The 72,089-nt window shown below is 43.1% G+C and overlaps 3 pseudogenes; 2 read left to right on the top strand and 1 right to left on the bottom strand.

Annotated features, from left to right (window-relative positions):
• The first annotated feature begins 12,521 nt into the window (after nucleotides 1–12,521).
• On the top strand, nucleotides 12,522–13,055 carry LOC147427966 (uncharacterized; annotated as a pseudogene).
• A 10,373-nt stretch (nucleotides 13,056–23,428) lies between these two features.
• On the bottom strand, nucleotides 23,429–49,340 carry LOC147427965 (uncharacterized; annotated as a pseudogene).
• Nucleotides 49,341–53,234: 3,894 nt separating this feature from the next.
• LOC147427964 (uncharacterized) lies at nucleotides 53,235–53,806 on the top strand (annotated as a pseudogene).
• The last annotated feature ends 18,283 nt before the right edge of the window (nucleotides 53,807–72,089 follow it).

The raw sequence follows: 72,089 nt of genomic DNA, 5'->3' as shown, positions 1-72,089 counted from the left end.
AGTGAGTTATTGTTAACCTTTTTGTGACAGAAGGCTGCCAATCTTCTTCAAGTTGTCACGAGCTTTGCACTCGCTACCATATACTTTATGCAGCAAATCCCAAGGGTCGTGTTGGAAGGAAGCCTTAATTTAGCTTTACAATTCTGTACAACACGGATAGGATATATTTTGTTAGCAAAGAGGACTTCTCTTGGGGCTTGCGAGGGAAGCATTGACCTCAAATTTGGCGTTCTTATCAAAATCTTTTCTTCAATAGTGGTGAAGGTGAGGCTCCAAACAATTTTGTTATTCTTTGTTATTGTAGTCTTGACTCCTCCCCCCCCCCCCCCTTCTCCGCCCGCGCCCAACTGGCCGTCGAACGTTTTTCATTGGAAACGGAGGGGTGGGATCCACGATGGGCAATTGCGGCCTTGCAATATAGGGGCATGTCTTGAGTTTTCTTTTAATGCCACTTGTCACAGCATGTTTAAAATATAACCAAGTGGGTCGCTCGACTTCGAGTTGCGGGGTGTGCCAACCTTGTTTATAAAGCGCACGCGGTGGACTCGAGGGATCAACAATGTGGATTTGATCCACCGTTGATCCTTGCTGCGTGACCTAAAAAATTTAGCCTCCCTTCGTCGCGTTCGCGCATCGAGCCCCCGACCTCATCCCATAGACCTCGACACCCTATCCAACTTGCCTATCATCCATGCAAGCATTGCGAGGCCGCGCATACAAATCTCCCCCCCCCCCCCCCCCCCCCCCCCCCCCAACCTTCCCCCATCGCGTGGATCCGACGGACCAAAGTCCCCGGCCCGCCGAAAAAGAACCCCTATCGTAGATCCCATGAGTGACACCTTGTGTCACTTATAGACGAGGGTGTGCCAAGGTGGAAGCCAACTTGGATGATCCGTTCACCTTGGGATGCTTGCTTGAATCCTCTTGGTTTTCAATCCAATATTACCGACACTTGTAAATTGAACTAGGGCCATTTTTCATGGTCAGCTTTGGAAATCACACTCGTGTTTTCATTCACAAGGACCTTTTTGGCTTGTGCAATACAATCTTTTCTGTTTTGTCACACATGCTGGCATAATTTTCATATGGAGTATATTCCACAAATCGCTTTGTGTAGTTCTTCATAAAGTTGCGATCTTTGCTCAATGTTGCCACCATAGTGACACAATGACTCCAAAAATGGTGTCCTCTTCATTCCTCGTCTTGTTGGTCAACTCAAAATCACCTCTTGACCAATTGACACAAGGAGAACAAAGTATGCTTCAAGGTCTTTCTCATAGCACATGGACATTATCTTTGCCATGTAAAAGCTTGACCAAAAGGGTTATAGGTTCAGACCCCCTTAAACTCCCTTATGAATAAAGGAAATTTATTGCCACTTAGAGTTCAAAACTCCAAAGCATGAAACCCTCTTATTGTGTGGATAATGCCAACATCTCACATCTTTGGCAAGCTCCACCAAGAACAAACTTTGTAAAGGCCAATGATTTAAACTGGGCTTACCTTTTGTAGCTACTTGATTTGTTGGTGAAGTGCTGTCAAGGGAGGTCTAAGTCAATTATTTCTTGGAGAAGACCCCATCCTTCTAATATAGAATTATGGAGTATTGTATTGGAGAAACTCCAACCTTTTTCAATCCTTTCCAATAGAAATTGAGCTACTTATTGGAGAAGATTCTAACTTTATCAATCCTTTACCATAACAAATTTCCACTAGAGTGAATCTAAAATAATGGAATCCATAACAATATAAACAAGAGGCAAGTATAAAGGGGTTGCCTCTTGTTTATAATGAAAACAATGATACTCTATCATGCTCAAGGGCAATTCAGTCTATGTAAAACTACTATATCAAGGGATACCATTTCCACTCATAGTATGGAACAAGAGAAAAGAAACTACTATCTCACATGTGTTCAAGGGGTGTTATAACAATTTCTTGCCTATGAAGGTTTCATCTTTTTTCTATTCAATCTATAAATTTGTCGGTGAAGCATCTTAAATGATACCCCTTCATCACTAAAAATGTGACAACATTTGAAATTAAAACTGACCCAGGAGATAGGTACATATATTAAAGGTGACAACCCAACCCAAACCAACACACACACACACACACACACACACACACACACACACAAACACACACACACACCACACGAAGTTCTATGATAGAAATTCTAAAGTTCATCTTGATTATTGACTAGTTAATTGTGGAAGCATGAACCTTTTACAACGTCAATGTCCCCCCCTTGATTGGCTCTTCTTTAGGTGTCATGCTTGTAGAATGCCAACCACACTAAAAATCCTTTGCATTTAATAAAAGTTCTTATTTTTTCACAAAAATAACTAGATATTCCAAAAGAAACATATAGGTGGAAAGTGGAGGCTCAAATTGCCAATCAGAAGTTTATCAAGTCTAGTGTAGTGTATCACTATAACAAAGAAATGAGTTTCATAAGTTTGAACCTTCAATTCTCAAACTTTTTGAGTGGCAAGACAGGGAGATGTACATCCGAGTAAATATTTCATTTTGAGCTTAACCAGAGCTTCTAAAATATAAATTGTGTGTGTGTGTGTGTGTGTGTGTGTGTGTGTGTGTGTGTGTGAGAGAGAGAGAGAGAGAGAGAGAGAGAGAGAGTCACACATCACACAATATTTGAGATGGTTTGTTTTAGAAGTTTAATTCTTTGTTGCAAGTCTTGCTGTAGTACATGGGTACGATGGTATTCATTGGCTGATAACATTTGAATATAAGTGATAGATGTGAGGTAACATAATAACGAGTAACTAGTATGTGACCCACGCATTGTTGTGACTAGAAAATGCATGTCTTCTATTCTTACAACTACAAAGGTGGGAAAATTATATAGATGCTTTCTTTCTACATGTATACTATTTGTTGCGCTTCAAAAAATTGATTCACACATCTCTTGATAGATTCTAAAAAAATCTTATATATGCAAGAGGCAGCAAATATCCCTCTAATACCAAGCTTGGCAGCTTCTCACATATTACCTTGGATTTGCTAGCCCATATTCAATGGATTTTGGAGTGCCTTCTATAGCTATTGAGGAGAGCGCGCGCACACACACACACACACACACACACACACACACACACACACACACACACACACACAGTTCTTCCTCTGGAGCACCCTAGGCTAGAAACACTACCAAGCTCGATGGTACAAATCGGGTAAGACATCATGGTCTGAAGAGATCACAAGGACCTAAAACCATTAATGTAAGCATGAAACCTCAGTCGAGAGTGAAGTTGGCTCCAGAAATGGCTTTGACATTTGAAATGCAATTGACGTCCAAATTTGTGCTCTTCTCTCTTTTTCCTTGATTGATACTCTATGTTTTTTATATTGCAAGCAAGAAGTGGTGTAGTGCACATTATCACCTAGTTTACAATAGAGAGAGCGTCCGCTCTAGGTCTACAGGGGTTTGCAAAAATGCTACCAAGCCAAGTGGCACCAATTGGTTAAGTCAGCATGGTGTTTAAGCAAGAGGGCTGATAGACGCTAGTGTAGTCACAGAGCTTTATATGCTCAAATGCTCCTTTGGATGCAATCATGCTGCTTCAAAACACCTAACATTGCCTTGGATTGACAATGCTATGTGCCCCAATATCTCTTTAGCTCTCTCTTGCTTTCTTGCATCTTTGTTGCCCAAGATATAGTATAATGGACATGATAAATTGATCGACAATATTTACAGAATTAGTTGTCCCCTTTGCCGACCTTGCACTTGCAATGCTACAAATTTTGGTTACACAAACTAGTTACATTAGGAGAGTGTTAAGTGTGAGGACTCATAGTTGCCAATGTAGTAGTTGCCTAAGAGGTTCAAGTCTTCAAGGTTTGAGTTGGATTTTAACATTGGAATCTATGCTCATGACAGATGTGAGGTAGCATAATAACAAGTAAAGGTCACTTACTTCTTCCTTTGTTCTTTGATGCTTGTTGCTAGTTGTGCTCAATACCTTGTAGTGTAGAAGCACATCCTGCCTTTATTGCCTAATATTTTGGGCCAAATTCTTAAAGCATGATATGCTCACATGTGTGTCCAAAATATAAAAAATAATATTATAGCGTTAGAAATGTGGAATCTACTTTGTGTCACCAAGTACATATCTATCTTTAGCTCAAACTAAAGCTAAGGAAAGAAACAACTAAAGGTATACAAAAGATTATATAAAAGTGAGTAATGTAAATCAATTATATAGGCTATACATAGAAATATTTTCTTTGGATTAGTCTACATATAATATAGGAAGATTGCTAACAAAATCCCCTAAAGCTAGAGGAAACTCTAAAATTACCCCCTAAAATTCAATTTCTCAAAGTAACCTTCATATTTGACAAATTTTGAAAAAAATACTTAAAATACTCTTACTTTAACCAATATTCCCAATACATCTTTTGGCCATCATACAAAAATCTCTCAAGTGATTATGTTTTGCAACTAGTCATTGGAAGATTGGTGCTCCCTTGATAGAAGATGAGCTTCCATGAAGCGCCTACGGCGGGTCTCACTAGCTCTTTTCAATGGTGTGCTACGTGGCTCACGTAGCCATTCACATGAATAGGCAAAACAAGTAGGAACATCCATCATAAAGGGACACCTCAAGGACACACTCTATTTTTACCTTTTTATCCCGTATAACACACACACAACAAAGAAACACTTAGTCACATGCAAAGATACATATATGCGCATACATGCACGTGCGTGTATGTGCACACGTGCACACATAGATTGTGCGTACTTACATATAGATGACACTACAAAGATTCAAAAGGAGAGCCATAGAAGGAGGGAGATGCAGTTGCTTGTAAGAATGTGTGTGTGTGTGTGTGTGTGTGTGTGTGTGTGAGAGAGAGAGAGAGAGAGAGAGAGAGAGAGAGAGAGAGAGAGAGAGAGAACCATTCTAACTGAGCACACATGTGATGCGCATGTCAACAACACCTTACATATACGATCCCCATGTCAAAAATTCCTTCCTATATTGTATAGAAGTCATCATCTACACCATCATCTTGACATCACACTTCCTTAAAGCAAAGCAAGACGTTCAACACTTCTTTGAATAAAGAAATATGATATTGCAGTAGAGACAACCTACGCAAGTGCTAGTCCAAATTGATCAGACTTTAGAAGGCATCAAGGCACCACAATATATATAAAAAAAGCTCAAAAATTTGGAGAGATTCTCCGAGGTTACTTATCAACATCAAAGCATATATACTTATTATTTCCACTTGAACTTCCTCTTTTTAATATCATGTGTTGATAGATGTTCTCCTATGCTTCAAAACTCGTCTTGAAAAGAAAGAAATAGAGGCATATATAAATTGTATATAGCTTATAAAAAAATGAGAGCAATCCCTCTCACTTTTTGTGCCATAGCATTGGTCCCTGCAGTACCTTAGTGGTGTCTGCAGGCCACTTCATTTACCACATTCTAACAAAGCACTAAGAAAGCCAAATATATCTACAAAAACTTTCTAGGGAGAGTGAGATAGCTAGAAAGAAGAGGGAGATTTGATCTTAGTTAAAAAAAGTCTTAAAAACACCATATTAGAGAGTTTGAGACTTTATAGCCAATTTGGGAATCACCATTGTCTTGAAGATTTGGCCATATGGACAAATCTCAAACTTTTTTTAATATCAAAGTTTTCCACAAGGCAGTATTTGAAAATATCTTTTTAGCCCAACCCTAAAAAATTTGGCTACTAATTGACCATGTGGTCAAATCTTAAGCTCTTTTTGAAAGTAGGAAATACTAATGTAGTGCTTAGAGGGAGATTATCACACCAACATAATTAGCGAGTGATGCCAAACCCAAAGCTAACAAAAAGCATAGCCACCTTATCCACAAAACCGGACTATCTGTGGTCCAAGACCTTGTACATCTAACTTTGTATCCCACCCTGAGGACTCATATTTGCAATTTGCGGCTCTATAAAAAATGGGCTCGTCATTGTAGCTCTGTCCCCGCAATTTCTACCCCTTTTTTGTTATATGCCCTATTGCCAACCCTTGCTTATGGTGTTGCGATTGTCCATGGATCCCTCTCCCATGAGGATCCACTGTGTGCAAGATATTCCCGATTGTCCGATCTGCAGGCTCTCAAGTTCCAGCTCGAGACTCTTAAGATCCTAGTGAGAGAAAGAGAGAGACATGAAGCTTTAAGGCATCAAATCATTTGAATGTGCTGCATACTGAGGAGTCCACCCACAAGACCTCAAGGTGAGCCTCTCGCTGCTCAAGGCAGAACTGATGAGTGCCCATTGTCACCGACAGAGTGATGCTACCTTGTGCATTCAAGGAGTGGTTTTCACTGCTAGCTAGGCACTGCCATGTTCGTTGCTAAAGACATTAGGAGAGGAGATGGCAAGGCTGTCCACCATGGCTCCAAGCATTTGAAGCCACATGGATGGCACTCCAATTCACTTGCATTTTCTCCATCTGCATGTTCAAGAAACATAGCCGACCATGAATATGAAGTCTGCATTAGAGGCATGGGAGAAAAATCTTCTCTTTGTGAGCTTCTCTTCATGTTATTTGGCATGAAGACTTCCATTGCATTGATCAAAAGTAAGTGATGGTTGCGAGTCTAAGGAGAAAGCTAGCCTGCAACAACAAGAGAGAGAGAGAGAGAGAGAGAGAGAGAGAGAGGGAGAGAGAGAGAGAGTAATGGAGAGGGGTGGAAGAGTCCAAGTGTAGAGTGGAGCTAAGAGCTAGCACTTGATCAACTACTTGCGAGCTTCCATGTTGGTCCTACCTCACACTCTAGAATTTATCTAGGTCTGATTTATCAATGATGGCTTGTTCTTCCTTGCAATCATTCTCTTTAGACACTGTGACTGTAGCATCTCAAAGGCTCTAACCATCAAGCTTGGCGGCCTCAACACTGAATGTGCATGCTCGAGAGTTCACCTCTTAGACTTGTAAGTTATCGCATGAGTTCAAATGTGGGTTTTTTAATTACTATATTAACAGAAAGGGTATTTTATTTGATGTTAGAAAAAAACCCGTAAGGTTTTGAAATTTTTTTTGTCATTATATTACCTTAAGCATGTAAGTAAAGGGGTTTCTTTGATACCCTTTGAACACACGTTGTATGGATAGTTTCTTAAAGGTGCACCCTTGAGGCACCAAGCTGGTCCACAAATCATAGGCAAGCTATCATTAACGCCTAAAAGGTCGCAGGATAACCATTGGACCCATAAAATCAGCTTGGATTTTTGACTTGGTGACACAACTATCAATCACAGCCCACCCACAAATATACTAGAAGATGATTTTGAGTGCCGGGCTACTACAACATTAATATGCCTGAAGCTTACTCCTCATTTGTTCTTGCCCATTGTGAATAGTTTAGAAATGTTAAAGAGGGTCAAGAGGGAGTTAAGACTAGTTCTGTAATCGAACATTCAAGTGTTTTAAGACACTAAAGTATCCCATTTTTCTAGCAACTTGTCATAATTATTTGGTGAATCTAGGAAAAAAGATATAGGCCACGTTCATACCTTAGGTTAGTTGTGAGGTGAAGAACATAACCAAAATTTAAGTTTTGCCAAAATTAGTAACAAATTAAGATTATGGTGATAAAACTTAAGATGAAGAAATCATAGAAATTTAGTGTGGTTTTAACAAAATTTTCATAACTTGAAAATAACTTCTCATCAAAATAAGATTTTGTTTAGATTTCAAGGTGTATGAATAGGAAAAAACTTATTATAGCAAGAAATCAAGCTTCATAACTTAGATATGAGACTAGATTTTTGTTATAATCAAAAAACCCAAATCTTGAAAATGTTCAAAAAGGGGAAAATTTTGGTCGCTTAAGACCTCTTTCATTAACCGCATCATTAACATGATGTGGTTATGGGGCAAAATTGAAGGTCTATAATGTATCTATAAGTCAATACTTATCAACTAAGCATTTTTCAAGGTCTCAAACTCATATGCATGTCGTAATTTAAGCTCATTAAAAAATTTATAGTGAGTAATTTCTTGCAAAAAAACATTGCTATGAACAAATGAAAGTGTGTAGATAAATTTCCCAATTGTGTCCATATGAGGTATATGTATACAAATAAATAAGACGAATGAAAAATTCGAAAAGTGGACTTTTTTGAAGGCTTATCTTTGATTTTTTTAAAAAAGAATTATAACATGTGCAGTTTTTGGGATATGTCATAAATAACCAAACGTGGCTTGCATAACCATCAAATAGCCTCACCTTATGTAATGGAGTCAAAGATCTAGTATATATAAATCATAAGGCATTACAAATTTAGATGAAATAAACGTTTTATGTGGTTGTTAATTGGATTTGTAAACGTTGCATATTTGACCCACATGACTTTCTATATTTAATTCTAGTCACAAAGAAATTTGTTTTCTCACATGACAATTGAAAAAAATTCAAACACATATATAAGTAGGTACCACAGATTATTGCATGCACGCTGCTCATTTTTTTTAAAGATTAGAGTACGAGTTTTAATGAAACATAAATGTTGTTTTGCATAGGTGCTTTTCATGAGTGTCGTTTTACTATTCTGGTGTGCATGAGAGTGAGGCAAGATAGGATCCAAATGAGCATCTCTCTTGCATACGAGAGCAACTCCTTATATTGATATCACAAGCACTACAACAACCTTCTTGGCATACACAACGTGGGTTCACACCAAGGCCGTTCGGCCACACACCACACCTCTCCCCTTAAGGAGAAAAGATGGACATCTTTTTACAAGTTTGGATTGAGAATGGACTCGACATGACTGAAAGGATTGTATCAACTCCAACGCCTCATTCGGGGGGAGTGACCATATAACGGCTTAGGGGCTAGGGACTGAGAGGACTCGACTCGAGAAGAAAACATCTCCTTGTAGGCAATACACTAGCTCGCTATCCCAATGGAATTGGCTACGCAAGGAACCAGTAATTGAGAGCTGGACATGATTTTTTTGACATACATCCATTTCCATAAGGGGTGTGGTGGGCTTGACTCGACGCTTAATTGAATGGGACAAACTCTGCTATAACGATAAAAACTAAAACTTTTTCACAGAAAAACTAACTGAAAAACCAACTTTGCATCACAACGATGAAACAAAAAGACTGGGCACCTCTGCAACAATTGATGTGCAGTAACTCCCATCTTTCGAATAGCTTGATAGCAATAACAATGGACAAAAACCAGAGCCCCAAAAATTGAACGTCCCAAGAGAATGGGGAGCATAGAGGACTTTGACTATAGATTGTTGTAGAAAACACTCAGGAAAATCAAGGGCTAACAGCCACTCGGCCATCATGCATCCTGTTTCATGGGAATCGCTAAAGCTGATTTTAAACTGAGAAAGACGACCAAGGACTGCTTGCTACCATCTGTGCTTTGTGATTAAATGGCAGCTCTCAAAGGAAAAGCCTCGAGCATTGCTCCCCCCCCCCCCCCCCCCCCTTTCTCTCTCTCTCTCTCTCTCTCTCTCTCTCTCTCTCTCTCTCTCTCTAAGAGGAAGGGTGCCATCGCTGACCTAGAGATTTTCCAAGAAAATCAAGAAAAGGGTTTCTAACTAACCCTTGCCCGTCATCTCCACCAATGTGGTGTGCATGAGAGTGAGGCAAGATAGGATCCGAATGAGCATCTCTCTTGCATACGAGAGCATCTCCTTATATTGATATCACAAGCACTACAACAGTCTTCTTTTGGCATACACGGCGTGGGTTCACACCAAGGCCATCCGGCCACACACCACCTATTGAGGTTGTGACGTATGAAAGTGATGGATTATAATTTTTATGAGTACTTTGGATAACATTTTATAAGTTTGCAAAAGCATTTTTTGAGATGTTTTCTAGATTTCATGTGTCATTTTATTTAAATTCGTGAAAAAAGAGTGTCCTTTTTGTACCAAATTAGTGTTAAGAGGGAAGAGGGCGCTTGAGTTGTTGAGAATAAGAAGAAGAAGTTCAAACGTCTATATTAGGACCAAGGAGAGAACCTCGATCCCATGGATCATCAAAAACGGCATGCTCTAGAGAGGAAAGGAGACACATGAAGGCCCTTACTCTTTATTGTTGATGGCAGGTGTGCAAGAAACCAGCTAGAGGCCTGGCCTTTAATGCCTTGTTCAACAGCCTATTGATCACACACTTCGACCAAGCCAAGCGCCCCTAGATAACAACATAGGCAGATTGACCATAATTCATTGTCAAGACATTGGTTTCTCTGTGGCTCCTCACTGCTACTTGTTTGCATTGGTTTGGGTCAATCAAAAGCTTCCTCCATTGGTATGCTAAGGAAGGGTGTCCATGTAGTAGCATAATAATATTACTATCAGCCCTTATGACACCCTTGGCTTGAACCCATCAATAGCACGTCTCGTACACGGTACATGTTGAAACTCCCGTGGGGTTCTCCCCACACTCGAGCCCCCCATCTCATCACTGCAGTCTCCCAGAGTAAACAACCTGAGGGCTCTTCATTAACCCCTTCTTGGAACCTACAGGCAATGAGGCCTCGTTGCTTGCTTGTCCTCTTTTTACATCGCAACCTGCAAGTGATCACATTATGCAATTGGCGATGATTATGTCATGGCCCTCCTTCTCCGGCTCCTTGGCTGTACTGCGCAAGGCACCTGTGTGGCAAGTATGACCCTCAAGGCACCCGCGTGGCAAGCAGGCCCCAAGTCTCATCGGAGTTGAAGACTCACAGCTCATAAATGCAATGCTAATTCTGCAACGCACCTGAGTTGCCCCTGCTGTTCAAGGAAGCGCTTGAGCCTAGTGGAGAGGAGGAAGAAGCCGCAGTTGAAGCCTTGCCAAGCCCGCAACTCAAGGCACGCGAGGTGGGCACCCCGTGGTTCAAGGAAGTGCTTGAGCTTAATTGAGAGGAGGAAGAAGCTGCACACATGCTCGCAATTCAAGGTGGCAGCCTGGCTGTGTGCTTTTGTGGCATGGGCCAAGTTGGCTACACTCAAGAAAGACATGACTTTTAGATAAGAAAGACATGACTTTTAGATCTCGTGGCTGCAAGAATTTGCAGCCTGGTGGATCAAACTCTTGTCTTTTTAATATACACTAGTACAATGGTTCCGCCTGGGCACTGCTATGTGGATGCATTTGGAGAGACACCCTTGCTTCCCATATGCCGAAAACAGTCCAAAGCTTCTTCGCCTTGCCCAAGTTGGGCATATCCCACAAGCAGTGCATTCCAAGAGATGACATTGTGGATAGGAAGCTCGTCAAGCACTTTTTGTGCTTTATGGAGTGCACCACATTTGGTATACATGTTAACCAAGGCAACGCCAAACACTACATTTTCTTTCACCAACCCTTGACTAACAATATCATCGTGAATTCTTTTTCCCATATCACCATCTTGTGTAGTGTCACATTTCTTCAAGGTGCAAGTGTATGTGATTGCATTTGGAGAGATTCCCTCTCTTTGCATCTACTGAAATAGACCAGACCTTCTTGACTCTGACCCTTGCCTTCGAGATGCAAGCGTATGTGATTTCATTTGGAGAGACACCCTTGCTTTGTATCCACCAAAAATAGCCCAGAGTTTCCTGGTCCTACCCAAGTTGGGCATATCCCACAATCAGTGCTTTCCAAGAGACGACATTCCGGACATGCCGTTCCTCAAGCACTTTTATGCTTTATTGAGTGCACCACATTTGGATACATGTTGACCAAGGTAGTGCCAAGCATGACATTTTCTTTCGTTGATGACACAATATCATCATGAATTCTTTTGCCAATATTGATTAGCATCTTGTGTAATGCCACATTCCTTTAAGGTGCAAGTGTACGTGATTGCATTTGGAGAGATGCCCTCTCTGGGTGTGTGCATGGTTAGGTGGACTAAATACCTATGTCCCGGACATTGGTGGTGGAGAGGTAGCTTCTTGCATATCAAAGGAGGAACCAAGAGAAGAGTTCTAAATAAAACTTTAAAGTTTCAAAGCGTGACATTTATGATTAAAATATTCCCATGACCATTGGCAGTTTCGTAGTTCGTTCCCACCACGCCCCTGGAGAACTTTCAAACAAAATTAGTCGGATCTCTCTCTCTCTCTCTCTCTCTCTCTCTCTCTCTCTCTCTCTCTCTCTACATGCACAGAAACCAAGCACAGGAGAGTGAGCATTGATAGTCTTGCAGAAACATTTGCACAGAAGCTTCTCTACAAACCAAACACAGAAGGGGAGTTTCTTACAAAGTTGGTAGTCTTGCAGGAGCATTTGCACATGAGATTCTTTTCCAGGCAAAGACAAACAGAGAAGGGGAGTTTTGTAGGAGGTTTTGCATAGAAGACGTTTTGCTTTTGTTTTCCAATCGGCAAGCAACTAGAGCAGCTTTTGGAGCTAAGCACAGAGGGTGTTGGTAGTGAAGCAGGAGGTTTCAAGCAACAACTACAGCTACAACTACAACTACAACTTATACATTGTAGGAAGAGTGGTCAGCGTGCACTCTTGGCCACATATCAAGAAGGCCATGGTGGGAAGACAGCCACGTCTTGACCTTACAAGCGGTAGGACTTTAACTTCGGTCTACATGGCACCCGCATCGAGCGGAGCAACCTCAAGCATTGGATCATCATTGGTTCCAACACCCTTGGGTAATGGGTTTATTGGAGAAAGAAACAAATATGCATCTATGGAAACAACATTGATTGGGGCATCGGCAAGTTTTGGAGCAGGGATAATAGATGGAACAACATGTGTTGAAGCTCCCTCAGGTTTTGGAGCATGTGCAAACCATGCCGGCATTTGTGAGTGTACAAAATGTAGAAGGCTTGCTGCCAGAAGTTATGAAGCTCGCAAAAAGAGAGAGTATCGTCGCAAGCTCAAGGAAAGTCAGAACCAATATCCATCTCGTCCGATTATTGCGAAAGGCGAAGCTATCGCAAAGAGTATTGTCACATGTTTCAAATAGCACACAAGAGGCCTTGACAACAAGACAAAGGAATCCATCATGAAGGATGTGCTGAATGATGGTTGCATGCGTGGGCTCAAAATTGAGACGTGAGAGAATCCAGTGCTGGTGGGTTTCAGGGACACTCTTTCCACCATCAAGAAACCCAGGAGCAAGAAAGAATTGTTTCTTAAGAGGGCGACTATCATGATGGCCATGAGAGCACCGGTCCCAAACATTTATGTAGCTTCAGAACTTCTAGGGACACACCGTAGAAACTTCTACGCAGCAAGAGAGAAATTAAAAAATGAATCCTTGCCATTGCATTTATGCGAGCGATAGGCACGCACAAAGGATGCAATCTCTGATGAGGTCAAGGAATTGGTGCTCTCCTTCTGGACAAAGAATACGCGTGTATCGCCGAACAAGAAGGATGTGTGCCAAAGACAAATCAAGAGAAAATTGTGGCAAAAGCATCCTGTGCATCTTCTAGAGCAACCCCAGGTGAATGTTTTCTGCATTGTGATGTTTTTTTGCACTTTGAAAAGCGTCCTGAGATTACATTAGCTTCATTGCTATCTTTCTTGTTGGCGTGTTGTAAGTTTTTTCGTAGCTGTAAGATTAGGTGGGATAAATACGGTAATCAGCCCTATGGTGGCAACCACCTCTGGTTTTCATGAGTCCTACCATTGGAGTGATATGCAGCAGGCCGTCAGTGCTGATACAAGCTTAGTTCTTGCTGCATATCTACAGGAATGGTTTTCATAGTCACCAGATTGTGTGAGGTAAGGGTGGTAGCTATCAATTTTAAGGAAGAAGTCATTGATATGATGCCTTGTCAATCAACATGCAGCTTATAACCTGGGATGTCCACCTACTATATATATTAGTATCCTCAGAAGTCATTGTCTTGGTGGCTACCCAATCTATAAGACATATTGAGTGTAGCTACTTACTAGTAGGCATCCAGGATGGTAGTTATAGTGTTGCTTGTAGTAGAAATTTGTTGGTCTGGTAGCTAGGTTTTCCCCGCTGGTGGGGTTGTAGTAAAAAAATTGTTGGTGTGGTAGCTAGGTTTTCCCATATGGTGGTGTTTGAGCACAATGTAGCAATTCAGGTCAAGAGGTGGCTATTTTCCCTTTTCACATAACTAGTATGTCCTTGGTAGCTATCTATTGTAAGCACCTTGCTTGGTAGCTATCCCATTATTTGTGGTGGGGTGTGCTCATGAGGTGGCTACAATGACATGGATTTCAGCCTTTCTTGAGAGCCTCACAATTATGGTCTAGGTAGCTACCCATTTGGTTTGCAGCTTCCCTAGGTAGGGCGTGACCAATCCCTTGCTACCTTCCATACATGGTAGCTATCCCCTAGGGTTCAACTTGCTATTGGTTGAAGATTATAGTCAGGTAGCTACCACTCTACCTTCATTTTTGGTTGAGTGCTATGTGGTGGTAGGTGCATGAAACTAGTACACTAACAGATCATACAAGTAGCTACCCCCCTAGGTGGTGGCAACCTGAAAAAGAGCTCATCATACAGGTAGCTACCCCCTAGGTGGTGGCAACCTGAAAAAGAGCTCATCAAGGAGGCTAGTCTGGTGACGGGTGGCTATAGATTGCATGACACCTGCTAGCTTCTTGTATTAGGGAAGGTATTTTGAAGTGCATGGTTTCCATCAAATATACTTAAGCTGACTAGGCCATAAGTAGGTACAATCAAGTGCATAATAGAAATAGGTCAACAATTTTTTTTTTACTTGCTGCTTAAACTGTGCTCATATGGATACTAAGTCCAAAGGTTTGCATGTTTACAGGTAGAATTTTTCCTTCAATTTCAAAGAGCCCATCCAGATGTGAAGATTGGGCAACGAACTTTTGAGAAACTGAAGCCATACTTTGTCCGCAAACTTAAGGATAGGTACATGTGCTGCTGCATAACACACGTCCAGATGTCTTTTTTGAGAGATGCCTTAAACCAAATAAGGCAAGGTTCTCTTGGCTTGCCAATGTAAAATTTGTGGGGCCACTGACAAGTGCAATGCATGTGCTCAAACCTACAGCAGTATGACAATACTATGGGAATCTGTTGTGTGTCCGAAGTCTGAAAGTGCCAGCCATCACAATAAAAAATGTTTAATGGGAGAATGCTCTATTTGTGGACCAAAAAGAATGCCTGCATGCCCAAGGGAAGAATCACAGACAGGATGCATCGTGACAATCAAGCTATTCGAGGATGTCGAAGTTGGACAAACAGATGCCGGGAAAAAGAAGAAGAGGAAAGTCCTTTCATTGAAGAAAATGAACATCAAAGAGCTTCTGGTTTTGTTTAGGGATCACTTGAAGAAGTATATCCAACATAACTCTATGTATAGATGGCAGGCTGAGCAATTCAAAGAGTGTCTTCTAGTTTTTCCAAAAACGGTGGTATTGTCTGTAGTGGACTTTGCAGAGAACTACACGTTCAAAGAGCAGAACGAGATTCAAACAATGCATTGGTACTCTGATCAGGTCACAATATTTTTCCACATCACCTATATCCGCGTTGCAGGAGTGGTCCAAAAATATTATCACTTCTACATATCAGATGACAAGACTCATGTACTCTTTTTGTTCAGCATTGTTTCATGCTACATCACCAATGGTTGCAACAACTTGGCATAGCAGTCCAAGAACATTGGGTGTGGTCGGATGGCGCGACCTCTCAATTCAAAGCCAGGAGGCCTTTTTACTTTGTTGCTAGGTATGGCACTCTAACAGGGGCTCGGGGCTCTTATGACATGGAATTTTTCAGGAGCAGCTCATGGAAAAGGTGAGCATGATGGAACAGGGGCTGTCATCAAACGTCATCTCACTCATGAGCAGTTGAAGCGAAATGGGGTAAAACTCCAGTGTGCACATGAAGTTGTAGCATTCTTGAGGGAGACCATGTTTACAGGCACAGAGGCTTCTTATCCATCAAAGACCAGGCTAGTATCATGGGTGTTTTGGGAGATCAAGTTAGATGAGGTTGATCGAAGTCAAGCATGGGATTGTAAGGCTGTCCCTAATGCGTGGAGCATTCATTGCGTATCTGGTTATTCGCTGACAAATGGGAGAGCTCTGAGAATTAGGACACTATCATGCTTTTGTAGTGCATGTATGCATGGTCTCTGGAGGAGATGCTCCAATTCTGCGCATGTGGGGTCTTGGGAATACGTTTTGCTCGAGCCCACGGATGACTTTGAGGCGGAGGAAGAAACAAAAAATCCAACCTATGAAGGACATTATGACGCCCTAACAGATGTTCTGCATGTAGATGATAACTTTGATGTTGCTGCAAGTGCAGACAATGAAGAGCTTGTGGACTTCTATTTGTTGAAGTGCATGGGAGAGAAGTCATGCATCGAGTCTCCAATTACTGATGCTTGGGGTAATTATTGCCTGCGAGGATCTTATGTGTCAAGGGAATTTGGTATGAGCAACGATCTGGAAATCCACACGAATACAAGATCTTGCACTCGAAGCCCGAAGTCTATATGTTATCACACCTTGTGAGAGTTATCAAGTTTCCCATGGAGAGAATCGACCAAAACTTGTTTATGATGTCCCCAATGTATATGAGGCTGTTTACAACAACATTCTCTTTGATACATAGGGACCTTAGAATTTCCAGTCTATAATGAGTAAAGTATCCTTTGTTTCTTCCAAATTAAATGGTGCAAGGATATACTGCTATGTTGTTCTTGGGCTCTAATTCACAATAGGACGTCTTCTCTCTATTTTTGTACGTGTAATGGTTCCTTCCTTTCACTTTGGAGGTTGCTGTGGGTAGAGAAGTGTTTGCTCTGTAATGGTACCTTCCTTTCACTTGGGAGGTTGTTGTGGGTAGGGAAGTCTTCAGCTGATGGTTTAGGGTTCGAGGCACAAGGCCTCATCGTCAATGAACAAACAATAATCCAACCAAAATTCCAAATCTCCTCTGAATCCTTAAACCTCAATTTAGCCACAGTGGGTGATGACTAGGTGTGAACAAGTCAGGAACCTTGGTATTCAAAGCCATTGTAATTTCCCACTTCTAACTAAAAAATAAATACCGCAAGTGGCGCCGGACTTTTGAGCCAACCAGGTGTTGAGCGAGGAAACGAGTTTAAAGTATGTGTGTGTGAATAAGTCTAGGTATTAATTGAATGAATTACCGCTTTATGAGACCATAGACGGGTTTTATGGTACCGCTTTATGAGACCATAGACGGGTTTTTTCTACAAGTCTGACATGGATAGATTTGGGTGAAAAGGATTCACAGACAGTTGCCTTACAGGTGAGAAAAACCAGCAACCTCGAGTCACGGTCTCTCTCTCTCTCTCTCTCTCTCTCTCTCTCTCTCTCTCTCTCTCTCTCTCTCTCTCTCTCTCTCTCTCTCTCTCTCTCTCTCTCTCTCTCTCTCTCCCCGTAGAAAAGAAGGTGGGAAAAAACTGTAACATAAAACTACACCGTAACGGCTGAAAACCCAAACACAAGGCTGAAAATTGCCGAGGTAAAACCCTTGAAATATTATATCAGAGCAAAACTCCAAGGGGACGAGCCTCAGCCAGAACAGAAAAGACATAGGATTAGGATTAAGGATCCACAACAGGAGCTTTTGGTAAGTGGTAGGAAGAACGAACATCCAAGAAGAGGATTAAAGTCTTCAACTGATGGTTCCCAGACCGAGGCACAAGGCCTCATCATCAAACTCCAACCGCGAATCAATTTAAAAATTGGAACTGTAAAACCAGCATCCTCTCTCTCTCTCTCCCCTCCCCCCCCCCCCCCCCCCCCCTCTCTCTCTCTCTCTCTCTCTCTCTCTCTCTCTCTCTCTCTCTCTCTCTCTCTCTCTCTCTCTCTCTCTCTCTCCCCCCCCCTCCCTCCCTTTCATTTCTCTCTCTATCTCTCCCATTCCAAAATTGTCATGAGTATGAATCATGAGTCAGAGGGGGTAGCTACCATAAGACAATAGGTAGCTACCATGTAGAAACAGGTAGCTACCAGAAAGAAATAGATAGCTGCCACATAGAGCTTCCATGCAGATAAAGCTAGCTACCATGCTAATACCAGATAGCTACCAGTCATGAGCAGCTAGCTACCATGCTGAAAATAGATAGCTACCAATAATAAGAAGCTAGCTACCATGCAGAAAGTAGATAGCTACCAATCCTAAACGGGCAGCTAGCATGCAAAAATAGATAGCTACCAGTCAAGAATAGGCAACTACCATGCAGAAAACAGACAGCTACCATGCAGAAATAGACATCTACCATACAACAAGATTTATACTGGTGGCATTTGCAAGGAGGAGACAACACATTTGACTAAGATTTAAAAATTTCAACTCAATTACAAATGACTTGAAGTACCGCATATCATTTCCCAACAAAATCACAAATGCCAAGAAGTATGAGATATCCATTTTAGTATGAAGCCAGTTACAGATTCAAGAAGGCTGATATAAATAGGTCAATGATACAAAAAGGGGTTATCAACTCCCATTGGCTATTTACACAAGTACATAGGCCCAAACCTAAACTTGGTCTCTTAAGATCAAGTCGCTTTTCTCTGTGACCAAAATTTGATAACATATTGGGAAACCTGGTCCTTCTCATTTGATATCATGTGCATCCTGACATACTGATCAGGATCTTGCACATAGTTCCACCCCTTTAGCCACGGCAATAGAGTGTTCGTGAGGTAGCAAGGATCCTATGGTTTGTCATCTGGTTGAAATGTTGGTGGACATATCATGGTTGTATCACTGTTGAGAATATTTTTGTACTGTGTATCGTCCACCATAAGAATCGATGACCCCCTCCAATTTGGTCTCCTTTTTAAGAGCTCCGGTAATCCCTTTACAAAAACTGGTTTTGCTTCGCCGCCTTGCAGCTCTCTAATATCAGTAAGTCTGAAAGGGAATTTGACGCAGTCAGTTTGGCAGAATTGCTCTTTTCAGATTCTGGGGTGCATCTCGCTCAGGCAACCCTTAAGTGTAATATTCATGTTTCTGTTAGTGCAGCTGGACCAGATGCAAAGGTGAAAGATGTCTGCACATTCACAAAGAAATTGAAGCACATCTGGCATGATTATGCAAAAGGTGCCACCGTCACTACCTCCCTTGAACACTTTTCGACAGAGAAAATCTTTGGTTCTCGGAGGGATCTCTAGATTGGGGTATCTTCTCAAGAGAACCCCATTCATGTCTAATACCAAGACTTTTTTAGCAGGACAGATTGGAGGTGGCGTACCCTCCATCAGCGAAGCAGTCACAATGCTAATTAGGAAAGGCATTAGAACATCCTTCCACCTTTTTGTATAGGAACTTACATCTTGCTGTAACTCTGGCGAATGCACTTCTTTTGGAGGCTCTGGTTGCACATCTTGCCCCAGAGGGGAATCTTTCTGAGCATCACCGATAGGGACGAAGTCTGGAGGGGCCGCTGGGTGCACATGCGTGGATGCCCCGGTAGTAGGATCCTGTGATTCATCATCAGAAATTGTACCACTCTTCATGTCAGTGCCTTCCTTGCCAGGAAAAATAGCAAAAGATTGTATCAGCAGGAGCAGCTCCTTTGGTGTTTTTTGCTGTGTTGGCAAAACATGTGCGTTGTAAAGTAGACAAGATATTCAAAACCCCTTCCAATCCTTGGGGCATTACCCATCTCCACCTGTTGTAGCCCAAGGGTTCTGTTTGTTCCTCTAAACAAATAGAATGCGAGAGTTAGAAAGTTGCAATATTAATTATTTTAAAGAAAAAATGGATCTCACCTCAATGGACAAGGCATCAAAAGACACATGCACCACATCACAAGTCACATAAAAAAACACTTTGACAATGAAAGAGGAACTCCAGGATGATCCAAACGTTCTATTGTTACATTACGAAAGGATTGCGGTACAAGGAAGGATAGTGGTTTGATACAAAAAGGATGGTACAACCAAAAAGGCTCATAGAAGGGTTGGCTATAAAGCATCACTCATGGACACTAGGTAGAGTCTAAGCCAGACATCTTTTTTCCCGTGTGTTTGCAGCACCTTTTTTGAGGTTTTCTCTGCTTACTGCAATAGTGTCCCCATCCACAACCATAGAATCCTTCTCTTTAGAACTCTCTGACCCTTTGGCTGCATCCAACCTTTCATTCTGGTCTCCCCTTGCCCCCCCTAGAGGAGCAATAACTATTAATAAACACCCTAATCAAGCCATACAGATGCAAACATCTCAGAGACTACCCAGTTATACCTGAAGTCCCTTTGCGTTTTTTTGCATTTCTTGCCACTGCAAAAGCCTCCGCACTATTAGGGATTTTAGAGGGAGATTTCTCTTGGTTCACCGATATATGGATGTCAAGGGTTTGCTAGGATACTGGCTCTTGAAGAGCTCCACTTCTTCCCTGAAAAGTGGCGATTCCGCAAGTATTTCATGTGCAATGGGGAGCACATCACCATCCATTAATTGGGTTTCCTCTATATCAGGTACATCTGTTTTCAAAACATCCCAAAAATAAACTCTAGGTGCATTGTAAAAAATAATGATGAGTAAACTTTGTACTAAACAAGTGCTTCGAAGGACCCAAGGAATTGCTGTTACCTTCTAGATTGCAATGTCTCTTTGCCTTATCGTAGATCACCCTTTTCAGCATCTGATCAATAGATAGGAAGCTTAGGAAACATTTATTGACAAAACCATACAAATATTGTACGAATGTCCCCGAAGAGAGGGTTACCAAAACTGTCATCTAATTTGGTTGAAAGGACCTGTGCCTTACTCTTTTTCTTGGAGGTAGATTTTGCACAAGCATTAGACAATTTAAGTTATCACAAGCTAACCATCAATGGATATAACCTTAAAGATTATGTCCCACCATGCTAGATACCATTGCATGAAAAAGGTAGCTATCCCTAGACTGGTAGCTACCACAATACTAGTGGGTAACAACACTATGTTGGGTGGCTCAAACCATAGTAGCTACAATTTAGCCAGTACAACATTGGTGCCTAAAGATTGAATGTAAGATACATGATCATGGCAATAAAGTCGTAGTCACCCCCTACCATAGCTACCACCTTTGGAGTAGTTAGCACATAAGTCACTAGCCACCTACTATCCAGCCAGGCATCTTTTTGCCTGTGTATTTGCAGCACCTTTTTTGAGGTTTGCTCCGCTTACTGCACCGGTGTCCCCATCCACAACCATAGAATCCTTCTCTTTAGCACTCTTTGAACCTTTGGCTACATCCAACCTTTCATTCAGGTCTCCCCTTGCCCCCTCTGTAGGAGCAGTAACTATTAATAAACACCCTAATCAAGCCATACAAATGCAAACATCTCAGAGACTACCCAGTTATACCTTAAGTCCCTTTGTGTTTTTTTGCATTTCTTGCCGCTGCAAAAGCCTCTGCAATATTAGGGCTTTTTGAGGGAGATTTCTCTTGGTTCACCGGTATGGATGTCAAGGGTTTGCTAGGATGCTGGCGCTTGAAGAGCTCCATTTCTTTCCTGACAAGTGGCAATTCCGCATATATTTCATGTGCAATGGGGAGCACATTACCATCCATTAATTGGGTTTCCTCTATATCAGGTACATCTGTTTCTGAAACATCCCAAAAATAAACTCTAGGTGCATTGTAAAAAAGAATGATGAGTAAACTTTGTACTAAACAAGTGCTTCGAAGGACCCAAGGAACTGCTGTTACCTTCTAGATTGCAATGTCTCTCTTCCTTATCGGAGAGAACACTGATCGTAGCGCCCACTTTGACCTCTTTGGAGATCACTTCGGTGTTTAGATCACCCTTTTCAGCATCTGATCAATAGATAGGAAGCTTAGGCAAAATTTATTGACAAAACCATACAAATATTGTACGAATGTCCCCAAAGAGAGGGTTACCAAAACTGTCATCTGATCTGGTTGAAAGGACCTGCGCCTCACTTTTTTTCTTGGAGGTAGATTCTGCACAAGCATTAGGCAATTTAGGTTATGACAAGCTAACCATCAATGGATATAACCTTAAAGATTATGTCCCACCATGCTAGATACCATTGCATGAAAAAGGTAGCTATACCCAGACTGGTAGCTACCACAATACTAGTGGGTAACAACACTGTGCTGGGTGGCTCAAACCATAGTAGCTACAATTTAGCCAGTACAACATTGGTGCCTAAAGATTGAATGTAAGACACATGATCATGGCAATAAAGTGGTAGTCACCCCCTACCATAGCTACCACCTTTGGGAGTAGTTAACACATAAACCACTAGCCACCTAGCCACCTACTATCCATCCAGCAACCAAGTCAGCACTTGTGACTAGGCAGGTCTGACTTGGGTGGGGTGGACCACCACCTACCATAGGCTCTACCACCTTTGTAGAAGCTACCACATAGTCACTAGCCACCTAGCCACATACTACCCAACCAACTAGCAAGTCAGCATTTGTGACTAGGTAGTGCTGAAGGGTGGCTACCTGTGACTAGGTAGTGCTGACTAGGTAGCCACCGCTCAGCAATAGCTAGTGACTAGCTAGCTCTGGGTAGCTAGTGGTAGCTAGTCAGCAGCTAGCCATCTACCACCCAGCCAACTGCCACCTTGCCAGCTAAGACCAACCTAGCTAATATCTAGTCTAGAATACCTATACATGGTACCATCTAGCCAACCACATTGCTACCACACGTACAAGAGGTACCACAGTTCTCTTGGAGGGAAACTGCCAGCCATTAAGAAATAGGCACCATAGCTACTGTATAACAAGGTGGCTACCCTTCGTGTCACACTATTAGATGTCTGCCCCAGTAAGAACCACTTTGGAAGCTCGTACTTGTGGAGATGCAATTATAGGTAGCCACCTTTGAGATCATGCTCATATGAGACCTACAAGTATGCACAGGCCTGAAGTTGTACTGGTAGTAGACTAATTCTACCACAAACACAACTACCTCTATGTTAGGTGCCTACCCATATGTTACCTAGGAAGATGGTAATAACAATGCACATTCTCAGCCACATTCACAGATACCTTATGTAAATGAGCAAAATGACCTGCTTAACAAACTTTAAGCATCTAGGAGATGTGTCGCCCCCACTGTCTACAAACATTAATTCCTTGATATTATCTGGGATGAGACAACCACAACTTGCAGCCAAGCATTTTCCCTCTTTGTCAGGAAAGTTGGCAAAACAATATATGTGGTAAGCATGTCTGCAGGGGAGTATGAATATCCCCAACGCCTCTTCGTCGTACATGAGCAGGCCACATGCACTGCAGCTATCAGGCACCTGCAATATCTCAGCATTAGGTGGTGGCACTTTGGGGGGTGGAACCTGCAAATGAATCGGGATTTTCCTGCGTTGCATGGCATTTACAAAATCGACACGAGCATTCAATATGGGGAGAATTTCTTCATTCATCTCAATTTCCCTAGTAATCTCAAGTAACTCTGCACTGCAGTCATCATCCTCCACCTCAGCTTGCAAGGTCTCTATCGTCATTTCGAGCTTGAAGACCCGTGCCTTCTCCCTTTCCACATCAGCATTGTCCATTGCGCAGATGATTGAAACTCCCCCAATCGATGTTTGGCTTTAGCAAGCTGCGTTGTCACACTGTTAATGATTGACATTGCCCCCTTATTTCGATGCACATTTGCCTGCATGGCATCTCGTCTTTTACACGCTTCATGGTACTACGTTAATGCCTTTGCTTAGCTGAGTGCCACAACCATTCCAACATCATCAAGTTAACGAAGAGACAAATTTCCAAGCCTTGAAAATTTGGCCGCATTGTGCAAGCTAGAACCCTTGCTGGCATCCCCATCATCTACATTCGTAACCATGGTCATGCGCCGTGAGCTTTGCGGTGCACTTGCGGAGTGGAATGCTGCCCATCTCTGTTTCTTCACCTGCAGCTTCCTAGATTCCATATTGTCTACAATGCTCTCAGCAAAAGATGCCCAATTCAAAGCCCCTCTCAAATGTTCATAGAGGAAACCCCTGGCAAATGCCTTTGTTACCTCCATACCATAGTTCCTAGGAGGCTCCTGGTACACCGAAGTGAACACCGAACCAGAATTCCTTCTTAACAAACCTGCATTTGACTTTGCTGCCTCTCTTTGGCACCTCACTAAACACTTGCATCCAATCTTCATCTAAAAAATCCTCCTCATTGAGGAGACTAGGATCCTGTCCAGCAAAATTAAGTTTGTACACCTCATGGGCCTCTACTTTTGTCATGCCAAATTGGCTCTTCCTCTCAAAGTTGATGTTAGCAGCTGGACACACCCTACGGAGAATGATTGCTCGGTGGAATATTATTTTTTGTAATTATTCTTTAATTGAGAAAAACCGATATTTCATCTTTGTAAATAGTGGGGCTTGTAGAAGCTTCCAGATTGTATCCCATTTTTGACATTTAGATTGAGTAGATGGTTAAATTGGAATATTAGGGTTTGAGATTGTAAGGTATTTATACCACTTTTGACCTTAATGAAAACACCTTTGTCATTTAAAAAAAAAGTTATGTCTGTGTGAGTGAGCGTACTGTGTACGAGAGAGAGTGAGAGTTTCATCTTGACGCTACGCACGCACCGGTGGTCGGAATCGAGTGCGGAGAAGTGCAGCGTGTTGCCCCCGACGTGAGCTACGCGCCAATACCTACATTGCGGGTGTACGGTCTGGTTTTGCGAACTCGACCCACGAGCTACATCTGGTGATTCGATGAGCATACGCTACCCGTTTTCGCATTTCAGCATATCCACGCGTTCGCATTGAGTAGAGCTACACATTAGGCACTTTAGTTTCCGGAAACGATGACCTGCAAATTTCGACCAGACATCCTATGTGATTTTGCACCAAATGTTTGGGGTTGGGATTTTGGTTCATGGACCTTAGGGAGAGCGACCTATTGGTGTTAATAGGGTTTCCTTCAAGTTCTGTGGCGTTTCGAGAACGTTTGATGGGTATTCGGCTCTTGAAAGCATTGTAGGAAATCTCCTCTTATGCACTCCTAAAGGCTGTAGCTTAGACATTGGGTAGAGACCTCTGTAGGAAGTAGTCGAGAGTCGGTCGAGTGTAGGTTGACACCCTATGCTTGCTTCCACGCGCCTGCGGGTCGAGATTCGTCCTTAGCTAACAAATCTTTTTAGGTGAGTTCTCGTTGTGCTGACGTCCGTCGCGACGTATCCGCCAACATTGGCGCCGCTGCCGGGGACGAAAACCCTAGGTAGGTGACCGAGACTAGTCCTTTAGGATAGGGATTCTCTGGCTTGCCAGAGTCTTGTTTTACATTTAGATAGAATCAGAGGGTGGAGTACTCTCTAGGTCTTAAGAGGAGTCTAGGGAGCGAGTGTCTGGCCTAGATCCTTTGACTTAGGTAGACTTAGGTAGATTTAGATAGTTTTAGGCATCAATTGAGTTGTGGTGTAGAGAGTAGGAGTTGGAGTGGTAGAAGCGGTGAAAGGAGAGCTTAAGAGTCCGGAGAGGTCAGGAAGCAACTAAGACACCAATATCACCATCTCATATGATGAGTAGGAGTAGGGTAAGTAGGACATCATGATTTATGATCTGGAGCACTTCATGCATGTTATATTTTTTGTTAAACTCATCACAAGGTTGTAAAAGACGGAAAAGAGTGTTTAGAAGTTGAAGTGAAGTTCAAAAGTTTTTGTGAGTGTTTCTGAGAGTGCTGCGAAGCATCAAAAGTACTTCTGTCAGGAAAAAAATTAAATTTTAAGCCAGGAGACATCCTACGCGTAGGATGTCTACTACAGGGTGATCTGGTGGAAATTTTGAAATTCTGAGTTGACCAGTGTGTTTAGAAGGTAGGTTTTACCCTATTTTCACCTGGAAAGTGAAAGTTTGAGCATATCTTGACAGTATAAGGCCAGATAGATAGAAATTGCCAAACATACTACCCAAATTGTGCCAAAGCATTATTTTAAGAACAAAACCATAGGATGGCTGCATGATTTATTGAGTGCCTGAGGAAGTTTTCATCTCAATTGGGTGAGAAAATTGGGTTTTAAACAGACTTTAGCATTTTTGACTGAAAAGGGCTAGGATAGCTAAAATTGGGGTCTTTTGAAATCCAAACTAAAATCTAAGCATAGCATTGGGTTGCTGACATCAAGGGGAAGCTGTGGCTCAAGTTTGGGGTCAAACATACCATATAGATATCCTACGCGTAGGATGTGTTTTGTGTGATTTAGCACTCCAAACCCAGATTTGAGCATACCAAAGTGATCAGCACCTTAAGAGGAGTCTGTGCATTGCATTTGAAGCCATTTTGAGAAGTTAGACATGCTACGCGTAGAATTTCTAATGCATGAAATTGAAGCCAAAAAATGACTGTAGGCATAGCAGGGTGTTGTATAGCCTGAGGCAAGCCTCCTAGTCAATTTTGGTCCAAATTGGAGACCAACATCAGGCTACTGGAACAGATTTCTGATCAATTAACCAGCTTATAGGTGTCCAAATCAAAAAGTAAAAATAGTTGTGGACTCAGCACATCAAGGGGAATCTATAGTGCAAAATCCATGCAAAATAGAGCAGATAGACATCCTACACTAGGATGTCTACAAGTGCTTAGTGAAGAGAAAAGCTGAGTGAGAAGACTGATTGATGTTCCAGTTGACTTGAGAGTTTCAGAACTTCTTTCAGAAGTGAATTTGGACCTTGTTTGACCTTTTGACAGAGCAAAGACGGAATTAAGACTTTTCCTGTAAATTGACCAACATCCGAGGGAATTACAGTTCCAGATTATCAGACCTAATCAAGAACATCCGAAGTGTATAAAATACAGTAGTGGTTGAGGTTAACCCTCCAATTATACCAATCATTACTAAGACCACCTCTAGCAGTTAAATGCTTTGATTCGATTGCCAAAATTAAACGCTTGTGTACAGTTATATTCAGCGGCAAAGCAAGAAGTTGTGCGGAAACTGATCCTTTGCCAGGTGAGTGGTTGGATTTGTATTAAATTGCATTGCTAAGTTTGATGAATTTAAGATCAGGAAGACACATTCTTAGAGATCAAAAGGTGGCAGGTGATCAGGGTAGCTTAGTGTCCACCGAGGAGATTGTAACTTAGGCAAGGCTAGATCCGCTAGCACCGATCATTGAGGAGGGTAGTGATACTGACACTTCATCCGATAAGTCCTTCTTCATGATGGGTAGTCAACAGCAAGGAGGTTTTTCCGATGAAGGACCAATGCTAGGAGGAAGCACCTCCCAAAATCCTTTGAACGATTCCAAGTTCACTATAATTTTCTTAGAAGGAAGAAAATCGAGGGGAGCCCTAGTTTATTCTGCCTATCGAGGATGAAAGTGTATTTGTATTGAAGAAAGACCTGCTCAGAGACTGGAGATAATTCGAGTCTATGATGATGGAGATAGATTCCAAGACGAAAAGGAGAACCACTATCTGATAGTTAGTAACCCTGAGAATTATAATAGATATGGAGATAATGTGGCAAAGGAAAAATGGTTTCGGAGACTCAAGAACCACCTCCAAACATTGATCGACCTGCAGCGCTTTTTATGTATGATAAGAAAACAACCAGGGTCTCAACCTATAATGAGAATGTGGGAATTTACAAGCATGAGAGAGAGGGAGGAGTTTCTTATTTCGATGCAAAGAACCCTACCCAAAATAATTAAGCAAAGACAAGGTTCTTTACAGACAAATCCATTTTCAAAAGAGTATGACGCGACCTCACATTCTAACCTACAACAGACGTTCAACTACCAAAACCAAACAACAACTCAACCATCATTGCAGGCATGGCTTCAACAAAGTGCAACATTAGAACAAGACCAAAACCGAGATGGTTATCCAGCCTCACGACGGATAAGGGATTTACAAGAACCGCCACTCTATTCACGGTATCAAGGCGAGAGTAAGCCAAAAACTCAAGGGTCAACAAAGCCTGGTAGACAACCCATAGAACGAGTTAGAAGAGATGAACCATCTCTTGCAAAAACCGTCAGAAATTATGGCTTAGGAGCACCACTGGGAGAGGAACCCACCCACTACAGAAGGCCAGAGGAGGTATATCGAGTAGGACGAGGAGAACCAATGATGAGATTTGTAGACCATTGTAGAATTAGACCTTCCCAGGTGCAAAAATGGGTAAACAAGAAATACACGGGAAACAGAGATCCTAGAGATCATGTAGCAGCCTTTGTGCATGTAATTACAGCTGAAGAGGTGTTAGACTTCCCTACCCAATTTGCAGGGTTTGGAATGACCCTAGAGGAGGATGCTGCTACTTGGTTTGACTCTGTGGAGCGTAGAGACTTTGAGTCTATGGAGGAGGTGTTTGACGAGTTTATTGAGGAATTCTCACAAAGGGGGATAGCTCATAATACAGTCTCACAAATCCATAAAATCAAACAGAAAGAAGGGAAATGTGTGCGAAAGGCAGCCCTATGAGTAAAAAGATATGTTAAGTTCTGCCTTGTGGAAGAACTGCCAACTCAGTCCAGACTTATGCTTATATTTATTCAAGGACTAAGGAATGCAGATCTCCAAAAGAACTTACATATAAAGAGGAGCACGACGTTAAATGAGTTAACTAAGGAAGCTCTTTACCTGGTAGACAATTGCGTGCTCTACAAGGAGGGTGAATTCAAGGATCTTGATGACGATTCATCCTCACAACAAAGTGGAAGCAAGTTCGCTAAGACAGCACCGAAAGGAAGTAGTTGTAAGCCAAGAGCAGCTTGTAGAGGAAGTGCTAAAAAGATTAACCTGTATGCCAAACCTCATGCTAAACAGCCAAAGTGGTGTGCTATTGAACAAAAATGGACAAACCATGTGACGAAGGAATGTTATTATAACAAGGGATATGTGAGAGAAAAACCTTATGCTCCCTAGGCTCAGGTAGCATCTCCTCAACTTCCACCGATGCCTAGGTATCAAGCAGGCAACCTACCAGGACCTGTAGGTGTAGAAAGACCACAACCAGTGTTGGGGCAACAACCACCCCTACCAGGATTACGACCAGTCGGCATAGGATACACACCAATAGTAACTAAACCAGAAGAGAAGGCTTTGGTGCCTATACATGCATATTACGAAGATCCCAATGGATATGTTGCAAATCCTATCTATTATCACCGGAAGAACCCCCAACGCTAGAACCATGGAGCATGATGGGAAGTGCAGGACCACCAACAACTGCACAGGCAGCAGGAGAAGGAAGATATAGCTTGGATGAACGAACATTGTTGTTCATAGCCAACGGAGGCATGAGTGGGCAGAGACATGCATACCAACAAAGAGGAGCTCAAGGAGCACCTCAACAGCCTAAGGGACCCTGCTACAAGTGTGGTGGAGACCATTGGCTAAGAGAATGTCCTCATGATGAAATCATTACAGTCAACGCATATTGCATCGAGTGTGGAATTACTCAATTGATTCCTGATTTCCCTAAGAACCCCAGCAAAGGAGCAAAAACTACCTTGAACATGGTGGAAGCAATGCCTTCCAGTGGAGGGTCAAAAAACGAAACAATAATACCTATTCAGGCAGTGACATGAGTCCAAGCTCAAAGAATGACGAATGAACCCATAATTGAAGAGCCAAAAACCGATGCCCCAAGTTCAGAAATGAAAAATCAGAGAAGCACTTGGAAAGCTAGAAAGATGCATATGAAAACCAAGAGAGCAAACGGCTCTATCCGAGGAGTTAAAACACACGAAGGATAGATTAGAGCGGTTAGAGGATCTAGCTAGTCTAAGCTCACACACTGCGGAAACCATAGTACCCAAGGAAATAGCAGAACCCAAAAGTGCAGGATCAGGAGGATCAATGTTGGCAAAAAAGGTAAATGAGCAGTAGACGCACTTTTAAAATCTTACGAAGCCAGACTCAAAAACAACCAAACCCAAGATCAAAGATGGGTGACTTATCCATATGTTGAAATAGAAAAACAGAGGTTGGAAATGTGTCGAAAGATGATTGAAACAACTCAATCCTTGATAGAAAACCCGCTTGGTAAACCTCCAACCCCCATCAAACCAACTTTAGAGAAACAAGTAGACACGAAGGAGAGACTCACGACTGCCTCTGAGTCTCGGAGAGAACCTATCATAGTGCCAAATACAACAGATGAGACAAGTGATGGGTTTCAACCTAAAACATTGGTAGAAATGGGTAAGGTTTGTAACGGTCTAGATGACCCGTGGAAGCAAATCTGTGATGCCAACGAAGCTAACCGGGTGAGCTACCAAATGAATAGCACGAGAAAAGAGAAAAATGAGATCTTACCTCCTATTGAAGAATTTGAGGCAAGATCACAAATGAACTTTGATATGCACTCACAAGGGGGAGACCAGGGATCAATTAGTTCGGGACATAGCCAACCAGACTCGCTAAAAACTCTACCCTCTTACCTAGGGGAGTATGAAGCCAAGTCTAAGGTGAGAGCAATCCCATCTCAAAGACTTTCTTCTAGCAAAGTGATGGATTCACAAGGGTTGATTGAGTTATTGTCCACCCCTGTGGCATGCACAATCACATTAGCCGAACTCCTGAGGTTACAACCAAACATGTGGACCATAGTAGGCAAATTCTTAGAAAAATTTGGAGTAAAAGACCCCACCTCGAAGCTTCAAGAAGGGATCAGAGAATTGGACAAGCCTCAACTAAACACTAGGCTAGTACCTTTAAACAAGGTTGGAGAATATTATGAGGGAGAAGATGGAAATACCACACTACCAGTAGAATTCCAAGGAGTAGTTTCCAAAGCTATTCTTGATAGTGGAGCCGGAGTCGCTATTGCCACCAAGGAAATCTGGAAAAAATGGGAAAAACCTGCTTTGAGAGCTACTAGAATGAAATTGCAACTGACAGATGGGTTCATGGAAAAGCCTCTAGGACTTTTAGAAAAAGTAATTGTCACCTTGTGCGGAATCGAGTATGAGCATACATTTGCAATAGTCGATTTCGACGAAAAGAACAATTACGAGATCATCTTGGGAAGACCATTCATGAGAAAATTCAAGATGGTCCAGGAGTGGGGTTACGACCACATATACCTCAGACATGGCGAGACTACAACCAAAATACACCTAAAATACCATAGTTACAAAGATGTGAACCAGACACCAGTGGAAGAGTTTGATTCAGCTACATTGGCAGGGTCCGAACTCCCAGTATGGTTAGGGGAAAAAAAAGAGCTATAGATGTGCGGAGCTTCACATTGTGGGAGCTTAAAAAGAGAGGAATGCGTCTTAGAAAGAGCTATCGAGGACAAGGATTATATTCCAGAACCTTTTCCCAAAGATGCCTTAGAACCTCTAGAATGGGAACACATTCTAGCAACATTGGATGTCTGTACCATTACAAATAGCCCAACGACAAAATTTTACGATAAGGATGGCTATGATGTGCTACCCTATTACATGGTAAGCCTTATACCAGCAAACGATGAGAATGTAGAACCACCAGAACAAGAAGAGTTTTATAACTCCTTTGAACATCTGGAGGTAAATAACGATGCAGATAACGAGTGTTCAGGCAGCTCAAGCAAGCGTGGGGAGACAACAACGAATATCAAGTTTTATGATTTTGCCAATCAGCACCCTAGACGCCAGGAACACTATAGAAAAAAATGAGCAGAAAACAAAATGAGAGAGAACCTAATGCCCAGGATAAAAGATAAAACTCACTATCTAATGCTTGTCAAAGCAGAGGATTGTGTAAAATACCAAATATCAGGCAGATTCTCAAAATTTTGAAGGGAAGGAACGCAAGAGGAAATAAAACAAGTACGGAAGGCTAAAACAGAAACAAAATCAACAAAAACTCAACAATCAAAACAGGAAAAAACAAAAGACCTAGAGTGGACCAAACTGGAGAGTAAAAAGAAATACCAAGAACTAAAACGATCGTTACGAGAGGTATGGACTACTGAGGGCGAAAGTTATGGTAAGGAGGAGTCAGAAAAAGGAACATAAATGTACCATCCCACTATCGAAAATTCACCATCCAGGACAGAAAAATCATAATGACACCACCAGTCAGGGAAAGAATAAACCAGGAATATTACGATGGGTCGGAAAATGCAAAACGGACAGACCTCGCTGCGCCAGGTGAAAAGCCTCAGCTGACCTATATCGCAACTGATTTAGAGCCTGAAGAAGAAGAACTGCTAACACAACTTCTCAAGAAGTATAAAGATGTGTTTGCATGGTCCTACAAAGACCTCAAAGGAGTTGATCCATCGATATGCCAACATAGAATACCGTTGAAATCAGATGCCAAACCTAGCAAACAACGTCCTTACACATATAATGACACATTTGCTAAACGAATCAAAGAAGATATTGACAAGCTGATGGATGTTGAATTCATCTATGAAATCGAATATACAGATTGGGTGTCACCCATTGTGGTAGTCCCCAAAAAGAATGGAAAGCTGCGTTTGTGTGTGAACCTCAAAAAAGTAAATGCAGCCACCATAAGGGATAATTATCCCTTTCCTATCACAGAACATGTACTTGAGAGGGTGGCTGAGAAACGGGCTTATTCCTTTCTAGATGGGTTTTCAAGGTATAACCAACTGGCAATTGCAATAGAGGATCAACACAAAATAGAGTTTGCCACAGAATGGGGAATATATGCATATAGAGTTATGCCTTTTTGGCTTAACCAATGCCCCAGCTACCTTCCAAAGGTTATTGACTCATGCATTCAAAGAATACCTGAGAATATTCTTAGAAATATATATGGATGATCTCCTGTGTACACTCTCTTCTACGAGAAGAACATATTGACCATTTACAAAAGGTATTTGAAAAGTGTAGAACATATCGAATCTGTCTTAACCTGGAAAAGTGCATTTTTATGGTTAGGCAAGGCCGCATCTTAGGACATATTGTCTCAAGAAATGGCATAACCAATGACCTAGACAAAATCAGAGTCATAGTAGACTTGCCCAGGCCTACTAATGCCAAACAAATACAATCCTTCATAGGACATTGTGGATATTATCGAAGATTCATATATATGTATGCAGTCATTGCACAATCTCTGTATCGCTTATTAGTCAGTTTCGACTAGACTGAAAAGTGTGAAACTTCATTCCAAAATCTTAAGGAAAACCTTGTATCAATACCTGTACTTAAAGCACCAGATTGGGAAAAGATATTCCATGTTCACATTGACGCATCTGCATATGCAATTGGGAGTATTCTGGCTCAACCTGGAGATGGAACAATGGATTTCCCAGTTTGTTATGCAAGCCGACATTTAAATAGTGCAAAAAAGAACTACACAACCACTGAAAGAGAGGGGTTAGGAATGATTTATGCTGTAAAGAAATTTCGGCATTATTTTCTCGCAAACAAATTTGTGTTCTTCACAGATCATCAAGCTCTTTTATATCTAGTAAATAAACCATGCAATACTGGGAGAATTGTACGCTGGTTTATTATACTGCTAGAGTTTGATTTCACAGTGGTGGTCAAAAAGGGTAAAACTCATCTACGGGCGGATCATCTTTCAAGACTGCAAAACGGGGAAGCTCCTGAAGGAGTAGACAATGACATACATGATGCTTATCTTTTCAATATTGAAATGATACCCAAATGGTCTCAGGAAATTGTTAGCTTTCTTTCCTTTGGAGGTAGATTTGATAACAAGGAAGACAGATCCAAACAACAAACAATTCGACAAACAAAAAACTTTCAGTTGATTGCAGGATGATTGTATCATCTGGACCAAATTCTACGATTATGTATAAATCCTGAGGAATTCGAGTGTTATCTTGAAGAAGCACGTCCAGGATTGTGAATTTCATTGTTCAGCAATGAAAACACACCAACGACTAAAACAATTAGTGGTTTATTGGCCAACTATGTATGTTGACACACATGCTTATGTTAACAATTGTACTATATGTAGTGCCAAATGACCTGTGGATCACGTGACATTGTTTCAGGTAAACATTGCACTTGCATGGAGTCAATATATCATTGATTTCTTAACCACAAGGACATTTCCTGAAAACACAACAAAAGCACGGAAAAGTGCTATAGAGCTGGAGGCTCGTGACTTTAATTGAATTGGGAATCAACTCTATAAGCGAGGAAAGGACAATCAACTTAGAATCTGTGCAAGTGAAAGTGAATACCTGCTGATTCTAGAACACGCACATGGAGGCATAAGTGGAGGCCATTTTTTAGGCGATAAGACGGCAAAAATTGTCTTAACCGTAGGAATATGGTGGCCTACATTGCATATGGATGCTGAGGAGTTTATAAAGCGTTGTGATGCATGTCAGCGCACCAAGGTGCCGATAAAGAGGGATGAGATGCCGCTACGGCCAATGATGGAAGCAAGGGCATTTGCAAAATGGGGCATTGATTTTGTGAGGCCTATTTCACCGCTTGCATATCACATCCATACCCAATATATCATTGTGGCTACGAACTATCTCACAAAATGGACGGAAGCCAAGGAAACACAAAAAGCAGATGCAAGAACCACTGCACAATTTTTGTATGAGAATGTCTTTGTACGATACGGACTACCAATAGAAATTGTCAGTGATCGAGGAACACATTTTCTTAATGAAGTCATTGAATATCTACTAGAGAAATTCATGGTCATACATAGAAAATCTGCTCCATATCATCCACAGGCAAATAACAAGCTGAGGCCACAAATAAAACACTGTGAACTGTTCTGACTAAAATTGTATCAGATTCAAGGACAGACTAGGATCAACAGCTACACTCAACACTATGTTGGGGTATAAAGCCCAATGTGGTCACCCAGGTAAGTGGGCGGGTCGCCAGGTATGTACACATATTCTTTTGTAAAAACCTAATAAGAACTCACTATGCTCTACACATTACAGTAGAGCGAGTTCACCATATCATCGTGCTATTCTTCTCGTACTCTCTCTCGCGTCGCACTTCCGCTCGTACTCCTTCAACTGGTATCAGAGCTCAGATCGAGGCTCGGGGTAACATTTGCAGGTAGCTAGAGTCACCTGCTCAGATTGGAGTGAGATTCGACAGGCGAAGACACGGCCCTCTCGACTACCGTTCGGCTTCGACAAAGTTCTGCGCAGGCCATTTTCGATTACGTGGTCTCGGCGGGTGCATATCCGACTCTGCAAATTTGGGGTTTCGGCTTACGACTGCAGGTGCTGAGGATATCTACACTTCCAGAGTGCTGATTTGTGGCTGTCTACACAACAAAGGACGGCACACAGTTCTTGGAGGTGTGTCACATATGACACGGGCGCACCTACACACAGACTGTAGGCGACATCCACTAGTTCATCAGGTAGCTTGTGTTTGCTGCTTGATATTCCAGATTTCATCCTGACATTGCAGGTACTTCCACATGGGATGTATTGTCGGAGATGATGTATGCCTGTTGAGGGTTTGCTAGCTGTGAGTCACGCAGCAAACAACCGTCGCAGCAGTTACAACATACAGTGGGAAATTTGTGGATGTATGACTTTGTGGGAAGTCTATGTACTGTCAGATTTACTGCAGCCTTTGTTGAGGGTCGAGTGAGGTTTTATTGAGCTGGGGGATTCGCGAATGTTGAGATCCACGTCTTGGAGCGATCCCTCGAGCACCCTTAGATAGGCAGCTAGGATGTATTGACTATGAGTTAGACAGTTGGGATTGCATCTTTGTTTTACTGCCGTTGAGGCATTGTCGTAGTCTATGCTTATAGGACAGTGACAGGACAGTGAGAGACAGTACAGGTGCAAGACAGGCTTACTGTGTTAGAGAGACAATGGTTTTTTGAGCTGTTTTTGGTCTATTTTTGAGTACACCAGAGCCATTTTACAAAGGAGACTCTGCCGAAATTTCTGCAGAATCTGAAGCTTTCTTGGTTCATTTGACAGGTTGATATTGGTTCAGAGGTCAGTTTACAGGGGAAACTCTTCCGAATTTTTCCCAGGAAAGTAAACTACTGTGAAGCGTAGCTATGGCTGGATCACAGGACACTGCTCTTTACAATATCAAGAAGCTGGATGGAACCAATTTCCCATTGTGGAAGAAGCAGATTTGGCACGTGTTGGTACAAAAGAAGCAGATAAAACCTATAAAGCTCAAGGGGATAAAACAAAAGATATAGACGAAGATGAATGGAGCAAAATGGATGAATTGGCACTTTCTACCATTATGCTGACTTTGGCAGAAAGCGTTTACTTCAATGTAGAAGACGAGATGTCGCTTATCAAGCATGGTTAAAGCTGAGTGATCTTTATGAGAAGCAGAGTGCAACTTCACAGGTATACTGGCTTAAGAAGCTTGTTGACTTGAAGATGAAAGAAGGGACACCTATGTCCAATCATCTAAATGAATTCAACACCATCTACAGTTAATTGTCAGCTCAAGGTGTCAAGTTTGTTGAACCTGTTAGAGCTATGTTCCTGTTGATCACATTGCCGGAAAGTTGGGACACTTTTCACACAGCTTTGAGTAATTCTGCACCTCCAGATGGTTTGACCATAGCAGGTGTAGAAGGCAGTCTGCTTACTGAAGAAACCAACAGAAAGACAATGGACAAAGGCAAAGGAACAGCCTTAGTTGTCAGGGGAAGGACCAAAGAAAAAGTACAAAGGTGGAAAGAGGCATCAGTCTCGTAGCAAGTCCCGCAGTGCTAAAGGCAAGAGTGACATAGAATGCTACCATTGTGGCAAGAAGGGTCACATGAAAAGAGACTGCAGAGAATGGAAAGCAGAAAAAGGCAAAGAGAAAGTAGAAGACCATGGTGAGAAGAACAAGTCCTCAGTGAAGATTCAAGAAATAAATGTGACAAAAACTGTTGCAGAGGATGACAGTCTAGTGTCAGGAGACATCTACTTCTTGAAGAATACAATGGACTCATCTCTTCTTACAGCATCTGATGGAAATGCACTGAGTGAATGGATTATAGACTCAGGGGCATCACTTCATGTGTCTCCAAACAAGGAGTGGTTTACCTCTTATGTGACCACCAAAGATCATGTTCGGCTAGGCAATGGGCAGACATGTGAGCTCTTAGGTGTTGGAGATGTTCAATTGAAGTTTCAGAATGGCTCTTCTTTCACGCTGAAGAATGTGAGGCATGTTCCCGCAATTACAAAGAGCTTGATCAGCACAGGTTTACTTGATGATGCTGGCTACGTCACCACTTTTGGACAGAACATGTGGAAGATATCCAAGGGTTCTATGACAGTAGCACATGGAGTAAAGTCTGGTAGACTTTACATGATTTATGTATCAAATGTCTCTAAAAATGTAATCAATGTAACCGAGCAGCCGAATGTTTCTTTGTGGCATAGCCGGTTATGACATATGTCCAAGAAGGGAATGGAAATCTTGTCTCATTCTGGTTATTTTCTTGGCTTGTCATTTAATGATTTTGAATTCTGTTAACATTGTATGTATGGTAAGCAAACACAGCAGCCACATAAGCATAGAAGCAGTAGAAGAGATACAGAGTTGGCACTTGTTCATAGTGATTTGTGTGGACCTATGCCTAACCTATCTCTAGGGGGAGCTTCTTACTTTATGACATTTATAGATGATTACTTGAGGAAAGTATGGGTTTACTTTCTCAAGCACAAGGATGAAGCGTTTAGTGTTTTCAAAACGTTTGTGACACTTGTGGAGAATCAGAGTGGCAAGAAGCTTAAATGCTTACGCACTGACAATGGTGGAGAGTATGTTTCGAAAGCCTTTCAGGACTTTTGTGAGTCAAAAGGTATAAAACGTGAACTTACTGCTCCTTACAATCCTCCTCAAAATGGTGTTGCTGAGAGGATGAATAGGACCATACAAGAGAAGGTCAGAAATATGTTGTCTAATGCACAACTGCCAAATGGGTTTTGGGCTGAAGCTGTATCAACAACTGTTCATCTTATAAATAGATCTCCTAGCAAGGTTTTACAGAAGGATTCAGTGGCAGAGATGGTATGGTCAGGCAAAATGCCCTCATACAAGCATCTCAGAGTCTTTGGTTGTGAGGCATATACTCATGTTCCATAGGAATTTAGGAACAAACTTGAGCCAAAGAGTAGAAAGTGTATCTTTTTAGGCTATGGTAATTCTGGTGAGATGGGTTACAGACTTTGGGATCTCGAATCCAGAAAGGTTATCTGCAGCAATGCTGTTCACTTTAATGAAGCCAAATATCATTCTAAACCAGAGAGGGTTGAGGAGATTAGAAGAGTTGTCTTCCAAGAAGATGGACCTGCATGTGCAAGACAAAATGTCAGGGCTCAAGAGGAGCAAGGACAGGATAGAATGGAACCAAAGGTTGTGGCTGAGCGTGAGCCACCTATTGTGCGTAGATCTGGACGTATCACACGACCTCCTGATAGGTTTTTTCCATCTATGAACTATGTCATGTTGACTGATTGCAATGAGCCTTCATGTTACAAGGAAGCGGTGCAAATGAAGGACTCCGGGAATTGGCAATTGGCCATGCAGTCAGAGATGACAGCTCTGCATAAAAACCAGACATGGAAGCTAGTTAAATTACCACAGGGCAAAAAGGCTCTACCTTGTAAATGGGTTTACAGGTATAAGATCACTGCTCATGATAGTCAGCCAAAGTACAAAGCAAGGCTTGTTTCCAAGGGCTTCAAGCAAGAACAAGGCATTGACTTTGATGAAGTCTTCTCTCTGGTGGTCAAGATGACTACATTGAGATGCTTTCTTGCATTGGTTGCCATATTAGATTTGGTGTTGCACCAAATGGATGTCAAGACAGCGTTCTTGCATGGTGATTTAGAGGTGGAAATTTACATGTAGCAGCCAGAAGGGTTTGTTGAAAAAGGCAAGGAAGATTTGGTATGCCAGTTGTTAAAGAGTCTTTATGGCTTAAAACAATCACCGAGGGCATGGTACCATAAGTTCCACAAGTTTATGCTTTCTCAAGGCTACAAACGTAGTGAGTTTGATCACTGTCTATATACAAAGAAGGCTAAGGATGGCAGTTGGCTGATCCTTATTTTGTATGTGGATGACATGTTGATTGCTGGCAAGCACTTGGAAGAAATTTCAGCTTTGAAGTCAAAGATGGCAAAATCGTTTGGCATGAAAGACATGGGTGAGGCAAGTCATATACTTGGTATGCGCATTGAGAGAGATAGATCAAAGAAGTTGATTTGGTTATCTCAAACAGAGTATATTGACAAGGTTTTGCAACGTTTCAATATGGAGAAGGGAAAGGCATTGAGTGTTCCATTTCCACCATATGTGAAACTTAGCAAACAAGATTTTCCTGTGTCTGAGGAAGAACGGGTTGAAATGGATAAGATTCCATATGCGTCTGCAGTGGGTAGTTTGATGTATGCAATGATTGCTACTCGCCCAGACATTGCATTTGCAGTGGGAGTAGTAAGTCGATACATGTCAAACCCAGGCAAGAAACATTCGGAGGCAGTGAAAGGAATATTGAGATACTTGAAAGCTACAAGGAGTATGCGTATATGCTATGGGAGTCGGGAGCTAAGTGTAAAGGGTTTTACAGACTCAGATTATGCAGGTGACTTAGACAACCGAAGGTCTACGTCAGGGTATGTCTTTACATTGGCTGGTGGAGCAGTATCATGGCGTTCTAGATTACAAGATTGTGTTACTCAGTCTACTACAGCGGTCGAATATGTTGTAGCATCAGAGGCATGCAAAGAATCAATTTGGCTTAATCGACTAGTAATAGATTTGGGAATCAAAGAAGAGATGCCTGTCTTATATTGTGATAGTCAAAGTGCTATACAATTGGCTCGCAATCCAGTTTATCACTCAAAGACAAAGCATGTGGATGTGAAGTATCATTTCATCAAGGAAATGCTCGAGGATAAGCAACTTCAGCTTGTCAAAGTTCACACCACAGAAAATCCTGTTGATCTACTTACAAAAGGACTTCCCTCAGAGAGCTTTGCGCATTTTCGCAAGCAGTTAGGTGTAGGGTAGTACATCACTTCTCTACATCTCTTGTATATTAGCTTGTATAGTAGCTTCTCTCACACTTAAAGTACCACATTGGACTTTAAGTGGGAGATTGTTGGGGTATAAAGCCCAATGTGGCCACCCAGGTAAGTGGGCGGGCCACTAGGTATGTACACATATTCTTTTGTAAAAACCTAATAAGAACTCACTATGCTCTACACATTACAGTAGAGCGAGTTCACCATATCATTGTGCTCTTCTTCTCGCACTCTCTCTCTCGCGTCGCACTTCCGCTCGTACTCCTTCACACTATGGGCATACAAGGTAGCTTACAAAACATCAATAGGAACAACACCATACAACATGGTGTTCGGTCTAAACGCTATATTACCCATAGAGTTTTTAATTCCAACTCTACGAGTAGCGAAACGCTTAGAATGGACAGGGCATGAGCTCTCTTCAAGAATAGATGATCTTGAAAAGCTAGATGAACTTCGATTGAGTGTTGTAGCTTCGATCTATGTTAAAGAGAGAAGACAAAAAAAGTTTTTTGACAAGCATGTGCGCACAAAAGAGTTCAAAACAGGTGATTATGTACTTGTTTATACCTTGAAGCAACATGCCAAGAAACTTAAAAAGCAAGTGATGGGACCCTTTGTGATTAGTGACTTATCACAAAGTGGAGCTGTCAAACTTACTACATTAGCAAGAGAAGAAATGCCAAATGGGATTAGTGGGTGTCGATTAAAAAAGTATCATCTGCCACTAACACACGATATGCTTCAACAAGTTCATCAAGAAAAACAACAGATGAAAGAGAAACAGAGGATACGAGAAGAGGCCCAAGCAAAAGCAAAAGAACGCATTGCAAAAAGACGGCTTCTACGACGACAACAACAATGTGAATCACCGTGGCGAATAAATGCTATTCGACTAACGAATTTTAATGAAGACACAGTGGAGCCAATTATTGCAGTCAAAGTGGGTAGCAATCAAGTTGAATCGACGGCATTGCTTGATTCTGGAGGTCAAGTAAATCTAATCTCTTACAGATTATACAAACATCTCAAGCCCAAAGGTCAACTACATCCTACTCCACAAGTGTTGGAAAGTAGTACATCACATTCGCTAAAAACATTGGGCTGGATTATATTGCATGTACAAGTACATCAATATATTTACCCACACAAGTTTTATGTGGTTGAGGATGAAAGCACACAACACCCCATGTTGTTAAGACAACCTTGGCAAAAAGAGTATAATGTGCAGATAGATTGGACTTCGGATGCAGTCAAAAATTCAGCATGCACAAGAACAAAAGGTGGTAGCCTTTGCTCAGTAACCCCGGAAGAACCAGATGACAGCAACACAATCACCGGATAAAGAACCAACAGGATGGGTGCCACTAAAGAACAACATGATACCCATGGCGAACAAACAAGGAACTGCCAACCATGTTCACTCCAAACATAAAACAACACCGACCGCAGTGAAAAGATCCAGGTTAGCAACACGAGAAAAACAAGTATGGGTGTGGAAGGATAGAGGCGACATGGAAGACAAGCCACAATACACTAGCAGGAGTCAAAAGGAGAAAAGATTTCAACCAAAAACCAAGGGAATAAAAAAGATATGGATCCCAAAGAGAATGCTCCATAACAACTTAAATGCGACTCGCATTTGGATCCCGAAACCAAAGCAACAGGAACTCCCTTCAGTACAAGCAACATCGGCATGCAGAAACACATTATATATGAAACCGACAAACCAATCAATGTGGGTGCCAATCAGCAGCACAACAATGCCAACCGTGGAGGTAGCAATAAACCTACAGAAACCTCCAAAACAAAGATACAAATGGAAAGCAAAAGAGACAAAGACTATGGCCAATTCTGCCACGACAATTCTCTCCAAGGAGACACCCATGCCATGTCGACAGTCGTGGCAAACCAAGCGACTTTTGCAAGAAAGACGATTAAACAACGAACTATGGAGTTACAACTTTTACTTGCAAAGAAAATCAGCCAACCAAATCAACAACAAACAGGAAACCTCGATGGCGAATGCCAATAAGCATCTTGCTTATACCCTCCTCTTGCACAGCATTGATTTTTCCATGCATTGACCGAGTATGCATCATATAGGGCCACATTACACGACCGCGCATTAGCACAATTTTTAACCCATGCACGACACATACACCACGGTGATACCTTGTCGTCCGAGAGGACTCCGGATAGGAGGGGGGAGGCATTCTCAAATTCGGACCCAATGGTAAAAAGAGCAAAAAAGGGCATGTTTTTCGACTATTTTAGAGGGTTGTCGTTTGATTGCGAAATTTTCTAGACTAACCTAAGTACATATGCCCTTATACAGCATGAATCTACAAGTATATGGGGCCAAACGCCAAATCAGCCCATAGGTGTGTGTATATATGTAAAAATAGCCAATTTTTGGGCAAAATATTGGTAAAACAGAGAAATCCGGCCATAAAAATTGCATGTGAGTGTATATAGTGTTTTGCGGTGATGTTTTTGAGTTATTATGATTTTTGGGGATTTTTTGGGTTTAATTTGCTATTTTCTTTTTAATTTGCAAGTGAAATACGATCGTAATGAAAAACAAAAAATATGGGGATAATCAGTGACTATAGGACAACCTATGGTACAATGGGGGTGCAATTATGTGAATGGAGCGGAAAGCGTGTTTTGGCCAGATTTTGACCGAAACGTCAAATTTCTCGGAAACTGGGCAAATGGAGTCCAAATCAAGAATTTTTCGAGCCTAAACCGCATCTCGCAAGAAGTTGAGAGCACATGTCAAATTTCATGGAAAGTGGTTCGGGGACCCCCATTATAAGATTTTTTCACTTCATTTAAAGCTCATTTCTACTATTGCCTTTTGAGAGAGAGCTCTTGCCACCTAGAGAGAGCCGGACTTCCAGCGGCTTCTACGACGCGCACGACCACCCGACAGGCTCCAGACATGAGAGGTAGGCTCACCACCTTAAGCTTTTCGCGTATGTTTGATGTTTTGTCGCAAAAACTAGCGTAAGGTTCACGCGGGAAGAGAGCAGTAGAGACCTACAGGTAGAAGTGGCCACCTAACGGCTAACCCAAAAGCAATGAGGCTTCATCGGCGGTTTACCCTATCATAGGAGACCACTCTTGGATGCCCAAAGGCGGCGGAAAACCATTGGGAAAAACCCTAATTTCTAGAGCCCTGCAAGAGGCCACCAAATGGTAAATCGGTAGAAAGGCGCATGTCCGTTTGCCACCAAACTTCACGAGCGGCTTTCCTAGACCATCAACAATCAAGTCCTATGGTGCTAGACCACCACAAGTCATCGAAGACATGTGAACGCAACCACGGGCGCTTCCAAAGCGACAAATTGCCAAACAGAGCCCCGATGAAGCCAAAGTCAACAAAAACTATATGGCAAGGATCCCCAAGGAACCGTGAAGCTATGGAGACTAACATCAAGAAATTTCATCACCGAAAAGCACTTCAAGAGTCAAAAAACGGCTCACAGACTCTGAAAGCCAAACAAGGAGTTTCTTTCTATCTATTTGACTTTTTTGTTGAAATAGGGCTTAAAAGGGACTCAAGGGGGCTCAGGACAGGCACCAGTAGCACTTCTCACATAAATTTCATCAAGAGACATCCTACGTGTAGGATGTCTCAAGGCCACATATGGGAACCAAACTCAACATCTCATATCACACACAGTTTCTGAATAGCCTGTACATGCTAGCCACCAAGTTTCATCACATTTGGACAAAAGTTGATCTCATATGCATCAAAAACCGCAAAGTCGGAGCATAGAGGCAATAATGGGTCATAGACCTACCAAAACTAGTCCAAATCACATGAAACTTGCACAATATACTCATGAGCACATTGCCAAGCTAACTGTGGGGTCACATGTGAAAATTGATGAAATAGACATCCTACGTGTAGGATGTCTAAATGACCTATCTGACCTCCAGCTGGTATTTTTCAGTTCCAGATCTCTTTATAACACCTTCATAATCTCATGTATCAAATTTCAAGCCATTCCCATCACCTTTGCCCCCCAACACCTCCAAGATGCACTTTTTGAGCCTAAAAACACTACACATGGTCTTAACAACACCAATGCTTATCCAAATCAAAATCTAAAACCAGGGCCATGTTCCACATGCTAAGGGCTATCCCCGGCACCAACTTCAAGCCATTTTGATAAAATAGACATCCTACGCGTAGGATGTCTCCAGTGTGATTTTGACCTACTGTGTAGGATCTGACTTCATGAAAACCATTAACATGGTCTAAGAAGCCTGTATATCAACTTTCAACCCATTTGAACATCATTTGCCACTTGCTGAGGACATCCTACCCAATTTGTGAGCCTAAATCCTAAATCTGCCCAAAAATTCACTTTTTGATGCCCAAACCCAATTCCAATTACATAGCCATGTTGCACAGGTCAAGGGACACCAGCCTACCAAGTTTCACAAAAAACAGACAAGTTAGACATCCTACGTGTGATGTCTAAATGATAATTTTTTAGCTAGAAGCTACTGTGGGCAAATGCAGAGTTACCCTAGTTCCTTTTAAGTTTTATTTTCAATTTTCAAGTCATTTGGGTAGTTAGAACTCAGTTTATCAACTAAAATGGAAAAAAAGCTAACTTCGAACTACTGAGTGCAACAGGATCCATGGCAGTCGCAAAATCACCTGCAAAGAAGAAGAGGATGACAATAAAAGACTACTTAGAAGAAGTGGAGCCATTTGTGATAGCAGAAGGAACCCTAAAGCCCACCGGCACATGGATTCAAGACTATCTGCTAGAGTCCAATGATTTGAGAATCTACCAAGGAGTATTCAAAGATCTTGAAGGAAATGCAGTAGAGCTACCCATGATACCTCGGGAGCTCAATGAATTTGTCAGGAGCAAGATGGGGGATTTGTAACCACAATCAAAGAAGATGGAGTGGCCCGAGTCACCGATCTGCAAGGCAAGCCAGATACCATGATTGTCATCACAGAGAGGGTGGTGGCAGCCGCACTTGACATCTCGAACAAAGGAGATAGTGTGATAAAGAGGCGAGATGAAGTCAAGGTCTACTCGGAAAAGAAGAATAACTACACATTTGAGGACATTGCAAACCCAAAGGTGACTATCATGAGCCAACTCTACAACCAATACTTCCACATGTGTACAAAGCGGCCACAGAAGTACAGGATGCCACGTGGAGCCTTTGCTACCACCTTCACCTGGGCAATGCAGAAGGGCAAGCCAAAAGAGATAAATTATGCTACTTACATCCATGACAACTTGGTGAAGATGGGGAACAGAAATCCCACCTATATTGTACCTGGTGAGCTGATAACAAAAGTTGTCTATGGAGCATTGCATGCCAAGGGAAACTGGCATGAACCTCCCTCACAAAATGATTGGCTAAAGCTAAAGGAAGACAAGGAAGAAGAACCACCCAAGACACCCAGGGTAGCCACAAGGATGAAGCGCCGGTTAGAGACCGTGCTAGAAGAGCCGCCAGAGTCGAAGAAAGGAAAGAAAGAAAGTCTACAAGTGCCGAACAAAGAAACCAAGTGACAAAAAGCGACGCGGCTAGAAAGACTAATGGAAAGCTTCAGAGCAGAGAGAGCACTCAAAGGAGATCTAAGCAAGTTGTGGAAGCCATCTCTTGAAGCCATGTTGGGATCATCTCGAAGGGTTCACCGGGATAGGTTCGAAGACTATATCAAAAACAGTGAGATCTTAGATGCCACGGCGGAAAATATCCCGACTGTCCCTTTTACAGAAGAAGAAGTGGACGAAGTGAGACGGCAGCTGCTAGAAGAGCAGGAGGGCCAAGAAAGAGAGAGAAAAACCAAGGCGGACCGAGAGTTCAAGAAGAAGCCACCAACTCCACCGTCAAGCCAGAAATCCAGACCACCCCCATCACCACCTCCTCTTAGCCCTCCACAAACCCAACAAAAAGAGGAGCTGGACAGACATGATGAACAAGAAGATTCCAAGCAAGAGAAGACCAAAGAGGAAGAGAAGAAAGAAGAAGCTGAACCAAAAGATGAGCAGCTAGATCGAGAGGAAAGATATTTTAGAATATTTCTTGATCTACTAGCTGCGGGGTACTCTCGAGAAGAGGAAGCTACGGTAGCTTTTGAGTTGGCAAGCACAAAACCCAAGGAATCTCTGCAGAGCCTTCGGATAGTTGAATTGAAGGAGATGGCCACTGATACAGTGGACCTACAGCCACATGCCAATGATTGGGATGTGGTAATGCAAAAGCTAACCGGGATCAGAGCAAGATCAATGGCCATTGAGAGTGAGATTGATACTCTCAAAACAAATGAAGTTTATATCAAGGCTGAAGTGGACTTACTGCAGAAACAGGGCCAAGAGAATATAGAGAAACAAACAAAGCTGCAAGCCAGTCTGGACGCGGCATTACAAAGATGCCAGGAAATGGAACGAGAGAAACAGGTAGCTGAACACAAGCTTCAAAGAGCAGAAGAGGAATACAAAAAAATCAGCAAGTCATTGACAGATGCAGAAAGAGAGAGGGACAATCTGACACTACAACTTGTTGAAGAGTCCAAAGAGGTTGAAACCCTGAGGAATGCCAAGGAAAAGGCCAAGATAGAACATGAGGCAAGCCAGGATGAGGTAATAGAGCAGAAAGATCAAATTAAAGTAAAAGATCAGACCATCCAAAGGCTAAGAGCATCTCCGGCCAGAGTCTGAGCTACTAGCTCGACTGGCACAACTTCAGAGACTGATTTTTATGAAGAACAAATGAAGGAACCCCAAAAGGAGTCGACATTAGAGAAAAGGCAAAGACTGATGCTGGCCGAGGGATCTCTTGTAATGCAAAACCGCTTGGAAGAAGAGAACCAGGCCATGAAAATTGAGCTAGAAGCAGTGAAAAGAAAGATGGACGAGGAATTTTAGAGATGGCAACAAACAGAAAACGAAGCCATCAAGAGGAAGCTTGAGGAGGCGGAAAAAATCAATGCAGATCTAAACGACCTCCTGGTAAACATGGGAGATCAAGTGGAAGAGGAAAAGAAGGCATTTCAACAACAGATAGATGAGGTGAAAGGCCAACAACAAATTGAAGAGAAACAGTTTAGCACTGGGCCAGCAGCAATGGAAGGAATCGACATAGAAAATGTGTCAGATCCAGTGGATTGTGGACACCACCATGCAAGAGGACGTCCTGGTGGGACCCTCACAAGAACCCCAGGATCTGACACAAGAAGAAGAAGAAAAGCTGCAGAAGGCCATAGAAGCGGCAGTAAGAGACACAGCCAAAGAAGCATTGGAGTGGGAGTAGAGAGTGTTTAAATCAATGACCATTCAGAAGATAGATGCCAATACCATTCGTCGTGAATGGCTACAGCCTTCTCTCCCATATCCACTTCTAAAGTATGAAGCTGCTACTATCAACAAATGGATAAAAGAAGAGCCAATAGTGCCATTATACAAAGCAGATATCTCCAAACCTAAAGGAGTTAAGCTGATAGTGGATTCTCAACCCAGGTGGAGAAAGGCATGGCTCACAAAATATCCACAATATCTAATTCATCTGGTAGAGGTGCCCAAAAGAATCAGAGACAACCTCAGTTTTTGCCCTCTACCAAGGATGAGGACATGGAAAGCCCAAGAGATGTTGCAGAGAAGCCAACTCACTTGGCTCAATTACCCGAAGCTGCCAGGCTTGAAGGCAGGCGAGAGAATGAGTGAGAAATACATGGTGAAAACCCTAACGGGTGCCATCAAATTGTTCATTGGCTCGCTTGACCTATCTTGCATCATGCTGAGAAAAATATGTAAAACCCTTATGGCAATCTTCGAAACCTTCAAACCTAGACAGGCGATAGCAATATCTTTTTCTTCCAAGATACATACAAATGTGCCTACGATCTGTCCGCTCAGCCTTCTCATGAGGTGATACATGCACTACATCAGAGAATTATGTTTTTGCCTTCTTATCACCTCCAGGCCTTTGAAGAAGCCTTCTACACTGGCTTCTTCACCATCAACACATATATATTCGGCCCGACGTTACTCGCCCAGCATGCGCGATATGAGTCCCTTCTAAAGATGAGAGAAAGCCTCCACTAAAGAAGCAGCTCTACTGCCATGTCGGGGATGACATGAACTAGGAGGGGGGGGGAGTGTTAGCAGCTGGACACACCCTACGGAGAATGATTTCTCGGCGGAATACTATTTTTTTAAATTATTCTTTAATTGAGAAAAACCGACATTTCACCTTTGTAAATAGTGGGGCTTGCAGAAGCTTCCAGATTGTATCCCATTTTGACATTTAGATTGAGTAGATGGTTAAATTGGAACATTAGGGTTTGAGATTGTAAGGTATTTATACCACTTTTGACCTTAATGAAAACACCTTTGTCATTTTAAAAAAAAGTTATGTCTGTGTGAGTGAGCGTACTGTGTACGAGAGAGAGAGTGAGAGTTTCATCTTGATGCTACGCACGCACCGGTGGTTGGAATCGAGTGTGGAGAAGTGTACCGTGTTGCCCCCGACAAGAGGTACGCGCCAATACCTACATTGCGGGTGTACGGTTTGGTTTTGCGAACTTGACCCACGAGCTACATTTGGTGATTCGGTGAGCATACATTATCCGTTTTCGCATTTCAACATATCCACGCGTTCGCATTGAGTAGAGCTACACATTATGCACTTTAGTTCCTGGAAATGACGACCTGCAAATTTTGACCAGACATCCTACGTGATTTTGCACCAAGTGTTTAGGGTTGAGATTTTGGTTCATGGACCTAAGGGAGAGCGACCTATTGGTGTTAACAGGGTTTTCTTCAAGTTCTGTGGCATTTCGAGAACGTTTGATGGGTATTCAGCTCTTGAAAGAGTTGTAGGAAATCTCCTCTTATGCACTCTTGAAGGCTGTAGCTTAGACATTGGGTAGAGACCTCTATAGGAAGTAGTCGAGAGTCGGTCGAGTGTAGGTTGACACCATATGCTTGCTTCCACGCGCCTGCGGGTCGAGCTTCGTCCTTAGCTGAAAAATCTTGTTAGGTGAGTTCTCGCTGTGCTGACGTCGGTCGCGGTGTATCCGCCAACAGGTCACATGAGGAGGCTGCCACCTAGACATCGGTGCTGGAGAAGCGGGGGTTTCGACGTTTTGGTCTGATCGGGAACGACGAGCTTGCCTCTCCTCTACAGCAGGTGTTGCATGAGTAGGATTTGGCCTTCTCTTCTTCACCCTGCGTGTGTCATGGTCCTCCCCCTCAAAAGTAGAGGATGCAGCTCTTTTGTTTGGAGAAGCATGCACGACATTCCTGGGTGGTGTCTTCCTCACCAGCTTGCTCTCCTTCCGCCTGGCTTCTTGCTCCTGAGACCTGTGCATGTGTGCCTTCCTTTCTTTCTCCACTCGCTCCTTGATGTGCTGTGGAGAGGGTTGAGCCCATTTGGCACGCGACAGTAGCTCCATGCCCCTAGCTCTCCGCGTCATAATTCCCCCGCTCACGGCTGTTACAAAGGGGCCCAAGCCACTCAAACTCACTTTTTAAAAAACGACACTAATATGTATATATTGAAAAAAGTTTGGTACTACAAGTGACCTCCACCACTTACAAACTTAGGTAGTAACATGAAGTGGCTAGCCCCCAAAAATCAAGTAGCTAGTGTACCACCTTAGCATGCATATACCCCTCTGCATCTGCTGAAAACATCCCAGAGCTTTTTGACTCTCATCACACTTCAGAAGTGCATTGCACTTGAAATACGTACTTCCCTCTAAGAAGTGCACCCCACTTGACATACATATTGCCTATCCTACAATCAGTCCACTCCATGAGACAACATTGCACATAGGAAGCTTGTCGAGGAACTTTGCGCTCTAAGAAGTGCACCGCCCTCTCTCTGCATTTCCAAAGAACAGCCTATATCTCCTTGCCCCTCACTGTATTGGACATATCCTTCAATCAATGCACTCCATGAGACAACATTGTGGATAGGAAGCTTGTCAAGGACCTGCTGCACCCTGACTCCGCCCTGAGAACTACACCAGACTTGACATACATACTGGCTAATGCGTTTCCTATTAAGTATGTGTTCTTTTCAAGTAACTCACTATCACAAATATTAGCATTTATTTGACTGCCTTGACAAATCCTTCTTCTTAGCACAATCTTTAAGTGAACTCACAAAAGAAAGACTTATTCTATTCCCCTCCATGTTTGCTTGTGTAGCGGTTATTACTGATTTCTTGGCATTGCTCTGCGTGTGCTCTAATAAGTGCATCGCACTTGACATGAATACTACCCATCCTCCAATCAATGCACTCCATGAGACAACATTGCAGACATAAATCTCATCGAGGACCTGTTACGCTCTAAGAAGTGCACCACCCTATCTTTTCACCCGCTAAAAAACCCGAGAGCTTCTTGACCTTAACCTTGTTGGACATACCTTGCAATCAATGCACTCCATAAGACAACATTGTGGACATGAAACTCATAACCAAGTACGTGTTGCACTTTGAGAAGTGCACCGCAATTGACATACATCTAACCCTCCATGTAACTCTTGAATTGCACCCAAACCAAAGGCCTTCCATATCTCACATACCGCTCAGGCTTTACAATGTCCTAAAACATTCTTGCAGGAACACAAACTTGAAATGCTTTGTGAATTCCTATTGAGGCTTCAAGGTTTGAATTGAGCCCAATTGACGATCGCCTCCTCGGAGTGGAATTTCAATTAGGTTCATCGATGTTGTGCTTATCCGTATATGAATTGGTAGGGTCTCGCTTGCTCTTATCATCGACATAGTGGAATTTCAATTAGGTTCATCAATGTTGTGCTTATCCACATATGCGTTGGTAGGGTCTCGCTTGCTCTTATCAACGGACTGCTACGCAACTCATTGGTGACCACATATTAGAGTTATCTCCAAGGGCATGGTGGGATTATCAACCTCAATGCAATGTGGTGGAAACATAAGTGTAGCATCTTGAGAGACGTCATCCATTTGCAACATAAATAGGATTTCGTTAGAAGAGAAGCCAAGATTTTAAACTCATCAAATGAAAATAGCTCATAACTTCCTAGCCTTGCCCTTGTAAGGAAGACCTTGTAATTAGTGCAATCCAAATTATAATATCAGTTGATATATTCTATATCTAATGTGGCAGTAAAGGTTGTAGTGTCAGCTCACATGATTTAAGTCTTGGCTAGATATTGGCTTATTTTATGTGTTAATACACTGATTTTGGTCCTTCCATTGATATTTGTGGGGTTCATATCAATTTTCCTATTAGAACATGTACCGACAATGTTGGCTATGATTGGACTTGTTTACATGGCGTCTTAAATGTACATCCAACTATTAGCCACTACCTTTGGGTTTGCATATGGTTTGACATGCAATTTGTAGCTTGCTATATTAGGTGGGTGCTTGCATAGGCTTTGTCTCTTAGGGTTCCATTTGCTGGCTATAGTAGTTCTTGGGCTTTTATCTTAACCAGGGAAGGAGAGAATCTCAACTACCAGACAAGGCACATTGGATATGTTGCCAGATAGTGTACATGCTTTTGACTCTCATCTCAGTGATGGTGATGTTGGCTATCATAGTTATCCAACGTGTAGATGATTTGGAAGGCTAGATGTATCTTTCATGTTATTAATGGTTAACATTGCACTTCTACGGATACACTTAGTGAAATATGGAATCAGTTAGTTCACACTCTTCATAGCTAGTGAGTGGGATCCTTCCTAGAGGGGTTCACCTCTTAGACATGGTTACCACATGAGTTCAAATGAATGGGGTTTTTAATTGTCAAAAGTTGAAATTTTTAATAGGATTATATTAACAAAAGGGATTTTTAATTGATTTTAGAGAAAAACCCGAATTATTCAATGATTTCTTAATAATTAGTTATAGACTTAATATCTTCAAAATCATTTGGAATTGGAGATCAAGAGACAAGGAAGAAGAATTAAACATTGAAAGGAGAGAGAGAGAGAGAGAGAGAGAGAGAGAGAGAGAGAGAGAGAGAGAGAGAGAGAGAGAGAGAGAGAGAGAGAGAGAGAGAGAGGTGAAGCCCTGCGAAACATAGATCAACGCATGTAGCTCAAGGTGGTACCATTTTAAAGTTCTGAGTGGGAGACCTTTGTACACTAGCCTGAGGTGGTAGATATGCACTATGCATCAATCAAAATGACACAACCATGGAAGTGCCCTTCCACATTTCTTTGATCTCTCTCTCTCTCACACTCACACATGCGTGCGCACGCGCACACACACACACACACATCAGATCTCTCTCTCTCTCTCTCTCTCTCTCTCTCTCTCTCTCTCTCTCTCTCTCTCTCTCTCTCTCTCTCTCTCTCTCTCTCTCTCTCTCTCTCTCTCTCTCCCAAAAAAAAGCATTACCTGTTGGGGATCTGAGCAAGCTCATTCGCAATAGCTTAGGAAGGTAGGGACTGATCAAGGTGGCGAGATAAGAGGACATCAACTACCAAATCAAGCCATTAGCTAAAAAATGGTCTTTTGCCATCAACTACCAAATCAAGCCACTAGGTACAAAATGGTTTTCTTCTTGGACCAAGGGATGCGTGGCGACTATTGGTTGGTTGCATGGCGAGCCCGCGAGTGGAGGGGATACAGGGGTTTGGCGGGGAGAAGAGCCCACAAGTGGAGGGGATACGGGGGTCTGGCGGGGAGAAGAGCCAGCGAGTGGAGCGGATACAGGGGTTTGGCGGGGAGAAGGGCCTTACAGAATCTTGCATGAGTTATATGCAACAAATTACTGGTATCCCATCATCGCTCGAGCTCGGTATAGTTTGAGGCCCAAGCGGATAAGCAGGCATCAAAGGTGAGTGCAATCCCTTTTTCCGCTGAAGGTTTGGATGCATGCAAGCTTCTGTGTGTGGTTCCATGCATGTTTTTTGCCTGCATGGATGAGCTCAACCATGGGGTTTTGAAAGAGCTTAGCCATACCATTCTTGAAAACCCATAATGGGGAAAAGGTTTTCCTTGCAATTGAATTGAGTGAATCCTTAGTTAGGGAAAGGGAGTCCGTTGTGTGGCTGTGTGTGTGTGTGTGTGTGAGGAAAATAGAGGGAAAAGCAATGAGCGTCAGCCCATACACCTGAGATGAGTGTGCTCCTACATTCTTTTAGCAATCTTTATCACAATATGTTGAGGTTATTCCCTGCATTTTCCAAAAGCTAAATTATTCAAGGGGGATGAATTGGTCGATCAAAATTTCATGGATTGCAACTTTGAATTTCTCATTATTGTCATGTTTATGGTTTCCCACATTTGATGAGCTAATTTGGCTTGAGGTTGTGTCATTTTTTTACATATAGTACCCAAGGGATGGCTCGCTCACCTGCTAAAAAAGGGAAGAGAACATGGCAACAGGGTGGTTGCTCTCGCATCACAAAAGCAAGCACACGTGAATGGGAAGTTGGAAAGGCCAATGTTTCACCAAAGGCAAAGAGTGGGGAGGAGGTCCAACATGTGGAGAAGTTCAAGAAGGTGGACATAGCCCAAGAGCAAGAAGAGGGACCCTTGTGTCATGAGGAGAGCTTCCTACTCCTCCACATCTCCTCATGTAGAAGGGGCTACTTCTCAACCAAGGAGAAGTCCACGGAAGCACACCTTGCCTAGGATGGGCACACCCTCGAGCCTAAACATCCCACCACGAAAGAAGTTGGTGGGCTCAAGGGAATGTGGAGTTGAGGCCAAGCAAGAGGCAGAGGATGCAGCAAAGGGAGAAGCACAGGAGGTATTTGAGGATCTTGCAAAGCAAGAAGAGGCAGCCATCATCCAAGATCCGAAAGTCTATCTAGAGATTGAGCTCCCTGATGGACGGCTAGCACGCGAATGCCGCGCAAGTGCGGATTGCCCAAAGCAATCGGCCTTCATCTTTAAAAGACTGTGGATGATGTCTCACCTCAAGACTTTGCATGGAGTCACTGTAGAGATTGAAAAGCGCCCTGGAGGTCGCCCCCTCCACAAAGAAGCTGAGAGAGGAGCAAACCTCATGCCCAATCCGGAAGTAAAATCTTGGCATAAAGCAACTTTAATGATTTGGCGACAAGGATAGGAAGTTTAGGCAAAAGTGTAAAAGGTATCAGCGCATCATGCGCATACGAGCTCACCAAGTATGGAAGGACCTCAAAAATTAGTATAAGCACATGTTAGAGACCGCTTTTATTGAGGAGTTTGTGGCTCGGAAGATGCAAGACTACATGGCAGCCAAGGCTCTCTGGTTGGCAAAAATTCAAAAGCGCATTGATGAAGGTTACAACGCACATGTAAGTTTCCGATTTGTCTAATTTGATTTTCTTTTGTCATCAATTTGATTTTCTTTTGTCATCAATTTCTATATTATGTTTGCACACCATGTTTGATTAATTCATTTCTACTAATTCTCTAACTACCATGCTGTGGACATTCATAGAAGAGGATGCATGATATTCCTCCTTGGCTTCAGGCAGCCTTGGAGGACGCTAACAATGAGGACCCTTTCCAGTATTCTCCTGAAGGAGAGGACGACAATAAGAATTATGAAGACAAGAGAGAAGAGGGCCCAGGACTTGTAGAGACATTAAGCAATCTTAAGCTTGATGAGGATGTATGTGTCTAGGATTTGTAACTTTTGTTTTTTGTGCATAAGTAATTTTGTTTAGGTGTTGAGAGCGGTGAAAAAAACTCCAGCATGCTAGTGTGTTTAATAAATGTGCATTTCTTTCTAGCCTACATTGCTTGCAACTCCAACAAAGAAAAAGCTTCCAGTTCAAAGAGGGAAGACACGAGAGAAAGCTATTGAAATAGGCTCCCCCGATAATAACTCTTTGTCGGCTCTCCTATTTTATGTCGGTAATAACCAATTGAAAAAATAGGCCATGAAATCAGCCTTGCCACTTTGACACGTAGTAATTGGGCCTTGTACAAGTGGCTTTTGTCAACCATCCCTATGTTCACAGTTTTCTAATTGTTTGATACTCACTATGTTCATGATTGTGGCATGTTGGATGTAGATTCTCTTCACATGTGCCTATGTTTCTCAACTCTCTTCTCTTTGGCCTACGAGTGGACATTGATGATCAGGCTCTACGCTTCATCTTATCAAATAAAGCATCCACGCGCACAATGAATCTATTTGCAATGTAATCATGCCATGTTTTTGCTATTGAGTTGGTATGCATTGTGGTGAGTAGTAATGTGCTTAACATACACACTTTTACAGGTCGATGGAGTACACACTAGGATAAGATGTCCTCGTGCAAGTGATGCTTGTGGACTCTATGTGGTATTCTGTTGTGGATGCTACTATGGGCAAGCGTGATTCCATGCGGGTCACAACTTCTTCGGGGAGAGGATCTTTGGTGAATGCGTGCTTACATTTTTTCCAAGTGCAGGACCTGGCAAAAGCGAGAGAAAAATCAAAATCCGAGAATTGCTAAAAGCATATGTACATGGCTGATGTGCACGCATCCAAAACCTAGCAAAATCACCATCAAGATCAGCCAAAGCATGAACCTTTTGGGCTCAACCTGCAGCCCTATATAGAGATGCAAGACCTGGGAAAAGCCATAGAAAACTCAGCCCATGAGCTTGCTATCAACCACCTGTCAAAAGCTTTGTGTTGATGCGTTATGGTTTCATTTTGCTGGTGATATCAAAGAGACAACACTTCATTGTTGCGGCCACTTAAGAGTGATAAAGAAAAAAACAACCAGATAAAGACAACCCAAATGAACTTTAAGATATCTACAAACTAGTCTAGCTTCTTGGGGACTACACATCATATCAATCTAATTGTTACAAAAACACATATATTGAAATTGTCCAAGTCATGTTCACAAAACATACATAGCTTGAAAAGTTCCAATGAGGCATGCCATATAAGGATGACCCTAAACCGCACGCAAGTCATATAAGAGTAATTCGTGTCTACGAGGCATAGACCTTATCGTATATCCATCCATCATCAAGCTTCACAGTGAGATGCCGTTCACAATCAATCAATATGCGATACCTCGTGGTCACATGCTATGGTAGAACCATTGGCCGGGTTCTCACCATCCCATAATTGTACAAGGTGGTTCATGATCTGGGAAATTGAATTTGCAGACAAGTGCTTTTGAGATAGAGGGAGCAAAGCATGGCATGTATGGCAACATACTATATTTGAGCCATCAACAAGAAGGGTTTTGCTACAACAAGTTCGGCAATTAACACGTCGCCATTTCTCAAAGCACACCTGATTTCGCCCTTGTTGGTGCTTACGTTTCAAGAAACATGTGTTTCTTGTTTTTTATGCTGGTTGGGGACAACCTTCAACTGCCTCACCTATGCCATCAATGATACATGATAGCCTGCCATGCCCAAGCTGTATTGTGTGACATTTTTCTGGATTTGTTTGATGCTACCCTTTCTTGGCAAGCTGATCTCCTCCTGCTCATGGAGATTCTCCAAGTTCTCCATAGAGATCTTTAATTTCTTACGAGAAACCTCCTTTTCCTGCAATGTCCACTGTGGTAATACATCAACCAATTGTCGCAACAACTCCATAGATTTGTCAATAGAATTGATTATCTCCATTTCAGTCTGTTGCAAGTTTGGTCCAATGCCATTCATATCAATATCCAGTGCTTTGTCATCACATCTACTCCCTCTTTCCAAAACTTGGGCAAATTCTTGCATTCCATTGTTGGTTGCAAGGTCAGCCATTGCATGCATGCTATCTATAATAGGTAAAATTTCATGAAGCATTGGAAAATAGCTTTGAAGTATTAATCGAAGCCCATAGATGCTTGCATTGGGAGGATCGGTTTGGGAAATCACAGTACGAGGATTGCATGCTCACATGGTACCAAGAGTAATTTCATGCTTTGAATTTTGAAGAGTAATGTAGATTCATTCGCCACCTGAAGAGTTTCAGGATTAGTCTTGTATCGTTGAGATAGCTTCTCCCCAGCACTAATTCCTTTGTTGCACTCTTGCTTAAACCATACACAACAAATCGTCCAGAATCCGTTGTCAATGAACATGCCATGAACTTTACTAAGAGGTAGATCAAAGAGAAAGTCCAAGGAGTGGGACAATAGCTCACCTAGCTCTTGATTTTGCTTGAAGAACTCCAAGAGAGTTCCTCCCATACGGCTTCCACTCCGCTCATTGCCAAGAAGTGCATGTAGTAGATCCAAGGTTGTCTGGCATCCAAGAGAGTATACTTGACATATTTCCATAGTCTTTGCACCAGATTTGTTGTGTCCACATTGTCATGGGGAAAAAGACGTCCAAACTTTGACCAGTTTTCACGCCATACACATGACTCTGAGCACCATCCATTGGAAACATAACGATGAATATTTGCATGATTGGAGTAGTCCAGCAAGAGGTGATGAAAGCAAGCTTCAAAGTCGTCCTTGGAGCTGGAGTGCATCAAGCTACACATTGAAGAATAAACATGGTCTTGCATGTGTCTAGGCACTTGCGGCAAAAGGTTCTCCACCCAAGCCTTTTGACATGAAACCAACAAACCAGGACATGACATGCTACTTGGACTCTTTGTGCTTCACTGTGCTCAGCCCAACAAGCAGGAACATCTTTGATGGCTCTCAAGATGGCATTCACTTCTTGGGGATCTTTGTCTATCACAATTACATTCGGTCGCATGCTGCACATTCTCAAGAATATCATCCGGATGGTCAATTGAAGGGAAATGCTCTCCTGACATGTCCCAGGGTCACTTGTGCACATCATCAACCATGGTGGAATCCCTGTACCATTTTGATTTGAAAAAATAATTGCATACAATGGAAACCCATCAACGTTTGTCTTGAATGTGTTGTCCACGGCCCATGCACCATGTTGTGAGAACCGAATACACATCTGAAGCATCCAATCATCTTGAATGATGACGACAAACGACTTTTTTACATCTTGCAAAGTATTTGGATTGTATGGTTGCACATATGCAACCTTTCAAAAGAAACAAGCAACTAAATAAGGACACAAGAAAAAGGAAAACATAAAAATGAAGGTAAGGCACTCCAAAGTACCTTCCCTGCGGCTTGTAACTTCAAAGCCTCCATGTGCATCATAGACCAATCATTCCCAGATGACGTCCTAGAGAAAAACAAAATGGTTGAGTAATTAAAGGGGTGACAGGAAAAGAAAATTATCTTACTACCTTCATGCCATAGGCTGTATGCCAACTGTTGGACCTCCTTTGAGATAATGAAGAATCAAAAATTTGTGTTGTCTAACAAGGATGCTTGTTGCATGTGGAAGTTTTCTTTTGAAACTCGCATTTTGGCAACATGGAAACATGTTCCAACATCAAAATAATCCTCCATGCAACATTGAAGCACACTTGGATGAATAGGTAGATGATATAAGTCAGCCCAAGAGCCAGGAACATGGCCCTCATGTGTAGCACGAAGCAAAATGGTGACCTCATGAACTCCCTCACTGAATTGCACCTTTGCCTTGAAAGGACAACCACACTTCTTTGCTTTCGTCTCTCTGTGCTTGTTTTCTCCATGATGTCTTCTTGAACCACCACGATGACAGACATAGTAGTCCTCTACCTTACCTTCGCCTGCCTTGGCTGATCTTATCTTAACAAGCCTGACGTTATGGTTTATCATAATACTCTCTAGCACATCACACACATGAAATCTATCTGTAATAATTTTTTCACTTGGAGTTTTCTCACCGGCATTGCCCTTCCCTCCAACCTTCTGAAACATAAGCGATTCAGATTGGAGGAAAGGATCCTTCTTACATACCTACCAATTTCTAATCGCATCTCTAATGAATGAAGTAGGTATGCCATGCCTTTTGATATATGTGCACCATGCAGTTTTCACTTGATTCATAGTTTCCAACATGCTCAAGTGAGCCCCTTGCTAGTCAACGTGACATTGTTTTGTAATGGTTGTCCACTCCTCCTTTGGTGCGATGGCTTTGGGAGGGACACCCTTCAAGAAGATCCTAATTGATCCGTGCCGAGGGGATCCTCGGATCACAAGATTGTCCTTCATCTTGTTGCACCATTCTACATCATGCGTGCCGACATTGTGCAGCATACCCAATTGGCTTACAAATCCCTTGAAAATCTAATAGCATAAGGTCATAGGTCTCCCCAGAAAAGCTAAAGAAATGGTGAGAAGCATGCAACTCTGGGTAAAAGATTGGGTCACGGGTTTCCTCCTATGGATTGAATCTACAAGGAAGGTTGAAGGGGATTTGGTAAACTCTTTTACTTGGTCACCACCACTAGAATGGGATCTTGATTCCATGGAAGCACTACTTGAGCTTGTTGATGATGAGTTGCCTTCCTCCAACTCCTCATTCAAATCAAATATACGAAATTGCTTTTGTTTCTCCACATCCTCAAAAGCATCCAATTGTGCCTCCATCCTACCCTGCATCCCTCGATCTCCCTCTCCCTCCCAGGTTACATTTAGGTCAATGGAGTGCATTACTTGTTTTGCCTCCCAAGGTACATTGAGGTCCAACATTTGTTTGCTTTCCATACCTGTTGTGGCTTCTTCCCTCTACCCTCCTTCCTCTTAGAGATAATGCATGGCCTCTCTGCCCAAACCCCAAGATCGTGGCCTCTCCGCCTGTCGACCCCCCTCAAAAGCGTCCCAAATTCAAATTAGCTAGCCCCCCTTTCACCCTGCTGACATGGCCCCCCCTCAAGTTTATCTCGCTTGAATTTGGCTAATGTGCCCCCCCCCCCCCCCCCCCCCCCCCCGTTGTACAGGTTTAGTTTTTAAAGGTATTCATGGCCCAGATCCCCTCGTCAAGCTCCCATCCAGTTCCCTGCCCTTGATCCCCCCCCCCCCCCCCCCCCCCCCCCCCCCCCTTAAATGCTATGTGTTATATAGTCCTGAGGGAGGTGGAGGCTCTCTGCATGCATCCCATAGCTCCAACAACTCATGGGTGGATTTTTTGCTTTCTGAAGGACACCACATTTGGCATACATATCGACCAAAGGCATTGCCAAGCATGAGATTTTCTTTCAACAACCCCTAACTAACAATCTCATCATGATTTATTTTTCCCGTAGCAACATCTTAAGTGGTGGAGATGCCTTCAAGATGCAAGCATAAGTGATCGCATTTGGAGAGATGCCCTTATTTTGCATCCCCTACAATCAATGAATTCCAAGAAACAACATACTAGAGATAGGTATCTCCTCAAGAACTTTTTGTGCATTCTTAAGGACACGACATTTGGCATACATAGCAAGCTAGGCATTGCCAAGCACGACGTTTTGTTTCAATAGCCTTTGGCTAACAATATCATTGTGAATTAATTTTTCAGTACCAACATCTTGATTCATGGCACACGCCTTCAAGGTGCACGCGTAAGTGATTGCATCTCAAGGAGAGATTCCCTTGCTTTGCATATGCTAAAATAGCCTAGAGCTTTGTGGCTTGCCCCTATTTAGGATATCCTGTAATCAATGAAAAGTCCAAGAGACAACATACCAAATGGGTAGCTCCTTAAGCACTTTCTATGTTTTCTAAAGCACATCACATTTGGCATATGTGTCGACTAAGGCATTGCCAAGCACAACGTTTTCTTTCAAGAGCCCCCGACTAACAATAGTCATGAATTATTTTGCCCATATTATGTCTTGTGTAGTGCCACATGCCTTCAAAATGCAAGCATAGCTAATCTCCTCAAGCACCTTCTGTGATTTCTGAATTAGACGACATCTGGTATACATGTCGATCAAGGCAGTGCACTCCCTCTCTCCCTCTTTGTCTCTTGATGTTTCTCTTGATCCTTTGCTCACCTGCATCACCATGCTTGTCATCCCTCGGCTTCCAGAGGACAGGTCACACACTCGTACTGGCTAATGTGTTGCCTAAGTATGTGTTCTTTTCAAGTAACCCACTATCATGAATATCAGTATGTATCCTGCCACCTTGGTACAAATCCTAATTCTTCACAAAAAGAAAGACTTAGTCCCTTGTCACACACGTCCAGACCATTGCCCAATAGCAAACATACAGATCAGAAAGCGCGCAAGCAACGATCATAGCCTTGTGCATGCCGAGGGAGTGTATTCTAATTCGCTACTGGAAATTTCAAAAGCAAAAAAATCTTGTAGCTTTCACTGTGTATGACAACAACCAAAGTGCCCAAACATGCATTTTTGGGCCCTGTCCACCAATGCCCGCATCTGGCAGGGGCCTTATTCTCTTCCCCTCCATGTTCACTTGTGCAAGCGGATCCTGATACTGCATTTGGAAATACACTTGGGTAGGTTTGTTGTAGAAAGGCATAGAACTGATGAAAAAGAAAAGGCAAGAAACTTAAGAATCATATTCCTTGCAATCATATAGTACTCAAGAGATCTATAACCATTACCATACATAAATTATTTGTAAAAAAAAACTTTCCATTTGTGTCAATTGCTTCCAAAATGTTAAATGTGAGCCCAATAATCCCAAGTTCATCATTGAGAACAATGAGGGACAGAGACTCCTACACACACAAAGTCAAGATCCAAAATGACCGTATGCTCAGATTGAAAAAGACAATCACTCCCATGTACTCACAATACTTCTTCAAGGGTCCCAAAGTCAAGAGAGAAGGGAGTATGTCCACAACTTGTAGACCAAGCAATGCTTCCTACGAATGGCAATCACTAACAGTGTGCGCTAACCCAAAAGTTAAAATTTAATCCTCTCAAGGCTGTTCCATTCACTTCTACTATCATGTCTATGCTCATCTCAACCATTTTGTTCCTTTTCTTTTGACAGGGAGAGACATCATAGGTTCGTTGCAAAGAGAGAGAGAGAGAGAGAGAGAGAGAGAGAGAGAGAGAGAGAGAGTAGGAAAGATTGAATGTGCCATTTTGTCCTCAGATTTTTCTTTTGAAGTATATCCCCTGCATCACATTATTGAGAGGGGGGAGAGAGGCTTGGACCACTAGCAAGCAAGGAGTGAGAGCACAAGGACTAGTTGGGGGGAGAGAGAGAGAGAGAGAGAGAGAGAGAGAGAGAGAGAGAGAGAGAGAGAGAGAGAGAGAGAGCCCTACACATGTAATGAGATTGGCATACTAAATTAAGAGTAGCGGAAATTAGAGAGAGTACTTTTGTGAAATTACGTTGTGAGCATAGTGGGTGAACATAATTGATGGTAGCAACATAAACATAGCATTTAGTTAACTTGGCATGCACAATACTTTTGCAAGAGAGAGGATTTAGAGAACATGACAACAAGTGAGGACCGGATTTATGTGGAGCCGGTCCCCCTCCAAACGGTCCCCATCTAATAGGCATTTGTATTATGATTTCTCCCATCAAGAGAGACTTGTTACAATAGAATCTTTGTGTTCCTTGTGACCTAGATGATGCAATGAAGATGGAAATCTTCATGCATCACGAGCATAACATAAACTTTGAAGAAAGCATTAACTATCCCAAGCCTCAGTCCCAAGACCTCAAACACCTTCGAAGGTGGAGAGAGCTAGCAAGGAATGAGGGTAGGGAAGAGGAAGAAGAAACATTTTATAGGAGAAAGAATTATTTCCTCACTTATCATCACTCTTCTTGCTAGCATACATAATAGCATAGTAATGAAGATGGAGAAGATAACAAGCTTAAGCATTGAAGCATGGCTCTTGGTTGGATTTGCATTCCATAGCCAAGAGTGTTGGTGTAGGCTCTCAACCTCTCTACTTGCTGAGACAACTAGAGGGAGCTCTTTCACTTTGCACTTCACACAATGAGAATGTGTGTGTGTGTGTGTGTGTGTGTGTGTGTGTGTGTGTGTGTGTGTGTGTGTGTGTGTGTGCGTGCGCGCGCGTGGGAGAGTATACCCCCTAAACAAACCCCTAGCTTCCTTGGTTGACCCCCCCTTGTAGCCCATGCTTGAAGCTCATTGGACCCCTCCAGGCCTAGCCAATCACAAACAGGAGATAAATCAAGTAACAAGGGTAGCGTTAGGACAAGTGTCCCCCTTTCCCCTTTGAGAGAGACAACTTGATAAATGCAAAGACAATTAATTAAATCTCCTGAATTATCATTGGACCCCTTGGATGGCCAACCAATAAGCTTCAGGCACTCCATGAGGGCAACATGAGGAGGAACTTGACAAGTGTTCCTTTTGCTTTCTTTGTACCAAGCATGCCTTGTGTGAGAGTGTGTGTTTGTTCTCTCTCATCCCCCCTCTTGTAGGGCTCGCCCCCTCCTTGTAGGGATTGAATCTTGACTTTTGCACACCTCCAGCCACTCAACCTTGGGCCTAGTTCTCACCACAAGCTTGGCCCTTAAGCCCCTTAAGCTTGGGCTGGGTTCTCACCTCAAGTACAACCCTAGTATCTCAAGCATGACAAGCACCTCAAGCATCTCAAGCAGCTCAGTCATCGGACACCTCAAGCACCTCAAACATCTTAGTCATCAAGCACGAGAAGCACCTCAAGCACCTTAAGCTTGGGCCGGGTTCCCACCTCAAGCTCAGCCCTAGCTTACCTAAGGTCAACCTAAGGTCAAAGGACTTTTACACTAACTGTTGGAGGTCTTCAATGAAGCTAACCCTAAGATCTTATGCTCCATTGGTTAGCGTTGCTCTTTAATAGACCATCTCTCATTTGGGCCCCTTTACCATTGGCCCCATGTTGAGATAGATCTATAAGCACATGTTTATATCTTAACCCTTGTTCCCATTTATTCTCCCACATTAAATGATTAGTTTAATATGAGAAATCATTTGGGTTGGTTAGATATTAGATTTTATGACATTACCTCTCGCTTGAAATCATAGTCATGACGTAGAAGAGATAAATCCTTAGTCATTAGTCAATCTTACTTAGTGGATAGAGGATCCCTTTTCACCCTATGACATCTTTTCAAGATGGATGACTAATCCATTTGGTGCTTAGGAGACATAGCTGCTGCAAGCATGTCTGCTCTTTACTCCATTCCATTCTCCCAAAGTAGAGTGAGAAATTCTACTTGGTGTTTGAGAGACGTTGGTACAACTAAAGTTGTTCGAAGCTAGCAAGTGGTCTATGCCAGGCAAAGGGTGCAGTCGAGTGCAGTGCAGAAGGCTAGGGCAGGTGCCAAGGCCCTTGGCGGCCAAAGGATAGCGGGAAAGTATGCCTGATGCGGTTTTTTAGGCCAAAAGTGCAGCGTAGTAGTCCAGATGGGATGGCAGGTGAAAATGTCCAAAATGCCAAGTCAAAGCTCTAGAATGTAGATTTCAGCGTGCTTTATAAGCTAGCCCAGACGGCTCGTCAAACGGAGCCCCGGTGCTCAAGATATTGCAGTTTAAAGAAAGGGTGTGTAGCAGATTCCCGACGGACAGGGCAGCTGGGGACAGGTGGCCCGGGATGATGTCAGTATACACATGTGTAGTGCTCGAGTTGTGGAGCATGCCTGTCTTCTTGAAATGCGAATCGGACCTCTGGATAGCAAGATATGGTCAGTTGAAGATTTTCCGGGGGTCGGGTCTGAGCCCACTTGGCCGCATTGGAAGATGTGCCATATGGCGTTATTTGAGCCTCGCCAAGGTTCTCGGTGGGAGTGTTCACCATGTGGAGCTAGTCGGAATCAACTGCACATCAATCGGATGCTTAGTCGGCAAGTTATGGCAAGACAAATTTGGGAGCATTTGGGCAGTCACACAGTTGCAGATGGTTTTTTTCCATTTTGGAGGCTTTAGTTCGAGGGTGCCAAGGGATCGAAATGCAGAGAAGGCAAGGGTAGTCGGGGCCGGGAATGTGGAGCTTTAGAGAGTTTTTCCTGCTTGGTGATTGGGCCCGAGAGCAATGAATGGGGTGCTGCTTAAGTGGGTCACAAAAGGAACCATTGTTATGCAAAAGCTTCAATCCCCAAGGGGCAGCAGTCGAAGGAGCCGGCGCCACGTGGCATGGTAGTGGTCCCACATGCGAGGAGGAAGCCGAATATTGGGCGTTATAAGGGCTAGGGCGAGTAAGCCTCATTGGTATCACAAGGTGAAAGGGGAGTGTAAGCTCCTTGAGGTCGTAGCTATGACGAGCGCGCTGGCGGCGCTGTTGTGGCCGAACGTGGCGCTGCGTGGGCGGATTTTGGCAAAGCGGGGCGGCGCAGGTGGCACGCCCGTGTTGAGACAGTTGACGGTGACGTGGCAAGGGAGACGGAGTTCACGCGGAGGCCAAAATTTTGAGGAGGAGGAGGAGGGCAATAGCGATGTCTCTATTACCTCCCCCCCTCGTGTAAGGGGAAGGTCCCACATCAGAGTACGCAAGCGAGAGGGAGTGAGAGATAAATCCCGAGGGCAGCCAAATGGACAAAGCAAGGAGATCCGTAGGCCGGATAAGTTAAGTTGGGTAAAAATCAAAGGTGGACAAAGTGCCAGGCCAAATAGCCGGACAAAGAAGGGCAAAGGTCATGGGCGTCCGGGCCAAGCAAATGCAAAGGTAAGAGGGACCAAATAAAGGGGAGAATCAAAGCTGAGCAAGGACAAAGTGGAAGCCAAGCTAAAAAAGGAGTCGGATAGAGGAAAGGGAGAGTCAAAGTCAAAAATGGAGCAGTGTAAGGTTGAGGCCAATAGGGGTAAAAATGAAGAGATAAAAAATAAAATTTTAAATTTTAAAAAAAAAGCCTAGGGGGCAATAGCGACATCGCTAATGCCCCCCCTCCCAAGTGCAAAGAGTGAAGAAGAGAAACATAGAGCAAAGCAGTGCCCTCTTTCCCAAAAGATACCAATTCAAGGTGCCAGGTGGACCTATTAAATTGTAAATTCCCAAATTAAAGTCCCCCCCCATAAAAGTAAAAAATGAATCAAATTGAGGGCTTTTTCTTGGCCTTTTGAGGTGCCGTTTGAAGCCTGCAAAGTGGAGTTCTCTAGGAAGCTAGCCCCTTTGTAACTTTTGCTTGAAACTGGCCATGGTGATGGCATTGCAAGCCGGTGTATGTGTTTTTTGAAGTGCAATCAAGCCATAGTTTCCTCCCGTGCTCTTGTTTCCCCTTCCCCCCTTCTCTTTCTCCTGCTTTCATGTCCCTCCTCGGTGCCGGCTGTGTGGAAGTGTGTGTCCCCCCGGACCCATGGTGTTTTGAGTGAGAGAGTGAGATTGAGTGGCTGTGTTCCCCCATTCCGCCTCTCCATCTTCTGGTGCCCCCACGGAGGAGCACACTGATTGCTCCTTGTTGATCGAAAAGAAGCGGTTTTTCGCATTGGAAGTCATGGCAGGTAGAAGCTATGGACCGATTTTCACAGGAGAAGAGAGCCCTGACGAGTGGATGTCAGATTTCGAGCTGTACATGCTATCATTGCGTATGCTGAACGAGGATAGCAAGATGCAGACTTTTCCTTTGGTGATGCGTGGTAGAGCTAAAGCATGGTACGACGCATTGGAAGGCGAGCCGAAGCAAGCATGGCCGGCTCTACGGGCGAGGTTTCTTCACGACTTTTGCAAGGAGACTTCCCCAGTCGAAATGGATGCAAAGCTGAAGGCGCTTAAGCAAGACGTAAGTGAAGAGTTCAATTTGTTTTTGGGTCATTTTGAAGAGTGTTGGGCAGAATTAGCGGCAGCCATGCAATTGGCCAATGGAGATTACTTCAAGCTAGACAAATTCATGGCGTCTCTGCATCCCAAGGTGAGAGAGAAAGTTGATATCGAGAGCCCAGAGAATTATAATGGTGCGGTAGCCATTGCACGGTCGAAGAGTAGAAAGATAAAGAAGAAGATAGAGCAGGGCGTGTCAGGCTACGAGACGATGGCCCATGTTCAACCGTAGAGTCCGCGAGAGGCTGGACATGAAGAAAATCAGGGAATTCGAGGTGTAGCTGTTGTGCCGCAAAATTGGGTGCGCACAGTGCAAGATTTATCCAAGCAGATGCAAGAGCTGTGGCTCAGTGTCATGGATAGAGGACAGCCAAGAGGAGCAAGGGACAGGGCACGGCCACTGCCTGTTCGATGTTACAATTGTGGAGAAGAAGGGAATTATGCACCTGATTGTCCTCAACCGCAGAGAGAAAGAGGGGGTATGTACCCGCTTTTTGGTAGAGGTCAAGGTCAAGGACAATACAATGGCCCAAGAGAGCAAGCGGTGGAGAATCCTGTGCAGCCAGCTCCGCAAAACGGAAGTGAAGTTCCTAGAGTAAACATCATAGGGGTGGACAAGCAAGATGTTGAAGTTTTGGCCAATAAGAGGGCAAGAGTTGAGAGGGAGACAAAGGTAGAACGGGAAAATAGAGCTTGCAAAGGCAAAGAGAATGTGTACGAAGGTAGAGAGCAGCCCGAGCCTAGCAAAAGAAGGAGGCGTCGCAAAATCAAGCAGGCAGATTTCCAGCTAGGACGTGGCTATCCCGAGTACAATCTGGTGAGTGATGTTCAAAATCAAAAGGCAAATATCACATTTGGTCAGTTGTTGGCTTTAAATCCAAAGTTAAGAAGCCAGTGGTCCACAAGTGTTAGCACCACGCTGTCAAGAGCTAAGGGAAATGTCCAAGCAGTGCAAAACATGGCTTTGAGGGTAGGTAACCCCACAGACGTTCTTCCATTGGTAGATGCGATTATAGAGAAGAGGATGCAGGTACAAGCTACATAGACGGTGGAGCGCAGGTTTGTGTCATGACAGAAGCAGCAATGAAAGACACGGGAGTCAAGGCAGTAGTCAAGTCAAATGTGCACATGAGGATGGCTAACCATACTAAAGCCAGGTGTCTGGGTGTGGCCCAGGATGTAAAGGTCAAGGTGATGGGGATAGAGTGCCTGATTGACTTCTTTGTGATGAAAGCAGGGGATAATGCTTACCCTATCATTTTGGGTAGACCATGGCAATAGGTGCAAAGCAAGATTGGGAGAGCAAAGTGTTCACTTTGCCTGACAAAGAGAGAGGCAGACAAATTGTGCTTGATTTGAAGACCAAGGAGAGCAGTTCTCGTCCTATGGCAGTTAAATATGAGGGCGATACGACGAGCTATGAGTACGAGAACGAGACGGGCTATGATGAAGGCTATACTAGCACAGAGGAAGAGGAGAGCGAGGATGACATGTTGAAGATAGATGCAGACTTGTTCGGAGTCACCATAGATGACTCTCCACCTAAAGAAGAAGGTATGCAGCCTCAAGCTCATGGTTTAAGCATAGAGGATGTTTTAAGCATGATAAGTGAAGACTTAACCAAAGGGGAAAAGGAAGGATATGTTCAATTGTGTGAGTCCTATCCAAATCTGTTTGCGACGGAGTACAAGCATTTGCGAGGTGCAAAGGGGGTGGAGCATAAGAATTTTCTTAAGGAGGGGCATAAGCCTAAAGCACAGAAGCTGAGAAGACTAGGGGAAATCCAAAAAGAAGCCCTTTGGCAAGAGATCAATAAGCTATTGGATGCAAGCATCATATATCCTGTGAAGGAGTCAGAGTGGGTCTCGCCAGTGGTCATAACCCCTAAGAAGAATGGGAAATGGAGAGTATGTGTCGACTACAAGCCATTGAATGCTGCAACCAAGAGGAATCACTACCCCTTGCCATTTCAAGACGAAATCCTAAACCAGGTGGCTGGGCATGAGAGGTACTCGATTATGGATGGCTTTTCGGGGTATTTTCAAATAGGGATTGCACTTGAAGACCAGTTGAAGACCACATTCATATCTCCATGGGGTTGCTTTGCTTACCGCCGGATGCCATTTGGATTAGTGAATGCGTATGCCACATTCCAAGGTTGGATGAACAGGGTATTTGGTCCATACTTGGTCCGTTTTTTATTAGGGTCTTCATGGATGATATAGGCTGATATAGTTCAAGGTTGGAGCACCTATCGAAGCTCCAACTATGCTTTCAAAGGCTTGATGAAGAAGGAGGTCAGTTGAACCCCAAGAAGTGCAAGCTAGCACAACCTCGAGCGCAATTGTTGGGTCATGTGGTATCACAAAACGGTATAGATTATGATCCCGAGAAGGTGAAGGCATTGGTGTTAATGGAGCCGCCATCAGATGCTCAAGGTTTGGCTTCATTTGTTCATAACTTGAAGTATTTGTCACGTTTCTTTTGGATGCTGTCGCAATATGTGCATCCTCTTCAAAAGAGGGCTCAGCAAGTGCATGGCTATGAGTGGGATGAGGAAGCTCAAGAGTCTTTTGATAGGGTTAAAGAGATTTTGGGTCAGCTGCTAGCGGTGTGCCCTCCCAATTGAGAGGACGACTTCTATGTGTCAATGACAGTGGGCACAGTTGCTATTGGAGCGGTTCTATTGCAAAAGGTAGGAAGACGCTATAAACCGATATACTTCGAGAGCAAGGTGATTAGCCCAGGAGAGGCTACCTACACTGAGGCAGAGCACTGGGTGATGGCTCTAGTCTTCGCTTGCAGGAAGTTCAAAGTCCATTTGATTGTGCGTAAGTTTTTTGTGTTGACGACTAATAATATATTTCCAGAGGTAGTGCTACATTTGAAGCCAGGAAGGAGGATTATGAAGTGGGTGTTGGAGCTACAGGAGTTCAAGTTCGATTTCAAGGTGGATCACACGAGTCGGTCTCACCTGGCAGACATTCTTGTCAGTAAGGCCATCGACTTGCCGGCCTATCCAAGAGTGGTGCGAGATGAAGCTAAGGAGGAACCCGACTTGGAGAATGCTTTTACTATGTGGTTCGACGGATCATATCGAAGGGTAGTGCAGAAAGCAAGAGGAGGTGTGGTCATACGTGACCCACACGACAAAACTATATTTTCGAAGGCATACGATTTAGAGGATGTCCACACCAATAATGAGGCGGACTATCTCACTCTGCATTTGGGTTTGAAGCAGTGCATAGACTTCGGCATTTCAAGGTTGGTGGTGAAGGGAGACGCGCTGCTAGTCATCAAGCAACTGTTAGGCCAATGGCAGGTAAAGCGCGATTCTTTGAAGCATTGGTTCTTTTCCATCAAAAAGATGTTGAAGTCTTTTGAAGAAGTCCAATTCAAGCATGTGAGGAGAGAGCAGAATCAAGAGGCGGATCAACTAGCCAGCACCAAAGTACAGGTGCATGTTGCAGCTCTATATGTGGCCCCAGCCACTTATGCAGGTAGAGAGACTCTTAAGGAGATCGAAGGATTTTTGAGTACAGGGAAATGTTCAGAGGGTTTGTCCAAGCTACAAAAGAGAAGAGTGGTGCAAAAGGCCCACAAATTCACACTGGTAGGTGAGGATCTCATGAATTACGGGCGTGACGGAGTGCTTAGAAGGGTGTTGTACAAAGAAGAGATAGGGATGGTGTTGGAGCAATTCCATGAAGAGAGTGGACACCAAGGCAAAGATCAAGTTCTGTTTCAAGTGCTTAGGGCAGGCTTTTGGTGGCCTTCCATTGTGAAGGACATGCATTACTGGTGCAAGACGTGCCACGAGTGTTAGACCATAGGTGAAAGACGACTGGTAGCGGAGTCACAAGGCGCCATCATCGCACAAAGTGCTTTTGAGAAGTGGGGTCTCGATGCTATAGGCCCTCTCCCAAAGTCTACAAGTGGTAAGAAGTACGTGGTGGTAGCCATTGACTACCTTACAAGGTGGGTCGAGGCCAAAGCAGTGAAAGAAGTAAATGCTAACGTAGTGGCTCAGTTTGTGTTTGACAATATATGTTGCCGTTTTGGTGTTCCATGGGTGTTAGTTTTTGATAGGGGTCAGGGGTTTAGAAGCAAGCTCATGAGTGCATTAGTGCAAAAGTTAAAGATTCAGCATAGGTTTTCCTCACCCTATCACCCCCAATGCAATGGTCTAGTCGAGAGTGCTAATGGTCAAATTGTCAAAATGTTAACGAAGTATGTGTACAAGCAGGAAGCTGAGTGGGAAGAAAATCTAGAGAAGTTTATGTGGGCATATAGAACATCTTATAAGGTGGCTACAAACTTCACTCCATTCGAGCTTGTCTATGGTAAGGAGGCGGTGTTGCCACTGCATGCACAGTTAGGTGCTTTAAAGGGTATGTGGCGTGTCAATGCCACTCAACAAGGAGTTCTACAGGATCGGATATCCAGCTTGGAGGCTTTGCAGATGGACAGAGAGGCAGCGACGGACTACTACGTGAAGCAGAGAGAGAAGCGGATTGCCAAGTTCAATCAAAACCTGCCATACAAGAAGATAGAGGAAGGAGACCTGGTCATGAAGTACGAAAGCTACCTGGATTTCACATTCTAGAAGAAGTTCAAGAAGAAGTGGACGGGTCCATATAAAGTGAAGAAGGCCTTTCCGAATGGGACGTATCAACTGGTAAGAGAGAATGGCAAGCTTCTCAGGAACATGGTGAATGGTGTGCGGCTCAAATTTTACTTCGAGAGAGATTTAGTGCCTGAAGTGCAGCAGATTATAGTCAAGGGGGGTGGGAAACCAACCTAAATCATGCGGTGTGCGGGAGAAAGAAGACGAAGCTTTGTACATAGCCTGTACATATATTTGTGGTTTTGTGAGTGCTTTTAATCATCAGTTTGGTGTGCCAATTTTAAAGTTTGTACATATGCTTTTGGTCGAACATAAATGTTCGACGAGGGGGCTGGCCAATGATGGTACAGCTAAAGTTTGTCGAAGCTAGCAAGTGTTCTATGCCAAGCAAAGGGTGCAATCGAGTGTAGTGCAGAAGGCTAGGGCAGGTTCCAAGGCCCTTGGCGGCCAAAGGATAGCGGGAAAGTATGCCTGATGCGGTTTTTTAGGCCAAAAGTGCAGCGTAGTAGTCCAGATGGGATGGCAGGTGAAAATGTCCAAAATGCCAACTCAAAGCTCTAGAATGTAGAGTTCAGCGTGCTCTAGAAGCTGGTCCAGACGGCTCGTCAAACGGAGCCCCGGTGCTCAAGATATTGCAGTTTAAAGAAAGGGTGTGTAACAGATTCCCGACGGACAGGGCAGCTCGGGACAGGTGGCCCGTGCTGATGTCAGTATACACATGTGTAGTGCTCGAGTTGTGGAGCATGCCTATCTTCTTGAAATGCGAATAGGACCTCTGGATAGCAAGATATGGTCAGTTGAAGATTTTCCGGGGGTCGGGTCTGAGCCCACTTGGCCGCATTGGAAGATGTGCCATATGGCGTTATTTGAGCCTCGCCAAGGTTCTCGGTGGGAGTGTTCACCATGTGGAGCTAGTCGGAATCAACTGCACGTCAATCGGATGCTTAGTCGGCAAGTTATGGCAAGACAAAGTTGGGAGCATTTGGGCAGTGAACATTTGCAGATGGTTTTTTTCCGTTTTGGAGGCTTTAGTTCGAGGGCGCCAAGGGATCAAAATGCAGAGAAGGCA

Source organism: Adiantum capillus-veneris, chromosome 23, assembly GCF_014529385.1.
Source record: "Adiantum capillus-veneris isolate H3 chromosome 23, ASM1452938v2, whole genome shotgun sequence".
NCBI lineage: Eukaryota > Viridiplantae > Streptophyta > Polypodiopsida > Polypodiales > Pteridaceae > Adiantum > Adiantum capillus-veneris.
Note: the sequence above shows the minus strand (reverse complement) of the source record. Positions and strands in the feature narration are given on the sequence as shown.